The following is a 70,952-nucleotide window of genomic DNA, read 5'->3' as shown; positions in this document are numbered from 1 at the left end:
GAAGGCTTACGTGAGAACAAGACCCGCAGAAGGCAGAGCAGAGCTGAGGGACAATGAGCTCCACGCTGATGACATGGTGTGAGCACTGGGATCAGCTCTGCTCGAAGCCAGACCTCACCTGAATTTTCCAGTTAGGTAAACCAATAGACTTCCTTTGCTGCTAAAACCTGTTTGATCTGGATTTGCTGTCTCTGAAAACAGTCTTATATAAAATAGTTCCCTAAAGAACAAAGCCAATCAGAGCAATATTTCACTGCCAGCTAGAGATTTAGACCTACTCTATTAGCTTGCCCTGTAATGTTTTCGTTTTCAAAGAGAAGCTTGTTGACCATAGAGGATTTTTTTAAAGGTTTTATTTATTTATTTGAGAGAATGAGTGAGCGAGAGAGCACGAGTAGGGGGAGGGGCAGAGGCAGAGGGAGAAACAGACTCCCCGATGAGCAGGGAGCTTGACTCGGGACTCGATCCCTGGACCCTGAGATCATGACTTGAGCCAAAGGCAGACGCTTAACTGACTGAGCCACCCAGGCGCCCATAGAGGATTTTTATTTTTTATTTTTTAATTTTTTATTTTTTTTAAGATTTTATTTATTTCAGAGAGAGAGAATGAGAGACAGAGAGCATGAGAGGGAGAAGCAGACTCCCCGCCGAGCAGGGAGCCTGATGAGGGACTCGATCTGGGACTCCAGGATCATGACCTGAGCCGAAGGCAGTCGCTTAACCGACTGAGCCACCCAGGTGCCCCGGATTTTTTTTTTTTAACTCACAACCCTGAGATCAAGATCTGAGCTGAAATCAAGAGAGTCAGGCACCCTGACCATAAGGGATTTTTAATCTCTGATGGTGAACTTGTGACAGGAGCCCTACGAGGTCCACTCAGGTGGGAAATGTAGTAGAGAGATCACTGGCCTGAGAAACAGAAGACCTAGGTTCTAGATCTTGCTTTGCTGTTTCATACCCGAGGCACCTGGATCAAGTTGCTTGATGTCCTTGCACCTCTGTTCCTTGTTCTTAAATGTGGAGAGCTCACCAGGTGGACTGGGTTTGGCGGACAGAGTGAGCAGAACATATGGTGCCCTTGTTCTTGAGCATGGGCAGTGGGGCACTGCCTCAGATGCCCCTTCCATGAACGTGGGGCCTTTTATCCTTGACAAGGGCTAGCGGTCCCATCTGGATTTTTACTTTCCCAGTCCAGGGCTCTGTTTGTCCATCTCTGTCTGCTTCTAGGACGGGTGGGCATCAGGGGCACCTGGCTGGCTGTTGGTAGATCATGCAACTCTTGATCTCAGAGTTGTGGATTTGAGCCCCACATTGGGTGTAGAGATCACTTAAAAATAAAATCTTAAAAAAAAAAAGAAGAAGAATGTGCGTCAGTAGGCTTTTCTCATGTCTGCACTGAAACAGAGACCAACATTTGAGTGGCCCACCCTGGATTGGTTGGGGATCCCTCTCCCCTCAGCTTGCATCCACAGGCGTCTGTTAGGCTGCCAGGTGCGGGGCGGGGAACTCTGGAGTAGGGGCCAATGGAACATCTAACACGAGTTCGGAAGATGCTCAGGTCCCAACACCCAAAAACTCAGCCCAAGGGGTATCCTTTGGTGAGGCTGCTGATATGCACCCCAGTGCACCCTCTTCTTCTTGCTGACTTGTTCCCTAGGCCAGTCCCAGGGGCCCGAAGCGTCAGCGAGAAAGTGGCTGGAGCACAGGACTTGGAGTTGCGTTCCCACTTGTCCACTAAGAGGCTGTGTGTCAGAGCACACTCTCTGGTCTCAGTTTCCTAACCAGGCCCTCCAGCCTCCCTGGTTGTTTCTGAGGCGCAAACAAAATGAAAGCTGTGTTGTGTCCTCGTTGGAAAGTGTGTGTTTGTGAGGATCAGAAATGCAATAAAATCGGCTCCATGGAGGCCTTGTGGGGAATTTCTGTGGAAGCCGAGGGCGGGCATCCAGCCATCACCAGCAGCTCATTGCCCACAACCCTCAGCCACACTGACCCTCCCTCTCTCTGCACAGCAGCTGTCCCTGGAAGGACCTGGTGTCTGCAACCCGAGCATCCACTTGTGGGAGGCCCGGGGTTGCCCGTGCGGGCTCCCTCTGAATGGCCTAGGCCCTCAGATGGCAGCGGGGCTCTAGAGGGGCATCTGAATGGCCGACTTGTCCCTTTCAGCTGGGGGGAGGCAGCCCGTGGTGACAAGAGGGTGGATAGGAAGAGCTGGGCATCTGTCAGCCAGGTGTGAAGGTGCTTTGATATTCAGAAAACAGTGGAGGCAGGAGGGACCACAGCCCAGGGCAATCCCATGCCCGCCTTCCTGTGTGAGAAAGAACAGGAGTTCAGGGACATGCGCTGTGGTGGTTGTAACTTACCCAGAGACCTTTATGGGTTCCCCGTACCTCAGTTTACCAATGTGAAAAATGGGAGGAAAGCTCTCCCAGGGGCCCCGCCATCCTCAGAGTGGCCACTGGGGGGCAACACCTCATCTGCAAACCCAGCCCGCCTGCTCAGCCCTCCCATCCGTCTGCAGCAAAACCTTTGCTTTCCTTAGTTTTCACAAAATGGCAGCAACACAGAAGGCCTTGTGGAAAGTTCTGGCACTGGCGAGAGAAACACCCGCTGAGAGCACCCTGGAACTGCTAACAGGCGGTATCTGAGGGATGTTGTGTTACTCACGACTGCTCTCGAGGACCTTGAAGGCACACAAACCCCATTCTGGAACATTGGGATTGGGATTCAGGGCCTGCCAAGGGGGTCTTCCCGCTTCTGCTCCCAGACCGGCCCCGTCTGGCCCTGAGGGGGCGGCCGCCCGTGGCTTTTTTCCAGTGACAGCGTGAAGCTGGTTTTGAGGCTGTTTGAGGAGCAGATTCTCTGTGCTGTCCCCGGGATAGGATGTGCCCTGGGACCTTCTGCCGCTGCCAGGGGAAAAAGCGCAGGGGAAACAAAATTGACCCCAGCAATTTACTTCAAAAAGTGTTCACGAGGACACTCTGAGGGAAAACAACATCAGCCTGAAATTAATACCGCCTGAAGCCTTTTAAGTTTTTTTCGTGGGTGTTTTTGTTTGTTTTCGTTTTTAAACTAAATTCAGCCAGATTCCTGCTGTGTGTTGTTTGCAACAGTGAACAGCTGGGATCATAAATTAACAGTAAAGCAGTAACACAATTAGACAATAATATTTATAGTTTTCAGAGAAGTTGTAAAAATGTCAGTGGATGATTAAAAACTTTCATTTTCAACCTTTCAATACAATTAAAACAGAATTTAATTGACTACAGAAAAGTGGAAAAATTGGTCCTGCTAGAAGATTCCAGATTTTTCCTTCTTTCTTTTGTTGTGTGTGTGTGTTTTTTTTTCCTCATTACAGAGGTAATGCTTGTTCATGAGGCAGGAAAATGTCATACTCTAACCCACCCAAGAAGACTCTATGATTTAAATCCTTGGTGTGGAAACTTCCGGATCTCTTTGTACACACACACACAAATGTCATGCCCGCCTGGTCTTCAGATGAATTCTTTAGGGTTAGACATTTGCAAAATTCCCAATTTCTTGCTACATCAAAACTGAGCAAGCTAATGGGCTGAAACGTACTAAGGTGTTTAAAAACTTTAATAGAAGAATATAACAATAATAAAAAATAAAAACTTCAATAGAAGAATTTTACCTGCAAGTGTTGCAGGGTGGACAGCCCCTCCCGGGGTCACTGCCTGGTCTCTCCCTCTCATTTCTGCTGCCTCCAAGGGGTCTCCCTCAGGCCCAAGGCCTCCACTCCCCCAGGAGCCCCTGGAAGGCCCTGGACAGTGAGGAGGCCAAAGCTCCCAGCCGGGCTGGTGAGCAGGTTGGCCAGGCTGGGTGGCTGTGGACACCTCCCTAAAAAGACAACTCATGCCACCCTGTCTGCCCCGGCCTCCCCTCCTTTTCCAGCTCCCGCCCATCCCACTGCTGTGCCCAGCAAGCTCCGCCCCCCCCATGCTCACGTGGCAGTAAGGTGCCCCTGCCTCCCGCCACCCACTGTGACTCCCAGGAGTGTGGCCCTGGCCTGGTGGGGCCCCAGGAACACGAGCGCGTGAGTGAGTTTCTGGTCAGACCAGCGGCTTCCTGCCTTGCTCGAGCTCCCTCCCAAACCCTCGGGCCTGGGTGAGAAACCACACATAGTGCCAGTGAGGGCCCGTGGCCTGGAAATATGAGTCAGTGTCCTCACGGGTCTATAAGAGGTGCGGGGGGAATAAGTTTGCTCAGGAGCAAGTGCGCCTGAAACAGGTTTTCGTCCTCATAGTTGCTCCCTGAGGGCTGAAAGCCATGACGTTTTTTGGACCTCTCCCCCCCCCCGCTGGGAGCATTGCCTGAACTTCCTCCCCGCCCTAAAGGGAGGTATCACAGGACAGTGGAAAGACACAGAATCCCAGTTCTATCCCTGAGGCACTCTGGGCCTCAGTTTCCCTGCCTCAAATTTGGGAGTCAGAGTCCCCACCACATGGCACTGCTGTGAGGCTCAAGGGGAAATGAGGTCTATGGGAACTTTCGGTAACTTTTGAAGCACAACATAAATGCGAGTGACCCTTATAATTAACACGCCCGCAGAAGCTGGGTCAGTGCTGAGCCCCCACCAGCCTTGCTCCCTGCACTTGGAGCTGTGCCCTGGGCCCTTGTTTGAATCTGCCAGTGGCCCAGGGCGGCTGGAGAGAGCACAAGGCTCATCTGCCCAGGAATCCACTGGAGAGGATTCTGGAGACCACCATGATTCTACCTTGGATGACAGTCCATCCCTCCTCCACAACGCATCCTTCCTAGGGCCATTCTGCAAGCTCTTCTCCCAATCCACAGATGACTCCGCCCCGAACAGGATCACATAGCAATGGCCCCAGCCCTGGAATTGTAGATCAGGGCAAAATGGTGAAGAAGCAGCCCACCCCAGTGTTACCCGAGACAGCCAGGGTCATCTCAAGCTCATTGTCAATCTCTGGGGCAAAACAGAAGATGGCCTGGTGGCTTTTCTGGCGATGTGGGTGGAGAAGCACAGCAGGAAAGAACAGAAGCCTGTGCCCTATATTCAGTGCAGTGAGAATCGTATGTGCAAAGGCCCTGTGGTTGGAATATATTTGGTATGTCTGAAGAACACTATAGCCTGAGCTCAGTGAGCAAAAGGGACAGATGATATCCAGGAAGTAGTCAGGGGCCAAATGGTAGAGACCACAATTAGGCCTTGGTATTTGGTCGAAGTGTAATGGGAAACCATTGGAGGGTTTTGAGTAGGAAAGTGATGTGATGAGATTCATATTTTTTAAGGTATTAAGTAATAACTAATAAAGAGTAATGAACACCCATGTATCCACCACGCACTTTAAGCAATACATCATCACAGATACAAGTGAAATCCCTGTGTTCCCCTCCCTCTCTCCCATAATGAACACCACCACTGTTCTGAATTTGATGTTTTTCCTATGAATCACCTTTACTGTGTATTATGCCACCTCAAGATTATATATGTGCATAATTATTTTGTTATTGTTCAACTTTTTCTTTAAAGATTTTATTCTTAAGCAATCTCTACACCCAACATGGGGCTCGAACTCACGACCCCAAGATCAAGCGTGAGCCAGCCAGGTGCCCCTATGATTGTTCAACTTTTTAGAAATAATATTACACTATATATTTTTCCTGCTGCTTGCTTTTATGGCTCATCATGCTTGTGAATGTCTCCCACGTTGATATGTGTGGTTCTGGTTCATTCATTCTTTACTACTCTGCTACCTAGATGATTATTGTACATTATCCTGTTCCCAGACACTTAGGATGTTTCCCATATGTTTCAACCACAGGTAGTTCTGATGCGAACACTTTTGTCTCTGATGCATACATCAAGCTTCTCTAGGGTGAACTCCTACAAGTGGGGTTTCTAGGTCATAGGATATGCACGTGTTCCATTTTATGGGTATCACCAAGTTGCTTGCAGAGTGTGTGTTCCCATTGACAATTTTTGACAACTTTTGAAGCACAACATAACATTGTCAACATCCCATTGACAACGTACTATGGGCTGAAACGTACTAAGGTGTTTAAAAACTTTAATAGAAAAATATAATAATAATAAAAAATAAAAACTTCAATAGAAGAATTTTACCTGCAAGTGTTGCAGGGTGGACATCCCCTCCCGGGGTCACTGCCTGGTCTCTCCCTCTCATTTCTGCTGCCTCCAAGGGGTCTCCCTCAGGCCCAAGGCCTCCACTCCCCCAGGAGCCCCTGGAAGGCCTGATGATGAAGATGGCCCCTCATCTTCAGCAGTTCTTGATATTGTCAGACTTTTTGAAGTTTGTGCCAGGCTGGGGGTGTGAAACGGCAGCTTATTGTGGTTTTCCTTTTCATTACCTTCGTTACTAGTGAGAATGAGCCTTTTCATGCATGTATTGGCATTCCCATTTCCTCCCCTGTAAATTGTCAGCTTGTCCCTGTTTATGATTTTTCTTGTAGGTTGCTAGTCCTTTTCTTGCTGAGTTTTAGGAATTTTTTCTGTGGTCTAGATTCATTCATTCAGCACATTGTCATTGAGCACCTTTAGACGCCAGCTACTCTTCTCAGGTATTTGGAATAGTTTCTTGGGAAGGACAGTCTTCATGGAGCCTTTGTCTTCCCGGTGAACACCTGGTCTTCTATCCCCTGCATTTTCCGAAAACTGCTCATAGCTACAGGCTTAATTAGATTCAGGCTCAAAAAAAAAATTCTCTTTTGCAGCTCGTCTTCATTGACATTGCTGTGTATGCCAAGAGGCACAGAATGTTAGCTTATTTCACGCGGAGTGATGTTAAAACTGCTGAGTATCTCCAAAGGTGGCCAGCCCAACCAGGCTGTTGGACAAAGACCTTCTCAACCTTCCACCTACAGATGCTAGGAGCTGATGAGGATCATCACCTGGGTCCACCACTCCACTGCGGTTGTAAAACGATTCCTTCTGAATTTACTAGCTGGAATTGCTCCAAGAAGAATTTCCATTCACCACCTGTAGTGGGTTGAATGGTGCCCCCTCCAAAAAAGATATATCCACCCAGAAACTGTGAATGTGACCTTATTTGAAAAAAAGGGATCTTTGCAGATGTCATTAAGGATTTTTAATTTTATTTTAATGAGGGATTCTGAGATGAGATCATCCTGGATTGTCGGGTGGGCCCTAGAACCGACGACAAGTGTTGTAAGATACAGACCGAGGGACACAGACACAGAGAGAAGGGATGTGAAGACAGAGGCAGAGATTGGAGACAGGCAGCCCCGGGCAAGAAGAGCCTGGAGGCATCAGAGTTGGCAGAAACAGGGAAGGTCTCTCTCCTAGAGGCCTGGGGGGACCTTGGCCCGGCCAATACCTTGATTTCGTATTTATGGTTTCCAGAACTGTGGGAAAAAAAAAAACATTTTTGTTCTTTTAAGCCAGGCAGTTTGTGGTCATTGGCTACAGCAGCCTAGGACCCACTATGAGATTTCTCCAAAATACAATTTGTACAGAAAAGGCAGGACAAACACTTGCTTCTTCCCCTCTATTTTCAATTTACAGAATAATAAATTGTTCCCCTAGCAACCTCCAAAGTTGACCAATGAGTTTTCTTTCATTGTTTTAGCACCATATGAGATCATGAATTTTCTATATATTTGATATGTTTTGATTCACTGCAGTTTTATTCTTTCTCTGATATATATATTTTTTTGACGCTTAGGTTTTCCCAAGAGCCCATTCCAGATGGCCCCTGTGTCTTTTGGGCATGACTCCAGTAGTCTTAGGTAAATTTCTTGTTTTCTGGCCTAAAAAGATATCCCAGACCCATCCTGTATATCCTTGCCCCAGATCTGGACTCGGCATCTCCCCAGGGAGCCCTGGTTCCTCATGGTGGGAAAGAGAGAGACCCCTGTCCAGGCACAAGGTGTCCATTGTTGCTGCTCATGGTTGTTTCCAGGCCTGAGAACTACATAAGGCTATAAAATACATGCCCGTTAGAAAACAGAATTTATCAAGTCACGCTGATATTTCCAATTCGAATTTACAATTATAGGGTTTTTACTTAGCTTTTTTGCTTTTATATTTGGATCTCTGTTACATTATCCTGAAAATCTTATTACTGAGGGCATAAACATAATTATGTCCATATAGTAACATAGTGTAGCAATTACACACACCTGGGCACACACAGCTTCAAAGTAACAATACTAATACTGACCAGATACTGACAAGGTTCCTGAGTACTGTTTGGATTTCTTTGCAGTTCTTCTTGTCCTTAGGACATACCTACCCCACTAGGTGTGACAGTAAAATCACCATGTTTAAAGGTAACTTGGATGGGGCACCTGGCTGGTTTAGTCGGTGGAGCATGCAACTCTTGATCTTGGGGTCATGAGTTCAAGCTCCACATTAGATATAGAGAATGCTTAAAAAGTAAAATCTTTAAAATAAATAAATAAATAACTTGGATGGGAGCCTGGCTGGCTCAGTCGGTAGATCATGCAACTCTTGATCTTGGGGTTATACGTTGGAGCCCCAAGTTGGGTGTAGAGATTACTTAAAAATAAAATCTTTAAAAAAATAAATTAGGGGCGCCTGGGTGGCTCAGCTGGTTAAGTGTCTGGCTTTGGCTCAGGGCATGATGTCAGCGTCCTGGGGTAGAGCCCCACACTGGGCTCTGTGCTCAGTGGGGAATCTGCTTCTCCCTCTGACCCTCCTGCCTCTCGTGCTCCCCCTCTCTCAGATAAATGAATAAAGTCTTTTAAAAAATAAAATTAGTAAATTAAAATAACTTGGAAAAAATTCTCTGTGATGCTACCAACTCAACATACACCTGTTCGGTCATTTTACTATGTTTTCACATTTTAAGTTAAGTTTTAGGGATTTAAAGAGATCTTTAAAATTTAATTTTGTTTTATAAGGATGTAAAACAGGGGCCGCCTGGGTGGCTCAGATGGTTGTGCGTCTGCCTTCGGCTCAGGTCATGATCCCAGGGTCCTGGGATCGAGCCCCACATCAGGCTCCCTGCTCAGCGAGGAGCCTGCTTCTCCCTCTCCCTCTGCCTCTCCCCCTGCTCATGCTCTCTCTCTCTATCTCTGTGTCTCAAATGAATAAATAAAATCCTTTTTTAAAAAAAAGGATGTAAAAAGGAAGTTTCCAAAGTTAAAACTACGGAACAGGGTGCGCTCAGAAAAGCCCAACTTCCAGCCCCATCCTCCACTCTTCTTCAGCCTCCCCTTTTAGGTAACCATTATAATTAATTTTTGGTTCATTTTCCCCTTGTTTTTGAGCACAGACAGGCATGTGTAATCCTGTTTATGTCTTCGTTCGCTTGTTTACGTAAACCCCTGGGCTGTGCTGCTCACTGTCTCCACTGCAGTTCATCGCAGACCCTCGTTGCTGGTGGAAAGGATGAATCTTACCACAGCGAATGCCATTTCCTTGCCGACCATCCTGCAGCAGCCGCCCATCATCACCCACAGGAGAAGATCCAAAACACCTCAGTGGCACAGAGGTGCTGGTATGCCTGACCTCCCCCGTACCCCCTTTCCCTAGCAGCACCAAACTCTCCCTCCCGTGTGTTTTCCCTTCAGCACAAGCTACCACGCCCCCAACCCCCCCACCCCCGCTTGCGTTGCCCCTTGCCTTCCCGCTGGGCTCCCCAGGTGAACTTCTTCAACCCAGGCCAAGCCCCAGCCCCTCTGCGGAGGTCACAAACCGTTGTTCTCTGGGGAGAGGGCGATGGGTTAGCTCAATGTCTGTCCTGCTCACAGGACTTGAGCTCCCAGTGTGGAAACCATCCCTCCCGCCCCATCTCTGTGGCCCAGTCCTCAGCCCCACGCCTGGCACGTGGCAGGTGCTTTACGACGCTTGGATAAATGAAAGGGAAGCCTTCTGTAGCTGAAACAACTTGGATACAAAAGACCTGGCTTCAGATCCTGGCTCTACCATCTTTTGCCCGGGAGATGGTGGGCGAGTCACCGGGCTGTCCTGCATCTTGGCTTCTGTTTCAGTAAACTGGGGGAAATGCAGCTCCGCTGAGGACCGCCCTGAGGGGTAAAGGAAGTCAGAGGTGATGGATGACAGTGTGTGCGGGAACAAAGCCAGTAAGGAGAGCGGACAAAGGAACGGGGAAGAACATGGGGGGCTGGGCCGGAGACGGGGGAGTCGAAGAGCGAGTGGTGAGAAAGGGGCCTCAGTCAAAAACACGCATCAGTGTACCCAAACCTCGGTGATTATCGCAGTAAGCGATTATGACAGTGAGCAGCAGGACTGGCCCTTGAACCCAGCTCTACTGACAAGGCCCAGCCACCATCTGACTGATGAGGATGAGATCTGCAGGGAGGTCCTCTCTCCTCTCCTCCCCATCTCTCCTGGGAGCCCGCAATCCTGCTCCTCTATTTTTCCTTTGCTCACACAGCCTGGCCAGGGCTCCAGACCTTCCCACCGACAAGTTCCCAAGGTAAGACTCTCTCCTTTTTCCTAAACTTGGTCCTGGAACCCCTCCCACCTTGATCTCTGTCCCATCCCCGGTGTCCCTGGGGGGATGGCAAAGAAGGCATATTCAAAGTGGTACTAGGAAGAGAAAAGAGAAATTTTCAAATGACAAATTCCCAAAGACATTTTATTACACCTAAATCCCACAGGGCAGGCCGGGCTGCTTTGTAATTTACACAGATCAACATGCATGATTTGCTAGGAAGATACTTAGGGCTCCATTTCCTTTAAATTTCTATTCCAATCAATTCCCATTGGTGTCGTCTAACAAACCCCTTCTCATACCCTTAAACTACCTCATTTACTCTCACGGATGATGGTTTCCCATGTCTTTTTTTTTTTTTTTAAGATTTTATTTATTTATTTGACAGAGAGAGACACAGAGAGAGAGGGAACACAGCAGGGGGAAGGGGAGAGGGAGAAGCAGGCTTCCCGCGGAGCAGGGAGCCCGATGCGGGGCTTGATCCCAGGACCCTGGGATCATGACCTGAGCCGAAGGCAGCTGCTTAACGAATGAGCCACCCAGGCGCCCCAGTTTCCCATGTCTTAACTCAGAAACTGAACAGAAGCCTCGGGGAGGCTGCCATTCCGACATGGGATTTCTCAGAGCCGGGGGGACCCGGGGGGAGCCCGGCAGGGCGTGGGCTCAGGGGAGGGCCACCTCGTCCTGTACACCCCCCTCTTCAAGCTCGCCGCCTGTAGTGTTTTTCTTTCCTGTTTTTCTTTTCAATAAGTCTTCTCAAGTATTCCAGCTTATCGTCGAGCTTGTTTATATAAAGCTGGAACTCAGGAAGGACCTGGATTATATCCTATAAAAAGAAGAGTTAATACAGAAAGGTCAAAAGTTTGGTGGTACTTGTGAAAACAGAATGTGGGACAGCCAGACACCATTCCCCACACCTGTACTTAGGGGAAGGATTTTAGGTTCCTTAGAATGCCCTCCATGTTCCCATCCCATTGTCTTCAAGCACCTTCACACTGTCTGAGTTTAGGCGTGTAAGCTGCCAGAATCCAAGGGCTAAGATGTCAAAGGTGGTTCTACCCCTGGACCTTGGTTTCTCATGTGATGCTCAGGAGCCCTGACTTTAAGGGGATGTGGGTGTTTTCTAATAAATGAATGGCAAAACATCTATATTTGACCATTATCTTGCTTTTGTAATCTTGCTTCTTTGTCAGGTCATTCCTTATTGATGGGTTGATCATATTAACCCATCAGGGGGTGGAATTCAGTGGAACTATGAGGCATCAGGTGGGTGACACAACTTCGCTGACAAGAGACCAGAGCTGCTACCTAGAAGTCTGGGTCTGAGGGCAGGTGGGGCAAGATGATGCCCAGTTCTGTTGTCTTAACACAAAGGGAGGCTGTCGTTCCGGTCACCTGGCTGCAAGTGGGGGAAGAAGCCTTCTTACTAGGGGCGCCTGGGTGGCTCAGTCGTTAAGCGGCTGCCTTTGGCTCAGGTCATGATCCCAGGGTCCTGGGATCGAGCCCCGCATCGGGCTCCCTGCTCCGCGGGAGGCCTGCTTCTCCCTCTCCCACTCCCCCTGCTTGTGTTCCCTCTCTGGCTGTCTTTCTGTCAAAAAAAAAAAAAAAAACCTTTAAAAAAAAAAAGAAGCCTTCTTACTATCTACTGGGAGCTGAAGTAATAATCTTAAACAGCGAGTCTCAGAAGGGTGGGCACAATGGACATCTAGGCAAACTGCAATGTGGGGCATCTTGGTCGTATATCTAAACCACCTGAGCTCCCTCCTGAGGGTGAATTGGAGTGACACGCCCCTCTCGTGGAAAGAGCATTTGGGTGTGGCATATGGGAAACTATACAATCTGCAGGGAAAATGGGAACATGGCAGGATTAGAACAAGGAGGCGGATCAGGGGTCTATACTCCCTTTGGCTAGGCTGCTAGCATTTGGACCTTCTTAGCAGGATGTCACCCTTTGGAAAAGGAATGGGCACTGTTAATATCGTATATAGTGTAATATGGGGAAATGATCATTATAACTGGTGTCCTTTTTCCTCTGTTAGTATTGTTGGAGAAGCAAACAAATGCAAGGGAAAACAATCAATGAACCAGGAAGGAAAGATCAGGAGAAAATCACAAATGGGCCTTTACTGATGAGGAGGGAAGGGGAGGGCATGTCTGGATATTTAAAAGTTTTGAAAAATACATACAATCATTTAGGGTAAAAAAAATTAGTTGGGGTAATATTGAGTGGGCAATATTGATTGGAGACCAATTCTATTGTATTAGAGGATGTAAAGGTTTCAGGAATGGTTAGGAGAAATAGACTGTAAAGACAATGAATTCAGGGAATGTGTACAGATCACCACAATTTTACAGAGAAACAGACAAAATAAAGATGGGAAAATTGCAGAATAATTGCATTCTTGCAACCACAGCAATAAGGTGAGCCAAGAAGCCTGACCCAGTGAGTTAGAGGGTCCCAGGGAGGCTGGACTGGTCATGCCTACTTCCAGCACCCTGGTATCTGGGGCATGGTCCCCAAGAAAATGTAGTAAACAATACATGCTCTAGCAAACCCCACCTTGAGGGAATGTGTGGGAGTTGGGGATGGGCTTGGGAACAGACCAAGATAAAGGTGTGAGGGAAATAATTTTGAGTTGTGTTTAATAAGCTTACCTTGAGCCTACACTCTTACACTCAACTCAGGATGTTGCTGAGCATCTTGCTTCTCCTACTGTCTCTGGCCAAGACTAAGTAGGAAATAAATCATGTAACTGTCCATCCTTGTGGTCTCTGCTCTACCCACTGGCATCACTGCCTGGATTGGGAAGATGAGCCATCTCCTCTGCCCACACATGCCCTGTACAGATTGGCCCATCCGAGCCTCCTGCCCTTTAGATGACTCTCCCTTCCATACTATTGCCAAAAGAGATGCGTCCACCCAGGGAAGGAAGAAAACAGGACTCAAAAAACTGCAAAGGATAAACAAGAGTTGATCTTACCCTGGTTAGGGAGATTGATGAGGTTGGTTTCCACCACTCTATTGTTCAGGGGCTGGGTCCTCCGGTAGTCGTTGTGGAGGGTCTTGTTCTGGTGATCCACTACGGAATTCTCTAGCTTCCAAATCTACAGGCCACATGAAGTGAATTATGGAGGGGAAGAGGTACTGGGTGGTTTAAAGGAGCATAATTAGCCACTGAACTAGAGCTTGGGTTTACTTCTATAAACCTGATAAAGCAGGTATGAGAAGATCTCAAGTTCTGCTACATGGCAGGCAGAGCATCCATCCTTCCATCCCTCCATCCATCCATCCTTCCATCCATGCATCCATCCATCCTTCCTTCCATCCATCCATTCTTCCAACCATCTCTTTTAATTGTTTCCTATGAATATTTGATCACCAGTAGAAAGGAGGAAAAGAAGCAAACAGATTTGTGTGTGGGTATCCTTGAATAGGGGTCTTTCCACCTTTTCGTGCATTGGGGAAGTGAAAAGTTTAAGAAAAAGATCTATTTGTTCCTGAGGAAGAACATCACCCAGAAGGAAATGTAGCTTTGCCTCTGTGACCTCAGTTACATTTGTCCTTTCATTAACGCAACAAATATTTATTATGCACCGTGCTATGCTGGGGAACAAAAGGTAGCGGGTACAGCTCTTCTCCTCAAAGGGCTGCAGGAGTGTTAGCACGGTAAAGAGCTAACGATGTCAGTATGTCAATATGTCCTTGCCTAAAGCCATTTATGAAGTTAGAATGTAAGCTCCATGAGGACGGGGGTTCTGTCCATCAAGGGCCTAGAACAGTACCTGGTGGGAGCATCCACTCAGTAAATATTGCCTTCACCATGCAGCTCTGAGGTCAGGTCCCAGTCCTTTTGCTGCATCCAAGGTCTCAGGGTTCCTTGGATTCCCTGATGCCTCAACTTGCTCATCTCTGCCAGAGGGCTAGTAAGATCACCCATGGCAACAGAGGGGAGGCACAGTAGCCCCGGGCATGAAGGCACCCTAGGAGCCAGGTGTTGGCATGAGGTGAGATGTAGGGGAGCACTCTTGTCAGCCAGGCAGTCAGAAGGGGAGACTGGGAGGTGATGCCATGCCTTACCTGTGCGCTGGAGAGCGGGACATGACGGACCAGCACAAACCAGTGGACGTTCTCAGTACAGGGAGGAGTGGTGAGTGACCCTCTATAGCTGTAGTAGTGGTGGACGTTCTCGGGGAGCATGTCCAGAATGTCAAGGCCACTCAGAACCATGCTTTGTCCTAACAGAGAGGACAAAAGATAAAGGAAGGTGAGGGGCCACCGATGTCCCTTGGGAGGACAGCTCAGGCTCAGACCTCTCCATGTTTGAGTCTCCTGATTCACCAGAACATAGAAGCTGATCATTAGAAACATTTCCCCAGTCTGCTGCTTCCTAGAAGGGGGTAAGAGCAAAGACTTTGGGGAGAGACCCACTCAGATACTTCCTCCTAGCCGCGTGGCACTGGTCGGGTGCTCACTCCTCAAAGGCTGCTCCCTCATCTGTGACAAGGGAATATTCAACAGGATTGCTACGAGGATAAAGGGGGAGGGGGTGTGCTTATAAAGTCTGGCCATTGAACTTGAACGTAGGAAAGTACTCATGAGCCTAACTCTCATCACAACTGTTGGCAGAGAATACGCTTTATGATAAATGAAAGAAAAGAATTATGACTGCTAGGAGCTCCTGGGTAAGAACTCTCCAAGAAAGAACAAAATTCCTTGGTTTGGGCTTACTTAGAAATGGGTGGATAGAGGGGTGCCAGGGTGGCTCAGTCGGTTAAGCGACTGCCTTCGGCTCAGGTCATAATCCCAGGGTCCTGGGATCGAGTCCCGCATCGGGCTCCCGGCTCAGCGGGGAGTCTGCTTCTCCCTCTGCCCCACCCCCCTCTTGTGCTCTCTCTCTCGCTCTCTCTCAAGTGAATAAACAAAAACTGTAAAAAAAAAAAAAAAAAAAAGAAATGGGTGGATAGAGATTAGAAAGGCAGACTCAGAACCAAGTGGGGGTGCAGGCACCCCGCCCTGAGCTCCTTCTGCCACGCCCCCAGGGAACCAAGCTCAGCCACAGGTGGGGTGTGGGGAGAGGCGCTTTGGCAGGGTGTCCGGAGACTCCCAGCCACTGGTACCCATCAGTGCATCTAGAGAATCCCTCTTCCGTTCCTGTCATGACTCCGAGCCCCTGAGCTCAGCATGACACCATCGAAGAAACGTGGAGTTGAGCTGAATTTTGCTTCACTTTCCCTGAGCACTTTGCATCTTTTTTAATGGCAAAGAGGTTATAGTTTTTACATAGACGTAAATAGGCTTGCTAAACCAAGGCATCAGAGTCTGGTAGTGCATAATCCCATGAGTAGGCAAAAAGAATTCTAAATTTTAATGTTATTGGAAAGGCTTCAAGATACAACCTTCTAAAGGCTCTAGCGCATAGTTTCATCACTGTAATATATTTAAGTGAGTCAAGAATTCCAGAACTGTGGTGCAGCCGCTATGGAAAATGATATGATTTTTAACTTTAAAAATTAAACATAGACTTACCATATGATTCAGCAATTCTACTTCTCAGCTTATACACAAGAGGATTGAAAGCAGGGAGGTGAAAACAGTAAGACCTGCTGATGGTTTGGATGTGAGAGATAACGGAAAGAGGAAAATCAAGACTGATTCTGGGAGGGGTGCCTGGCTGGCTCAGTTTGTAGAGCATGCAACTCTTGATGTCATGGGTTTAAGCCCCACATTGGGGGTGGAGCCTACTTAAAAATAATTTTTTTTTTAAAGATCTTATTTATTTATTTGAAGAGAGAGACATAGGGAGAGAGGGAACACAAGCAGGGGGAGTGACAGAGGGAGAAGCAGGCTTCCCACCGAGCAGGGAGCCCAACGCGGGGCTCGATCCCAGGACCCTAGGACCATGACCTGAGCGGAAGGTCACGAGCTACCCAGGCGCCCCTTAAACAGAATTTTTTTTAAAAAGTTAAAAAAAAAAAGAGTGATTCTGGGATTTGGGGCTTAAACAATGGGATGGATTATGATGCTCTTTGCTGAGATGAGGAAGTCGGTTTAGGGACAAGCCTGGGGGTGGGTGGTAGGGAACCCAGTTAGGTTTGGGCCATGTTAAGTTTTAGATTCAGAGGGCAATATCAAGCAAGCTGTTGGATAGAGGAATCCAGAGTTGAGAGGGAGGCCAGTGCTTTGGGCAGTATTGATCAGAAGCACAATTTATTGAATTGGAAAAGGAAATGGATCTGGGTTAGTTCGTAGAAACAGAATATCTGAGGTCCGTGCATTCAAGGCAACGCCTCAGTTAGACCACAGGCCTGTGGTTTCTCCTGCTGGCCTTGCTAATGGTCCGTAGAATAGCCGGCTGGTTTTTGCATCTGCTTTGCCTCCCCTGTCCCACCTGATGCTGTCACTGCATGGAGGACCAGACACGGATTTTTGGAGTCCACAGCCCCTAGAGGGCAATCGAGGCCCTGGGACTGAATGAGGCCCCCGAGGAAGGCAGGGCCGGTGCCCCCCACCATCAGAGCAGGGGCAGAAAGAGAGCGGAGCTGGGGGTGAGCCGGAGTGTGGCCAGAACGAGAGCCAGGTGTGATGGATCATTGCTTCCAGGTCAATTAAGAGAAAAGAGAAGTGACCGGACAGTCTAACAGAGGTGACTTTAAAGGGATGGTGGCCTGCCGGGGCCAGCCGAGGGCAAGTGAGAAAACAGAACAGGACCATGAGGCAACACATTCAAGGGAGCTTCGAATAGGAGCTGGGAGGATGGTGAGGGAGTGGCTGGGTCAAAAGACACTCGTGTTTGCTTGTGTTTTGAACCGGGAGGTATTAGAGCACAGATTTGTGTGCTGAGCGGGATGACAGATAACAGTAAGGAATCGGCGCTGCGGGACAGGAGAGAGGCGAGCAGGTGGAAGGACCCTAAGAGGGAGGGGCGGCGGGCGCGCGTGTGGAGGGCCAGTCTTGGGGTCTTGGTCAGGAGCAGGGACTCTCATCCACTGTAATAGAGGAGGGGACATGGGGCTAGGCAGGTGCCCATGGGTTAAGAAGATGAGTAAGCGTCTAACCGTCTTCTCGATGAAGCGGGAACAAGGCATCTGATCTGCTCCAAGGGGGAGGCTGGGGCCGGGGCAGAGGGGCTTCGAGGGAGGGGAGAAAATGTGAAATAAGCCTTCTGGAGAAGGGAAAAGCAAAGGCCCAGATGAGTAGTTTAGGATTTCCAGGCAGTGTTAATACATGCTCGTATTTGTAGCTATGAATAAAAATAACAGCCGTTGGGGGCATCTGGGTGGCTCAGTGGGTTAAGCATCTGCCTTTGGCTCAGGTCATGATCCCAGGGTCCTGGCATGGAGCCACACGTCATCAGGCTCCACGCTCAGAGGGGAGTCTGCTCCTCCCCCTGCTTCTCCTCCAGCCTCTCCCCCCATCCCCCACCCCCACTCATGCACTGGTGAGAACAGAAGGCCCATGGGTCAGAGGTCAAGGGACCCCCTGGAGGGGCGGGACCTGAAGTCAGGGAGCTGGAGTCTGGGCGAGGGGGCCAAAGTCAGAAGCACAAAGCCAAGGTGTCAAAGCTGATGTGGCTGTTGCTCGGGTCACAGGCTGTAGGGGTAGGTGGCCTCTCAGACAAGAATTCTGCCTTCTGGAGGCAGGGGAAAGGGAGACCAGCCCTGTCCAGGCACAATGATGAGGGGCTTTTTCTCAGCCTGAAGCTAAGGAGGACATCTCTCTCTCTCTCTCTCTCTCTCTCTCTCTCTCTCTCTCGTGCCCACAGTCATCCCTACTCGCTGGAGCCAGAGGTGAAGCGAAGATACCCCCATCCGTGGTGCCCCAGCTTCCAGCTGTGGGAATCAGCAGGTGGGTTTGTGAACACGTTTCTCGGGGGTGTTCGCAGCCTGAGCCGACAGCAGGAATTGCTGTCACGAGAGCCCTGGCGCGGGGAGGGGGCGCTCCCCTGGCGGGGCCTGTGTGCCACCCTGTCTGCCCCCGTCCCCCGTCCCGGCCCCCCTGCTGCTGCTGTGGCCTTTCCTCACCTGGATACCGGATGTTGTTCAAGTGAGCAATGAAGTTGCTGTAGTAAGTGTTTTCACCGAAATCCGTGACCTGGAGGAGAAACACAGAGCGGTGCATCGAATGGAAAAGGGACCTCCGTCTGGTAACCCAGCTGTTTGGTGTCCCTGCTGCCTGGGCAGAGCCTGGGGGGCAGGGAGGAGGCAGCCCGTCCACACCCCTCCCCCCGCCGTTGTGTGGGGAGAGATCGTCTGGCTGTTCTTTGCCACCAACTGCCTGGGCTCACTAGTCTCTTCCAGGGAGACAGGACGGAAGCATTTTACAGCTTCCAGGGAAAGAGCTTTCTCGGAGGTGACCGGCTAGGCCCTCAGGGCCTGGCCCACAGTCACTGTCACCATACCCCCCAGGGACTCTGGGCAGGGTTCACCTCAGGCAGGGGGGCTTGGTCTCATGTGCCCCCTTCCTCATCCTCAGGCCTCGTGACTGAGCTGGGGACAGCCCTCTGTCCAAGGCAAAACTGCTCCAATTCTGCCCTCAGTTGGGTCACCGTTGTTTTGTGTAAGTGTTGACTCTTTAGAAGTCAGAAAAATTGCTTTTGGTGAAAAAAGGTGAATTTTCAATGGTTCTTTTCAGTCAGTGGTATTGATCCAGTTCTTTTTCCGCTGTGTATGAATTCCGATTTCTTGGATCTATGACTGTCGCTTGCTATTTGTTTGGCTAGGTGCCTCGTGGATTTTTGTTCTGTTCCACCTTCTGTGTGAAACCAATACTTTCCGTGTACCATTTAGCCATTTTTTTCTAGATCTTACTAATTTATTTGACAGAGAGACAGCGAGAGTGGGAACACAAGTAGGGGGAGCGGGAGAGGGAGAAGCAGCCTTCCCGAGGAGCAGGGAGCCCGATGTGGGGCTTGATCCCAGGACTCTGAGATCATGACCTGAGCCGAAGGCAGACGCTTAACAACTGAGCTGCCCAGGTGCCCCCCATTTAGTCATTTTTAATTATTAGTAGTTGCTCTACTGGTTATAGCTGTCCCCCCTTATCTGAACGGAAGGCATTCCAGGACCCCCAGGGGATGCCTGAAACCACGGGTAACACCAAACCAGATATAATACCACATTTTTCCTATACATACCTGTGATAAAGTTCAGTGTATGAATTAGATGCAGTAAGAGACTAACAACAATAACTAATAATCAAATAGAACAATTATAACAATATACTGAAATAAAAGTTATGTGAACGTGGTCTCTCTCTCTCAAAATATCTTATTGTACTGCACTCACTCTTCTTGTGATGACGCGTAATGATAGGTGATGCCTATGCGAGGAGGTGAATGATGTAGGCGCTGTGACCTAGCATTAGGCTCCTGGAATACGTCACTAGAAGGAACGTCTGCTTCTGGGCTGCACTTGACCAAGGGTAACTAAAACCAAGTTAAACCAAGGATAAGGGGAGGGGCGCCTGGGTGGCTCAGTCGGTTAAGCGACTGCCTTCGGCTCAGGTCATGATCCTGGAGTCCCGGGATCGAGTCCCGCATCGGGCTCCCTGCTCAGCAGGGAGTCTGCTTCTCCCTCTGACCCTCCCCCATCTCATGCTCTCTGTCTCTCATTCTCTCTCTTGCAAATAAATAAAATCTTTAAAAAAATTTTTTTTTTAAAAAATAAACCAAGGATAAGGGGGGACTACTGTTCAATCTACAACTTATCACAACCTACGTCAGGTTAATACTAACTTCATTCCCATAAAATATAGCAACTTAGCTCCAAGCTAGCTCTATTTCTGTTTTTTCCCACTTTTGTCATCGGCATTATATCTGCCTATATCGTAAACCCAACAATAAGTGGTATAATGATTGCTTTCAACAATCCTATGGGTATTTTAAAAGAAAAATTTTAAAGACAAGACAAAAATATATGTACATATTCTTTTATAGTTACCATTTCCAGCATTCTTCATTTCTTTCTGTGGATTTGAGTTACTGTCTGTTGTCATTGCCTCTCAGCCAGAAGGATTTTCTGTAATATTTCTTGCAAGACAGATCTGTTAGCAATTATCTCAGTTTTTCTTTATCTGGGAATGCCTTTGTTTCGCCTTATTGTTGAAGGGTGTTTAGTTGGATTAGGATTCCTGGCTGACTGTCTTTCCACCGCCTTCCGATGACTTGTTTCTAATGAGAAGTTGGCTATTAGTTGTACTGTCAGCCCCCTATTTATAAAAAAAAATCCTTTTTCTCTTGTTGATTTCAACAGTTTGACTTCGACTCTGATCAGACATGGGCTTTGTTCAGTTTCCCGGTTTAGTAAATTATTTTTTTTTCATCACATTTGGGGAATTTGGGGCCATTGTTTCTTCAATATTTTTTCTATCACTTTCTCTTTTTCCTCTCCAAGACTCCCATTAGGTATATGTTGGGCCGTGTGATCTTGTTCCCGTGAATCTCTAAGGCTTTGTTTATTTTTCTTCAATCTTTTTCCTTTGTTCCTCAGATTGAATAATTTCTTTGATCTCTCTCCAAAAGTACTGACTCCTTCTTCTGCTGCCTCATATCTGCTTTGAGACCATGTCATGATTTTTCAACTCTTCAACTCTAGACTTTCCATTTGGTGCATTTTTATAATTTCTGTTTCTCTATTGAGATTTCCCTTTTTTTAGTCATTGTCATTATACTTTCCTGTAATTCTTTGAACACAGTTTATTTTAGTTCCTTGAACCCGTTTATGATGGTTGTTTGAAAATCCTGTCTGCTAATCACTGAGTCCACTCAGAGTCATCTGTTGACTACATTTTTTCTCCTAAATATGGATCATATTTTCCTATTTCTTTGCATGCCCAACTTTTTTTTTTTTTTTTAGGAAACTGGACATTTAAATAATATATGACAGTAAATATGAACTCTGATTTTTTAAAATTGTCCTGATAATTTTTTTGTTTGTTTGTGTATCTGTTTAATAATTTGCTTGGCCTTCATCTGCAGGATGTGTCTCCCTGGCCATGTACACCAGCTGATGTCTCCACTCTGTTCTTAAATCTTATTTTTAGCCTGGATTCCTAGGGCCCTCTAGGAACTGCCTAGGGTCAGTATAGCTTTGTGGTCAGTCCATGATTTTAGCAGAAGTTGTTGTTCAAACCCCTCAAGCCCATCAGATTCGCACCCTCTGCTGATGGATTTGTGTGTGAGTTGAGAAGCACATTCAGAGATCAGCCAGTTATCAGGTCAGCCTCAGCTTTTGCTTTCCACTACTTTTACTGTTAGAGCCTGGGGCATGAGTTTTCAACTCACACTCCAAATCAAGTGAGTTGCCCGCCCCCAGGCAGTGAGGCTGCTCGTTCTCCTGTCCAGCCTGCCCCAGTAAAACTACCTTGCTGACCAAGCTAGGGGGTGGGGATAGGAATAGCCCCATTGTTCTTATTCAAAATTCTAGTCACTTTTCATAAATAAATGCCTCAATGCGTTGTTTGCCTTTAGTCCATTTCCAGAGTAGGGATATAGTGGGTTTTGGCCATTTTATCCAACTTAATACTTGTTTGGGGGAAACTGAGTTCATTGACCACTTCTTGCCACCTAGCCACAAGTCCTGCCCTCCAGACTTTCTGAGAAGAGCAGAGGTGTTCACTTTATCTGGCTTCCCCTTGCCCTCAGGCTGGTTTATGTTTGGTCAACCGTGCTGTGATCCTAGCTCTTTTAAGTCAGTTGTCACACTTATCCAAGGTCTCCGAGATTGGTGACACAGAAAGAACCCAGTGACTGGGAGCAAGGGCTTCACTGAGTCAGAGTTTTTTCAAGAACGGTGAGCTCAGACACAGATGAGGAGGGATAGGGAGGAAGACCCTTTGTCCACACTTGATACTTTGGACACCAATCTATGACTTCACATGTGTCGTTTCAGCCTACCTCAACAAGGGCTGCGAGCACAGCCAAACCATCCGGTTCACTCTGGGCTATATCGTAGCTCTTGTATTTAGAATTGTAGTGAACGATGTGAATCTGTGGGAGCAAGAAAGAGTAAGTCAAGGGCAGTCCATACAGACTTCAAATGCTTCAGGTTTCCAGGGAAGAATGAAAAGAAAGATGCTGTCCCTCCTAAACAACTCCGACCTCTTTCCTTCTGGGTATGAGATCTATCAAGACCAGAAAGTCCTCTAAGAATGGAAAGAGCATGAGTGGGATTCTGGGGAGATGGCAATTCAAAGGCATTTATTTCCCTGACCCCACCTCCCTCCAGGCAGAATATCTGTCAGTGTCTGGAGGGCTCAGATGAGGCCACTGGGTTCTCCTGAGGTCTCCCAGAGTGGGCATGAGTCACCTTGCTCTGGAGGACACTGTAAACCATGGTCATCCTAAGGACGGATCTATGCAAGAGAGAGAACCCTGAAAATCGAACACATAGAAATTCAGCTGAAATCAAAGAGGGCTTGCCCCATTCTATGGGCTGTAAACTCCTGCCTTGCTGTGCATTCTGTGAGAGCGGGGACCCTGCTTGAACCCCTGGCACATAGCAGGGATCAATAAATAGCTGTGAATGAATGAAAAAAAAAAAAAACCAACCTTAGGGTGACTTGACTGTCATCATGCAGTCTCTGTGGCTGTTTTAATAAGGAAAGTGACTGTGAGATTTGAAAGAGGAAAGAGGACCTGGCCGGGGTCCTCAAAGTACCTCAGCCACAAATCTGATCCCATCGATGGTATGCTCGGAGCCGCTGATCTCGGAGGACGCGCCACCCCAGTGGAAGTGCAGCTGCTCTGCTATGTACTGGGTGCCATCGCTGGCCGTCATGCGCATGCTCGGGGGCAGGCTGATCTGCACTGGGAGAGAAAACGAGCGAGGGCTGCAAGTGGGGCCGATGGGTATGGCTGGGTCAGGTCTACCAGCCAGGCAGCTCCCCTGCTCCCGTGCCCACTTCTGGTGCAAGCCAGGACTACACTGGCTTAGAACACCATAAGCAGGGTCTCCCATGGGGAGGATGTGACTGGCACACAGGACAGGATGGGAGAGCCGGGCTGGGCAGGCACCCATGTCAGGGCACACGCCCTCCTACCCAGAACCGGAGGTCTGGGGCAGGACCACGGAGTGGCAGGGCCAGCTTGTCAGCCCTAGGGAAGGAGGGTGCCCTAAAAAATATGGCCAGTGGGTGTGCCCCAGAATTGCACTCTCCACTTCTCCACTGTGTAATTTGCCCACAGCATAGGAATAGGAAGGGGTTGGGGGGCCTCTTGGGACTAGTTTGATGACTTTTACTCCCAGAGTACTGTTTATGAGGCCAAGTTGAGGTGTTTAATACAGTCATCCTGGGTAGCCTTTTAGAAATAGCCCAACTGAGCTCCCTGCTCAGCGGGGAGCCTGCTTCTCCCTCGGGCCCCCCCCACACACATGCTTTCTCTCTCTCTCTCTCAAATAAATAAATAAAATCTTTTTAAAAAAACAATAAATAAATAAAAGAAATAGCCCAACGAACAGCCAACTCCATTCCATAAAAGGGAGCATCCCTGCAGGCTTCAGTGCTTTTATTTTCTGGACAAGGAAGCCAACCTGGGAAGGTGGAAAGATTGGTCAGAGGCGCAGAGGTCGGGGGGGGATGGGGGGCAGACCAGGCCAAGAGGGGGGTGTGGCCGGGATAGGATGTCACCTGTATTACAGGCCTCCACCTGTCTTTGGAAGACTAAAGACCAAATTCTACAGCAAATCGGGAAACGCACGAACCCCTGGCCTGGGGTTTAACTTGACATTCTTATTAGTGGATGCGTTCAAGTGTTAAGTTCTTGCCGACAGGAAAATGGGCCACTCATCCCACTTCCTCCTCCTGCCCTGTGCCCTACAGATTGGCCCCAGGGAGGTCACTCTGGTCACCTAGCTACAGTTGTTCCCTTCACTGGCTCAGGCCTCAGAGACATCGCTAAGTTTTGGAATGAGCCAGGCCAAAGGGAGACACAGGAGGGTGACAGCAGAGAGTGACGAAGAAAAAGATCTATGAGGATGTACATAATTTAGGACTGGGACAGGGACAAGCAGCATCTATGCTGTTAGCCAGGTCTTTCTATTTAAAGTCATCAAAGAGGATTATAAACAAGCAGGCTTTCTTAAAGAGTTAGTGTTAGGGATTTGATATCTATCCATAATGTCCCCTTCTTCCCTTCCAATTTGTCGAAAGCAGCAGCGAGCTGTGATTAAGTTCATATGCTTGTAAAACAGGAATCTGACCCCAAAGAGTTTAACATGTTCTTTGGCAGAGCTTTGTATTTATTTAGTGCTTAAAATGCAGCCAGCCTCCAAATCAATGTTCATAGGAAAAAAAAAAATGGAAAAGCCTTTAAAAGAAGATATGCAGAGTCATCTGTGCCAAGAGATTGGAAAGCAGAACACCAGACCAGAACTTTCTAATTGGACAGTTAGCCCCACGTGCGCAATGATAAAACTCCTGACAGGGATGTTTCCCCCAAATATAATTCCCTGCAGACAGTGTTTTGCCCCTCAAGTTTTATCGACAGGATCGCACGGGCTGGATTGAAAAATGGCAGCATGTTACTTCAGAGCATGTTACCGTGCCTTTGGAAAGGTGAAGCCAAATACCTGTCCCCAAAGGTGAACTTGCTGAGCCTCCCAGATTCTGAACATTGATTTAACTGTTAGCAGAAGGTGCTCCTCTTTGTTTGAAACTAAGTTTTTCAAGCTCTTTTCAAGCCAGAAGAACCACGTGATTTAAGCATTTTCTGTGCCCGAGAAAATGACAGCGAAGCGTCAAGATCGTGAGGGTCAAGGAACCATGGAGGAACTGACCGCGGTTGGAGGAGACTAAGGAGATGGGAGAGCTCCATGGATTGTGGGATCCCGGATGAGGTCTCGGAGCAGAGAGAGGACATCTGTGGGAACGCGATGAAATTCACATGGGTCTGCGAAGTAGTCGATCGTGTTGTATTATCAAGGTAGTAAAGTTATAGGATGTTAATATTAGGAGAAGTGGGAGAAGGGTATGTGGGAACTCTGTACTATTTTTGCAGTTTTTCTAGTCTAAAACTATTCCAAAATGAAAGTGGTTTTTGTTTTGCTTTTGTTTTTGTTTTTGTTTGTTCTTGTTTATTAAAGACAAAACCAGCCTTGCTCCCTCAGCCTTCAGAGATGGAAACCTGCTGAGAAGCCTACATCACTCATGGGCATCTACTTGGGGATTTATCCTCTCACACGTAAGTGCATCTGACTCATGTCTGGCTCTGTGCCATGTACGGAGATAGAAGGGTGAATGAGAGATCCTTTCAAGGAGCCTAATAAATGGACTAGCTAATAGTACCTACTAAGAGAACAGTGTTGTTTCTCCCACGGACCTGTAGAGGCCAATGTCTCAGGCCTGTAAGCTTTTCTGGAGCCTATGAATATATATTTTGGGGGATAAAAAATACATACATTAATCAATGAGGACTGGTCCACCCACTGTTACTAGTCCACAACTAAATAGGGAAATTGAGAAGAAGTTTTGGAAACCTTTGTAGCAATTTAAGTTTGTCTCAATATCAAACTATGTTTTCAATTTCTTTTTACTGAAATATAATTTTATATCTGTTGGATCTAATAATAGAAAATGGGTGCCTAAAAATGCAAACATAAAGTAGAATTTGAAATTAAATGCTGGATGCCATTTGTACGAGCACTCCCCAAAATTAAATACTTACGTACGAATCTAACAAAGTGCGTACAAGATCTATATGAGGAAAGTTCAAAATTCCGATGAAAGAAATCAAAGAATAAATAAATGGAGAGATATTCTGTGTTCCTGGGTAGAAAGAGGTGATACTGTCAAGGTATCAGATCTTCTCCACTTGGTCTATAGAGTCAATGCAAGCAAAATTCCAGCAAGTTATTTTGTGGATATCAACAAACTGGTTCTGAAGTTTATATGGAGCAGCAAAAGACCCAGAATAGCCAACACAATATTGAAAAGAACAAAGCTGTAGGACTGGCACTCCCTGGCCTGAAGACTTACTATTAAGTGACAATAATCAATACAAGGTAGTATCAGCAAAAGAAGAGATAAATAGGTCAATGGAACCGAACAGAGAGCCCAGAAATAGACTCACATAAATATACTCAACTGATCTCTAGCAAAGGAACAAAGACAATACAATGGAGTCTTCACCAAATGGCGCTGGAACAACTGGACATCCACGTGGAAAGAAACCAGTCTAGACACAGACCTCACACCCGTCACCAAAATTAACTCAAAATGCACCACAGACCTAAATGTAAAATGCAAAACTATAAAATTCCTAGAATATAACATAGGAGAAAACCTAGATGACCATGAGCGTGGTGATGCCTTTTTAGACATAACACCAAAGACAGTATCCATGAGATAAGTAATTGACGAGCTAGACTCCATTGCAATTAAAAACTTCTATTCTGTAAGGGGCGCCTGGGTGGTTCGGTTGGTTAAGCGTCTGCCTTTGGCTCAGGTTGTGATCTCAGGGTCCTGGGATCGAGCTCCGCGCCGGGCTCCCAGCTCAGCGGGGAGTCTGCTTCTCCCTCTCCCTCTGCCCCTCCACCTGCTTGTGCTCTCTCCCTCTCTCAAATAAATAAAATCTTTAAAAAAATAAATAAAAACTTCTATTCTGTAGAAGACACTATGAGGAGACTTCGAAGGTAAAACTCAGGCTAGGAGAAAATATTTGCAAAAGACACACCTGATAAAGGACTCCTAGCAAAAATATACAAAGAACCCTTTAACACTCAACAATAAGAAAACAACCAACCTAATTAAAAAATGGGCCAGAGACCTTAGCAGATGCCTCACCAAAGATATACAGATGGCAAATAAGCATGTGAAAAGAGACTCCACATTGTATGTCATCAGGGAAATGCAAATCAACAATAGTGAGATAGCACAGCACGCCTATCAGAACGGCCAAAATCCAGAACACGGACAACACCAAATGCTGGGAGACTGTGGAGCAGCAGGAACTCACTGCTGGTGGGGATGCAACAAGGCACGGCCACTTTGCAAGACAAAACTAAGCACAGTCTTACCATCCAGCTCAGTAATCTTTACCCAATGGGGCTGAAAACTTACGTCCACACAAAATTCTGCACCTGGATGTCTATGACAGCTTTATTCATAATTGCTGAACTATGAACTTGAAAGCAGCCAAGATGCCGTTCAGTAGGTGAATGGATAAACTGTGGGCTATCCAGACAATGGAATATTATTCAATGCTAAAAAGAAATGAGCTATCAAGCCATGAAAGGACATGGAGGAACCCTAAGGGCGTTACTAAGTGAAAGAAGCCAATCTGAAAAGGCTACATACTCTATGATTCCAACTCTGTGACATTCTGGAAAAGTCAAAACTATGGAGACAGTAGAAGGATCAGTGGCTGCCGGGATGGCAGTGGGGGGAGAGATGAACAGGCAGAGCACAGGGGATAATTAAGACCGTGAAAATACTCTGTATGATACTGTAATGATGAATACTGTCATTCTACATTTGCTCAAACCCATAGAATGTATAACACCAAGAGCAACCCCTAAGGCAAACTCCGGACTTTTGGTGATTTTGTTGTGTCAAGGTAGGTTCATCCGTGGTAAAAAAAAAAAAAAAAAAAAAATGTACTATCCTGGGGGCGCCTGGGTGGCTCAGTCGGTTAAGCAACTGACTCTTGATTTCGGCTCAGGTCATAGGATGGAGCCCCGTGTGTGGGGCTCCATGCTCAGCACAGAGTCTGCTTGAGATTCGTTCTCCCTCTGCCTCTGCCCCTCCCCCTGCTCACTCGCCAAATAAATAAATAAATAAATAAACAAATAAAATCTTTTTTAAAAACCATACCATTCTGGTGAGTGATATTGATAATGGGGGGACAATGTGTGTGGGGGCAGAGGGTGTATGAGAAATCTCTGTACTTTCCTCTTAATTTTGCTGTGAACCTAAAACTGCCCTAAAAAATGAAGTCAATTAAAAATATGTATATATAAATACATATATACATTTATATCTTAGGTTCCGAGATCTAGAAAGAACCCTGCAAAATAAAAATTAATAAATGTTTATTTCATATCAACTTTATTGTTAAACTTATTCACCAAAATGTTATCAGATTTGAAAATTTGTTGATTAAGGTGGTGGTGTTTTTTCCTTCAGTAGAATTCTTAAAGTTCGGAGCTTGCTGACAATGTAAAGCCAATTGTAAAGAGTTCTAAAAATCTTTCAAAATCCTTGACATCAAAAAAATATAAGTAATGGGAGCTGTTTGAGTGCATTCCAATATGTTTGATATGATGTAGGATAGATTGGGGACCTTTGGCTTCCAGCCTTCAGAGAGCCCAGTACAGCCCATCAGAGGAAGGTCCAGGGCCCTTTCCAAACTGGGAGGTGGGAGCTGCTGTAAGCTTCGTCCCCCACCCCCACCCCCCGCCTTCCCCGGGGAAGCTGGGACCTTCCTAACACCTCCCCTCTCCTGGGTCCTCAGCACAAAACCCTACCAAGCAGACATGCAACACAAACAGCCCATGTTACCAGTGGGGGTTTTCAATCCTTCGATACTTCTGGCTGCCTGTCCTGGTGGGGTCAACCAAGCTTCTCCCCTGCCTTCAGCTGCCACCTTTGGCCCTTCTTCCTCGAGGGCAAGGAGAGCAGGGGAAACTCCAACCTGCCAACCTGCTGGAGGCTTCAGGGAGCAAAGTTGGAAACAGGAGCTTGACATTAATGATAAAATCAGGCTTTCATGAATTATTTGTGGAGTTCAGAGATCTAGGCCACGTGTGCCTGAGGCCTTTTATAGATCTTCACTCTCCTGTGTCCACCAGCTCCATTAAGGGCAACTGGTTTTATCTTCTCACTTGTGCACATGAGAGATCTAAGTCCTATGAACCCCCATGCACCTCTGTGGGTGGGCAGTAAATCGGCCCAGCCCAGGTGGAAGTGGGGGGGGTGTCCAAGGAGGACGTGGTTGAGGAATCAGACATGAGGGGGAGGGGCCTGGGTCCAGCTCAGCCACCAGAGACTGTGTGACCTTAAGTCCTTCAGCCTCCCGAGGCCCCTGGCCTCTAGCCTAAACAACGCCCCCTGCCAGGGGTGGGAGGTATCATGAAGCTCGGAGGAGATGGGCCCACTTGGAAAACTCAGAAGTGTGTTCAGTAAACATAAAGCATGGATTTTCCAGTTGTCCAGTCCAGACTTCTAAAGGCGGGGGGGGGGGGGCCCTCCAAGACCCAGGTCAGCCTTTTCCTATCTGGCCTCCACCCCCTTCCTAGAAGAAGACCTAATTCAAGACCTCAAGAGCCTCTTTGTAAAACCTTTGAGGGATGCCTGGGTGACTCAGTCGATTAAATGTCTGCCTTCGGTTCAGGTCATAATCCCAGGATCCTGGGATCAAGTGGGGAGCCTGCTTCTCCCTCTCCCTCTGCCTGCCCCTCCCCCTGCTTGTGCTCCCTCTCTGTGTCAAACAAATAAATAAAAAATCTTTAAAATAAATAAATAAAAAAAACCTTTGAGAAATACTGGGCCCGCCTGTCAGGCATTTTGAGCCAATCAGACTCAATACAGAAAATATGGAAAAGTCAGAGCAGGGCACAGATCACAGATGGCAGGTGGGTCAGGGCCTCGGTCAGCTGGATTGCATGCTGGCTGGGTCAGACTGAGCTGGGGAGAGGTTAATGTGCAGAAGGAAGTAGCCAGCCAGGAATTGAGGCCAAGGACAGAGGCCCTCCCACGCAGCTTGGGGTGGAGGCCGCCGCCTGCCTGGGGCCTGCAGCTCCCAACCTGCACTCTGCGTCCCCCGCGTGCCCCTCTGTTACCCGGCACCTGCCGCCACTGCTGAGCGCCCGTGGACAGCGTCCTGCCGCCTGCCCCTTACCTGTGTGGCCGTTGTTGACCATGGGGAACTCGCCCGCCTGGACCTCGTAGCCTGACAGGTTCAGAGCCTTCAGCGACGGGTTGTACTGAACCTTTCTCCTCTGCAGGTCGATGGGTGACTGTCTCGTCCCCCCACAGGTGGGGTACTCCCTTGGCCAGTGTGCTTCGTCCAGTGCCCCCTCTGTGACGGGAGAGAGCCACGGGGGGGGGGTCAGAGTTCGGGGGCAGTTAGCTCTCAGCAGGGTCTGCCCAGCAGGAGGCCAGGATCAAGGCCAGAGGTCTGCCTTCTGGAAAACAGAGCCTGACCCCCAGAAGGAGGCGGGAAGGACACCGTCAAAGTCCGCTCTGTGGAAGCTGGCGTCTCAGGGGCTTTGACACGGATTCCAGACTCCCCTGTTGCTGTCTCTGGCGCCGAGAACAGTCGGCATTCGGGAAACAACGAAGGTCTTTAATATACAGCTTTAGTTTTCCCCTGGAATGGGAATATGCCGATAAATGCACTGGAAGGCTCCTTGGGGCTTGGCATTGCTGTGTTACTCTCAGGGGTCCTGTCCCCGTTTCCTCCTAAGGGCACAGTTTTTCTTCCCCTTCCCCAACAATCTTGCAGTCCCCTCCCCAACTGCAGGACCCCCCCACCTGTTTACTTGCTCCAGCCCCTTTCATTGGGTCCCAGTAGGGTAGAGACCACCTGGGTGCCTTCACCTGTGGATTCAGGGCAAGAAAGGGAAGCATCAGTTTCAAAGATGACCAAAGTGATTAGCTGAAAAAAATCAAAGTAAGGAAATGTCTCTTTTTTAAGGTGGGCAATAATTCTAGGGAGAGAAGGAGGAAAGCTAGTCGTATTAACAGGCCCACCCCTTCGCAGTCGAGGACCCAAGCTCTCTCCCCCATTAGGGGGTAGCTGCATGGCAAGTGCATGGCTTGTTTTAAGGAAGATGTTTGTATTGGGGCCCCTCACAGCTGCTTGGTTTTGCAATCAACAGAAAAGTCAATTTTTTATTTCTCTGCTCTTCTTGATTTAATACTACAAACCAGTATTTAAACAATTCTTTCCCAGAGGTGGGAGGCCAGGATCAAGGCCAGAGGCCCCGAGCACAGCCCCCTGCATGCATCCAGAGGCTTTGGCCTGTGTGCCTATGGCAGTGGTGTGGGTTTCTCAAATATTCCTGAAAGGCCTTTGAAGTAGCTGCCCACCCCCGCCCCCGCCCCCCGCCCGCCCGAGCGTTCCCTGGGCCCTGTGGCTTTCCAGAAGGCCCGCAGTCTCAGAGGCTGGGCTGAGCCTGGAAAGGACAAATCCTGACTATTGGAATTCGCTCTCTCTCGCTTACCCGTCTGAACCACCCCGAGTACCAACAAGCCACACGAAGCAGAGGCCCAGGGCCTCCGTGGCACTGGCCGCACATAGCCTCCTCTGCTCCAGAGCGGGGCGCTTGGTCAGAGCTGGGGGCCCCTGCCCTCTGACGCTGGACTCTCTGAGCCTCCCATGATGTCCCTAATTCTGTTGCCCTTGACTTAACAGGACATCCATCCACCCTGAATGTATGCTTCCCCTGGTGTCCAAAGCTGGGGGGCGCCATGTGGAGAGTGGGTCAGCCAGCTGCCCTGAGGGTCCTCCAGAGCCCCATCCCTGGGTGCAGTGCAGAAAAAGGGGGACAGGGGCAGGAGCTCTCTTCACCGCCCCGTGGGAGGGGTGACTCGGGTCCAGATGTGCAGCTCTGGGCCTCAGCAGGGTCATGGCCACTGGGAGACGGCAGTCCAGGGGCCATGCAAAGTCGCCGGGTTCTCGGCAAGTCGGGATGTTCTGGGTAAACCTCAGACCATGAACTCTCCAAGAAGAAAGCTCTCACAAACCCACACACCCTCTGTGAGATGGCAGGAAGCCCTTTCTAGCAACCTCCTCCTCCACCTGCAGAGCCGGGGAAAGCAAAGGGCTTCGCAGTCAGAGGCGGCAGGTGGGCTCCCAGCCAGCACCGTGGCCAGAGAAGGTTCTAAAGCAGAAACCCCGGCCGGGGCAGCGGGGGTCCGGGGAAGGAGAGCAGATTCGCCTTGTCCCGATCAGGGGTCTGAGGTCAGTGCGCTCTCCGGAGGCAGGGAGGGCAGGCCCAGCAGGGGTGAGGGTAACGAGGAAAGGCGCAGCCCCTGGGGTGGGGGCTTACCTGAGTAGGTCCACTCGGAACTGTGCTGGGCCCGGGCCCCCAGCAGGAGCAGGGCCAGCAGCGGGGCCGAAGCCCTCATGGTGCCGCGGGTCTGGAATCACGCCGATTCTCAGGCCGCACTCTTCTTTTAAAAGCTCAGAAACTGTAAACAACAATTTACCGAGTCTCACTGACTGACCCACCCTCAGCTGCACCCACTAAAACAATAACACCTTCCCACAAGGTCCTTGTGACTTGGGTGGCGGGGCCGGGTGGCGCACTCGTCCGAGCCCCACTGGCGTCACCGCCATGGGCCCTGAGCCCACGGTCTGGATTGTTCTGTGCCCTACCTTATGAAAACTCACTTGAAGGACCACACAGTGCGCGCTTTGTGGATGAGTGGTCACAGGACAGGGCAAAGGCCCAAGGCAGAGAATCAGGATGGGGAAGATTTCCCGGGACAATGACACTTCCTGTGCCCTCGCTCCTGGCAAGCAGGGACTCTGAGAGTGGGTGAGGGCCGTCCCTGGGGGCCGGGAAGCCCTAGCTGGATTTGGCTTGCTATTTCCTGCCCATCTCAGCAGTCCACATGGGCTGCCCCTGCAGACCTGGGCTGTCCTGGGAGATGGCCTGGCCCCTGGGCTTGGGCACGGACCTGAGAGTCCCACCTGGAGGCCCTTGTGTTCTTAGCCTCACTCTTGAATCGCCTGTAGACCCTGGAGCCCCAGCTCGGGAACCACGTCCCAGGGCACGCCTCGGGGCCATGGAGTGTGGGCATCCTGTCTCTCCACGGGAAGCCTTCGTTCTGACAGCTGCAGGCGCTTGGTCACACCCAGACAGGTTGGATCAGCCGCGTGCCTAATCCTCCTGTGTCTACTTGGGTAAACAGTCCTTGAAACCAGCTGAGGGAGAAACTTTTTGAGTTTATACCTGCTGACAGGCCAGCATTTCCCATGCCCTTCCGAAAGGGCAAAGGCACAGGGCAGGCAGCGTCCTCACAGGGCGTATGGGGCACTGGCCAGACACAGAGGACCGTCCTGTTCTGGAGAGCAGCGCTAACGCGACCCCTGCTACCCGAGCTCAGCCCTGGAGCCCGGGAATGCGGGACCCACTACGTGCCAGCGCCAAAGGAGCCTGGCCCAGAGCAAGGGTTCTTCGGAAGCCAGACTGACGGGGTTCAGATCCCCGCTCTGCCACTGACGAGCTGTGTGTGACCCTGAGCAAGTTCCTCACCCACTCTATGCCTCAGTTTCGCCACCTTGAGTAGGCTTCCACGATAGGAAGGGTGCGTGGCGAATGGCTTGTATCCTCTGTTCAGATCCCTCCCTTTATGAAGAAAGGAAGGGACTTCCCATCATCAGCCAGCCTGTTAGTGAGGGAGCTAGAGACAAAAATGAGGGGCTCATTCTTCCCCTCCTGGAACTCTCTTCCACATTTTCAGAAATTGGAAGCCCACTCTCCTGTCTTTGCAAAGTGAGTCATGCCCTGCCTGCTGGGCCCCGGCCCTGGGTGAGACCCTGCCTCTCCTGAGGACAGCAAGGATGCCAGGGACCTTCCCATGGGCCAGGGACCCCTGACGTTCAAAGGGCAGGGAAACACAAACCGAGGCGTCTGAGCATTTTTCTTGGGAATCTGAAGTGGGACTCAGGGAAAGAGGGAGCGCAGAGGGAGCCTGAAAGGTCATGGCCTGCTGACTGCTGGGGGTGCAGAGCCCGAGCAGGGGAGGCAGGAGGGGGGGGTCCTGAGTGAGGGGTCGGGACGGCCTGCAGAAGGAGGGAGGGAGGAGACAGGACCCGTGCTCACAGTAAGGAGGGCTCCAGGAGCAGGTGTCCGCTGCCTGCCAGGGAGTTGGAGGGCGTCTGTTACTACCCATGACTCCATTTCCCACGGGTCCCCCGTCCTGCGCTTAGCGCTTTGGGGATGCCCAGGGAGCCCCGGCCCTTTTCTTGCCCCACAGAGTCCTCACAGTAAGCGCATGTGAGTCTGTAATTTTAGCCACCTCACCATGGAGCCATCCTGCAATATACTCATCCATCAGACCCGCAGCCTTGCCCTGGTTTCTCCGAATCCTTGGCTCAGGCAAGAGCCGGGGTGTGCTGGGAAGCTGTGCAGCTGGCCAATGTGGACAAGAGGGGGTTAGAGTGAGTAATTGAGTTAACCAAGTGATCAGACCAGGCAGGACCCACCTGCTAAGGAGGGCACCTTACTGGAGAAAAAGGGTCCCTCCCTCTCCTTGGCGGCAGACTCCAAGGACATAGTGGACAGAGTCAAGCAGGGTCCCTTCCGTTGCCTACTTTCTAACTCACTGTCTTCTTCAACCATAAAATTTTCCATTAACTTTGAACATGAGTTTCCTCCTTCTTGTATTTGCAAAGCACGTTGCTTGTTTTGGTTCGGGTTTTTCTTTCATTTTAATTTGTTTCTTCGGGGTATCGCGTTTGATTCTGAACTCACTTTTGCCATCATCCGACCACATCTCCAGCTCAAGGCTGTGTCTTATTCTAAACGCCTGTTTTTCTAGGCCTATGGCTTGAGTGACTGGCTGAGACGAGCTGTCAGGTTGCCAATTTCATCATAACATCAGGTCAGAAATGAGAAGGGAGCTTTGTTCTTCCTCAGTGCCACCACGGCTCCATGACAAGACCCACAGAGACAAAGAAAAGGAAGAGGCAAGAATGTGTGGTCAGCCTAGGTAAACAGGGAAGCACCATCAACCCAAGTGAGCAGGGAGGGGTGGTCAGCCCAGGTGAGCAGGGAGGGATGATCAGCCCAGGTGAGCAGGGAGGGGCGGTCAGGTCAGCCCAGGCGAGCCAATGATCAGGTTTGCATAAGACGCCTGGGTGGTTCAGTCAGTTAAGCATCTGCCTTTAGCTCGGGTCATGATCCCAGAACCCTGGATCCCAGGACCCAGGACCCTGCATTATGATCCCATGATCCTTGCATCATGATCCCAGGACCCCGCATCGGGCTCCCTGCTCACTGAGGAGTCTGCTTCTCCCTCCCTCTGTCTCTTGTCTGGCTTGTGCTCTCTCTCTCTCGCTCACTCTCTCTCTCAAATAAATAAATAAAATCTTAAAAAAAAAAAAAAAGACTAGCATAGAAGAATGGATCTGGCTACCCAAGAATATGCACATTCTGGTTGTGGTAATACAGACGGGCCATCATTTTGTTTCATTCAGGAGTGCTAGCTCTGGAATTCTGAAGAATGAATCATTCTGGACAAGTGAACTTTCTAGATGGTTAAGGGCTCAATTCTATATAAGTACCAACACACAGTCTCTTTTGGATTAAAATTAATTTCTCAAATGTATCACACTCATGCCTGTTTTCTTAAACAGATTAAGCTAATGTAATTAAGTTTTTCTTAATGACTGAGGCTCACTGATATGAAAATCAATTATCCTGCATTGTCATATATTAAATGCCCACGGGCCCATAACTATATAAGACTGTTCTCCCTACATGAAACAACCCCTAACTGTTTTATTTTTGGATTTCTTAGATACTGAGGGGGGAAAGTTAGCTAGCTTAATTATTAAAGCAATATACATTGGATGTTCCTGAGTGATATTCTAATTATTAACATCGATAAGGCCAAAGCATGACCAATCAGGACAGAAGTGATACTTGGTTCTGTAGCAAGGTCTGGAAGCCCCGTGCTTTGCCAGGAGTTAACCCTTTCGTTGGTGGACTATATGGAGATTGTGAGGCTGGAGCCGGGCTGGGCAGCAAGAGGGTCTGGAGGTACCACTGTGTATATGTTTATTTTTTGCAGTTAGCATTGCTCACACAGGTTGTCAACTGTTTCCTCTTAGGGTCGTCTGTTTGCCTGCCCTTATCTTCCGGCTTCCTAAGAAGTACTGTTTTTTATCTGTTTGGCCAGAAATCAGATGACTACGCATCTTAGAATTACATGCACAAGAAGAATGGATAGAGCTGAACTGAGAGCCCACAGAATGTACTAAAACCAAAATATGCAAACCCTGAAACATCTTTTTTTTTTTTTAGTGTATCTTTTATTTTATTTTATTTTTTTAAGAAAGCTCTACACCCAACATGGGGCTTGAACTCACAACCTGAGGTCAAGAGTCGTATGCTCGACCAACTGAGCCAGCCAGGCACCCCTGAAACATCTTTTTTGACTACCCAAAAGATTTTTATTTCCTTTCTGACTTTCAGCTATGTCCATATAAGTGAAGCATTAACATAACTAAATTGTCATGTTAAATAATCTGCTTGCAGAATATTCAGCCATATCCACCCACAATCAGTGAGGATGCTCATGCTTTCTTTCACCAGCCTCCCTGGGAAGAGACCCAGTCTCACAGGGTATCTTCCAACTCATCCATTCCCCTAGAATTCAGCACTTAGGGTGTCTACCAGCTGGCATGTTCCTCCATCATATCTACCCTTCTTCCAGTAACCCACATCAAAAAAACACCCAGACCAAAACCCTGTTGGAAATTCTCTTCTCTATTATTAGTTTAGGTATTAACAAAACTGCAATCAAATTCCTAACAACATTTGCAGCCAGCCTGCCATCTACATTCTGAGCCCCTTATCTGTGTAAACTCACCATAGGACCTGCTATTGGAATTGATCATCCCTTTTGCACCTGCTGGATGGACCTTCGACTTCTTGGAGCAGGCCAGAGTCTTGCTTATATCCCTTTCACGTACTCCACGCCCACTTGCCTTCTGGAGGACAGGTGCGTGCCTTTCAGCTCCACCCCGAAACCAGTCAGTAAACAATTCCAAATCTATGCTGAGTCCTGACACTCCCCTTACACTCAAGAGAATGGTTATGAAAGTAGACTGTATCAGTTTCCTGTTGCTGCTGCAACAAACTGCCACAAAACAATGTAACGTATTCTCTTACAGATCTGGAGCTCAGAAATCCAAAACCAGTTTCGCTGGGCTCAAGTCAGGGTGTTGGCAGGGCTGGTTCCTTCTGGAGGCTCTGACGGGAAAATCCGTTCCCTCACCCTTTCCCTCACCCTTTCAAACTTCTGTAGCCACTGGCCTTCCTCCCAGAATCCCTCCCATCTCGTTTCAACCATCACACCTCCTACATCCCCCTTGGGTCTTCTTGCTTCCCTCTTATGAGGATCCTTAAGATTGCATATAGGACCCACCCCAAAAATCCAGGGTAATCTCCCCATCTCAAGGTCCTTAATCACATCTGCAAGTCTCTTGTGACAGTCACAGGTTCTGGGGAATAGGACATGGTCGTTTGGGTCAGGGGGTGATATTCAGCCTACCACAAGGAAGGAGGTAGGGACCCACCAAGCTAAATGAAACTTTGAGCCACTGAAAACTGGATTTAGACTCAATGTCACGAAACATGCCAGGAATGTGTGTCCCCCCACAGGGGCTGTGGGGGAGCAAGATGGGCCAGGGCTGATCTGTGGGGAGATACCTATTGCTGGGCACTTCTCTGAGCTCTTAACAGTCACCACGGTGTGACCAGGGTCAGCTGGTTGGACTGTACAGCAACCCAGTAATGTGAACAAGTGTCCATAGCACTTTAGGAGAGGGTATCAAAGACCCAGTGTGGTCAGTCTTCCAGGAGCGGGCAGGACCAGCACCCCTTGATGTGCATCAAGAGGGACAGAGGAGTCACCTTTGGCCTGAGGGACAGCCTTAGCAGTGCTCACATCAGAAATAGGGTGTCCTTTGCCTTGTGCCCACACACACCTCTGCGATATCGATCGAAGCGTGAAAAGGAGAGTGTAACGGGTAGACCGAAATTTAAAATCTTTAAGGTTTCTCCGCTTCAGCAAAGGAAGCCTAACTTATTTTTTTACCAATACTTCCACCAAGAAAACTAGAAATGCCAGACAAATTAGTTTGTTTTTTTTTTTAAGATTTTATTTATTTATTTGACAGAGAGACACAGCGAGAGAGGGAACACAAGCAGAGGGAGTGGGAGAGGGAGAAGCAGGCTTCTTGCGGAGCAGGGAGCCCGATGCGGGGCTTGATCCCAGGATCCTGGTATCGTGACCTGAGCCCAAGGCAGACGCTTAACAACTGAGCCACCCAGGTGCCCCGAGTTTTTTTTTTTTTAATATTTTATTTTTAAGTAATTTCTGCACCCAACGAGGGGCTGGAACTCACAACCCCAAGATCAAGAGTCAGGCACTCCTCCGACTGAGCCAGCCAGGCACCCCAAGGGCAAATTTGTTTTTTTAAAAACCTCTTGGAAAACATCAGAGCTCACCAAGACAGGGATATATAAACAGGATAATACGTCACCAGAGGTTGGGTTTGTCCCAGGAATGCAAGGTGAGTTTAAAAACCGAAAATCAACGTAACAAAAAATAGGAGAAAAAGATATTAAAAGCATTTCAGCGTATGCAGAGAAAATCAATCAATAAAATTCACCATCCAAAAGAGAAAATCAAAATCCACTTACGATTTTTTTAAAAAGCCTCTTAGGAAGCTAGGGGAAAGGGGGAATTTTCTCAATCTGATTGAGAATATCTGCAAAAAATTCTACAGCAAGCATCATACTTAATGGTGAAACATTGGAAGTTTTCCTCTGACGTTAGGAAAGAGACTAGGATACTTGCTACCCCAACTTAAAATTTAAAATTTACCTGGAAGTCCAGGCCAGCGCAATAAAGGAGAGAGGGCGCCTGGGTGGCTCAGTTGGTTAAGCGACTGCCTTCAGCTCAGGTCATGGTCCTGGAGTCCCAGGATCGAGTCCCACATCGGGGACTCCCTACTCAGCGGGGAGTCTGCTTCTCCCTCTGATCCTCTTCCCTCTCGTGCTCTCTCTCATTCTCTCTCTCTCAAATAAATAAATAAAATCTTTAAAAAAAATAAAAAATAAAGGAGGGAAAGTTTTCAGGATTAGAAAGGCAGAAATACAACTGTCTTATTCACAGAGGACATAACTGAGTACATAGAAAATCCAAAATATCAACAAATATATTATTACAGTTAATAAGGGAGTATACAAAGTTGATGTATACAAGGACAGTCTACAGAATGCAATTGTATTTCTATATAACAGCAACAAACAGAAAGTGAAACTTTTTTTTTTTTAAAGATTTTCTTTATTTATTTGAGAGAGAGAGAATGAGAGACAGAGAGCATGAGAGGGAGGAGGGTCAGAGGGAGAAGCAGGCTCCCTGCCGAGCAGGGAGCCCGACGCGGGACTCGATCCCGGGACTCCAGGATCATGACCTGAGCCGAAGGCAGTCGCTTAACCAACTGAGCCACCCAGGCGCCCACAGAAAGTGAAACTTTAAAAAAATTTTTAAGTAAACTCCACACCCAACCTGGGGCTCAAACTCACAACCCTGAGATGGAGAGTCGCACACTCCTCCGAATGAGCCAGCCAGGCGCCCCAGTGGTGGTATATTTATACAGGGGAATGAATTAGCTACGGTTACAGGCAACTACATGGAGGAAGCTCACAATATGTTAAATGAAAGAAGGCAATCACAGAAGAATAAATGAAAAATGATTCTATTTATATAAAGTTCCAAAGCAAGCAAAACCAACCTCCGGTGGTGGGGGTGACTGGAAGGAACATAAGGAGCCTCCTGGAGAGCCAGTAAGGATTCTGACCTGGGCACTGATTTGAGATGATTGAGTGAAGTGTGCATGTCTGATTTATGCGATCCCCGATGCGTAAAACTTCAATTAAACAGTTAATAATGACGGAAAACCGTTTGGCAATTCCTCAAAAAGCTAAACATAGAATTACTGTCTGATCCAGCAATTCCATTTTTTTTAAGTTTTTATTTATTTATTCATTCAAATAATCTCTACACCCAACGTGGGGCTCGAACTCACCACCCGGAGACCAAGCGTCTCATGCTCTTCTGACTGAGCCAGGAGCCCTCCGCTTCTTGATACACAGCCCAAAAAATTGAAAGCTGGGACTCAGACAGATACTTGCACACCCATGTTCACAGCAGCGATATTCATCATAACCAAAAAGTGCAAACAGCCCAAATGTCCTTTGACAGATGAATGGATAAACTAAATGTGGCATATATATACAATGTCATATTATTATTCAGCCTTTAAAAGGAAGGAAAGTATTTTTATTTATTTATTTTTTCCAGCTTTATTGAGATAAAACTGACATCTAACATTGTGTAAATTTAAGGTGGACAGTGTATTAACCTGATATATGTATGTATCACAAAATCATCACCACCATAGTGGGAGCTAGGAATGAAATTCTGACAGATACACACTACAACCAGGATGAACCCGGAAAGCGTGCCAAGTGAAAGAAGCCAGACACAAAGGGACACGTACTGTATGATTCCACTTACATGAGGTACCTGGAGTAGGCAGATTCATAGACACAGAAAGTAGAATAGAAGTTACCAGGGCCTGTTGAGTAGGTCCAGTTTCTACTTGGGAAGATGGAAAACTTCTGGAGAAAAAACTTCTGGAGATGGATGGTAGTGGTGGTTGCCCAACAATGTAAATGTGCTTAATGCCACCAAACTGTACACTTAAAAATGGTTCCAGTGGTCAGTTCTGCACCTTCAGCTCAGGTCATGATCTCATGGGTCTTGGGATCGAGTCCCGCGTCGGGTTCCCTGCTCATCAGGGAGTCTGCGTCTCCCTCTCCCTCTGCCCCTCCCCCCTGTTTGTGCTCGCTCTCTCTCTCAAATAAATAAATAAAATCTTTAAAAAAAATAAATAAAATTAAAAAATTAGGGCGCCTGGGTGGCTCAGTTGGTTAAGCGACTGCCTTCGGCTCAGGTCATGATCCTGGAGTCCCGGGATCGAGTCCCGCATCGGGCTCCCTGCTCGGCAGGGAGCCTGCTTCTCCCTCTGACCCTCCCCCCTCTCATGTGCTCTCTCTCTCTCATTCTCTCTGTCTCAAATAAATAAATAAAATCTTAAAAAAAAAAAATTAAAATGGCTAAGATGGTAAGTTTTATGTCATGAATATTTTACCACAATTAAATTTTTTTACTTTTTGGTGGTTAGAATGGTAAATTTTACTCTATAGAGAGTAGTAAGATATAGTAAAATTTACATATATAATAATATTATATATATATATTTATAACCACAATTTAACAAGTTAATTATGGGCGCCTGGGTGGCTCAGATGGTTAAGCGTCTGCCTTCAGCTCAGGTCATGATCCCAGGGTCCTAGGATCGAGTCCCACATTGGGCTCCCTGCTAGGCAGGGAGGCTGCTTCTCCTTCTGCCTCTCTCTCTCTCTCTCTGACTTTCATGAATAAATAAATAAAACATTAAAAAAAAAACAAGTTAATTATGAACAATTGTTTGTCCATTGGTGTGAAAACAGATCAAATGGGCAACTCTCTACAAGAATATAATGTAATGTAATGTCTCTTAGAAAGAGACAAGCAGAATTATCTTATATTTTTTAAAGAAATTGAATCAACAGTTTAAACACATCTTCACAAATCAAAAGCAGGTCCATGAGGTATCACAAGACTGTTTTCTCAACCATTTTAAGACACAAATAATTCTAAACTTACGCAAAACATAGCCCAGAGCGGGGATAGGTAAACCACAGTTTGTGGGCTGAATTTGGCCCTGTCTGTTCTACCCGTCGTCTGTGGCCACTCTCAAACACTAACTAGCATGCTGAGTAGTTGCGCCAGAGACCATAGAATCTGCAAAGCCTAGTGTGTTTACTATCTGGCCCTTTACAGAAAACATTTGCCAATAAAAGAGAACTCTCTCTGACTCATTTATAAGGTTAGTATATCCTTGGCACCAAAATCTAACAAGGACAGCATAATAAGGAAAAATTATAATATCACTCATGAATTTAGATACAAAAACCCGAAACAAAACAGGAATGAATGAATGAGTGAATGAATGAATGAAAGAACGAACTAACTAACAAGTGAACAAACAAGCTTCCTAAGACTTTCTGAGTTTTCGGGCGCCTGGGTGGCTCAGTAGTTAAGTGTCTGCCTTCGGCTCAGGTCATGATCCCAGGGTCCTGGGATCAAGCCCCACATCGGGCTCCCTGCTTGGTGGGAAGCCTGCTTCTCACTCTCTCACTCCCCCTGCTTGTGTTCCCTCTCTCGCTGTGTCTCTCTCTGTCAAATAAATAAATCTTTAAAAAAAAAAAAAAAAGACTTTCTGAGTTTTCAGTCTGCATTCCCTGGGCCTGTTTGGTTCCTTATGGGAGTGTCATTTTGTTATTGATCAATCTCTTAGTTCATTTACTCAACCGTGGAAGGCACCATTGCTGACTAACCGTCCCTTTTCCTTTGCCCACGTCCCAGCCCCTCTTGTGGCTAATAGTGGCCACACCACTCACTTTTGGCCAATGAGACATAAAGGGAAATCGGCTGGGGAGACTTCTAGGAAAGCTCTTGTTTTCTTTTTTTTTTTTTATAACAGTTTCTTTTTTTTTTTTTTAAGATTTTATTTATTTGACAGAGAGAGAGTGAGAGCACAAGCAGGGGGAGTGGCAGAGGGAGAGAGAGAAGCGGGCTCCCCGCTGAGCAGGGAGCCCGATGCGGGGCTCGATTCCAGGACCCCGGGATCATGACCTGAGCCGAAGGCAGGCGCTTAACCGACTGAGTCACCCAGGCGCCCCAAAGCTCTTGCTTTCTTACAAAAACAGGCAAGAAGAGAGAAGAGCTTGCCAACATTGTTTCTTCCTCTTTCTTTGGCACTAAAATTCAGGTCTGATGCGTGGAGCTGTGGCAGCTATCTTGCGACCACGAAGGTAAAAAGCCAGCATGTTAATGACGGCAGAGCAGAATGAGAGGAAGAATTTGGGTCCTCAACAGCTTCATAGAGCAGCTGAGGCACTGCCAGAAACTGCCTCTGGACTTCTTGTTATCCGAGGAAATAACCCCTTTTGTCTGAGTCTCTGGTAGTTGGGAGTTCCGTCACGTGCATATGAAAGCCTTCCGAAGAGATACATCCACAAATATGCAATATTTCTGTCACTTTTCTAAGCTATGCTTTCACAGAGATTACATTCTGGTTGGAGGAAGCCAATATTTAAAATTTTTTAAATAAATAAATAAATAAAAATTGGGGCACCTGGCTGGCTCAGTCGGTGGAGCATGCCACTCTTGATCTCAGGGTTGTGGGTTCAAGCCCACGTTGGGTGTAGAGATTACTTAGAAATAAAATCTTAGGGGCTCCTGGGTGGCTCAGTCTGTTGAGTGTCCCAGCTCCCTTGCTTGGACACCTGTAGTGGTCTCCACCCGGTCTCCTACTTCTACTCAGGTCCTCCCTTATAGTCTATTCTCCAAGTGACCATAGAGAACCTTTTAAAACATGAACCAGCTCAGGGCAATCCTTGCTCAAAACCATCCAATGGCTCTGGTCTCACTCAGGGTAACACCATCTCCTACCACTCTGCCCCCCTTTCCTGCTCTTCTCCTATAAAATGTGCTCTCACCACAGGGCCTTTGCACCTGCTGCTTCTCTGCTTGGAAGGCTCTTTCCCTAAATATTCATATGACTCCTCCCTCATCCCATTCAGGTTACTGGTGGAGAGTAACTCTTAAGAGAAGGTAACTCTGGCCCCTCATCCCAAAACATACACCTGTCACTCCCAGTCCTTCCTATTTCTTCTTGCACCATCATTCTAAAGAATGATCAGATTTTCTTTTTAAGTTCCGAATCTGATCTTTATTCCATACTAGAAGTTGTTAGTGTTAAGGATGGGGAGAATTTAAGTGCATTTTTAAAGTATAAGCTTCCCTTCCTTCACTCCTGGGTTTGCTCAAGTGCTGGGCTGCTACTTTACATCACCTACGATTGAATACCTCGTAGAAATAAAAATGTAGGGGTGCCTGGGTGGCTCAGTCGGTTAAGCATCCAACTCATGGTTTCTGCTCAGGTCATGAGCTCATGCGTCGTGGGATTGAGCCCTGTATCCAGCTCCTCGCTCAGCAGGGAGTCTGCTTGGGAGTCTCTCTCTCTCTCTCTCTCTCAAATAAATAATCTTTAAAACAAGAAAGGAAGAAAAATGTATTTTTTAGATGTCTTATCTAATTTTGTGGATATATTGTTTGTTTCCAGCCCCCTGTTTCCAATTTCTCTAAGCCCAGATTTCAACACTTCCATCCTCATGAACCTGAATTGGCTTTTAACAAACCATTCAAATCCTTATAACTTGCAGACAGACCCACCTGTGGAGGGGGCGGGGAAACCTGGTGTCCTTGGAAGTATGAGATTTAAACTATCAAGAGCCCAAATTTATTTCCTACTCAATTCATTGACCTTCCTTCCTAATTAAAAAAAAAAAAACGTTAGCAATGTTATTGACACAGATGATTTCCCACAACCAAAGAGGAATAATTAGAGCTGCTGTTTGGCACACTCAGGCCTCCCTAACTGCCCCAGCTTCGAGAGGGAACAAGAGTACTTTCGTAAATGAGGAAATACTGATATCAAAGCTGGGTATATCTGAACATTCCATAGCTGTACGATTCTGAAGTGGGATGAACGGCACTCAGGATGATTTACACAGAAGTTACTCTCTAGAGGAATTAAAGACTATTCAATGGGGAGGCCGGGGTGGGCGCGGGGGACCTGGCTGGCGCACTCAGTAGAGCATGCCACTCTTGATTTCAGGGTCGTGAGGTTGAACTCTGTGGTGGGCATGGAGCCTACTTAAAAAGAATAAAGTTTTAAAAATTTTAAAGACCATTCAATGGGAAATAAGATAGTGACAAGCATCTACTTGTCCTTATTTTAATTTGCTAAATGAGTGAAGCTCTGTACTGTCTAAGGCCAAAAGGTACTCTTAATGCCTCTCAATGTCATGCTTGCACAAACAAAACTTTTACAGCTCATCCCTTGCCCCATGCCCTCTGCTCAGACATACGGAGGACCACCGCCATGTTGAATGAAGCTGAGTTCCTCCAAGGGCAGTTTTTCTAGCTGAGGTATATACTGTGCGCTCATGACATCCAGTGGTCAGAAAAATACTGTGCAGAATTTTTATTTATTTATCTTAGTTTCATACACGATCCTCAGTGCAATTGCAAACAGCTGATCTGTAGAGGAATAAAGGATCCACAATGAAAGAGGAATGAGTTTGGTGTCTCCCTGCTGCAGGTTAGCAAGAGTCCAGGCTGACCCGGGAAACCTATTTGACGGATGCCCATAAAAGGTCTTTTGGCTGTTTAGAAAATTCCATTGCCGGGGCGCCTGGGTGGCTCAGTCGTTAAGTGTCTGCCTTCGGCTCAGGTCATGATCCCAGGGTCCTGGGATCGAGCCCGGCATCGGGCTCTCTGCTCGGCCGGGAGCCTGCTTCTCCCTCTCCCACTCCCCCTGCTTGTGTTCCCTCTCTAGCTGTCTCTCTCTCTCTCTGTCAAATAAATAAAATAAGATCTTAAAAAAAAAAAAAAAAGAAAATTCCATTCCCCACACCATCCAATACGCGGTTACAGAAAGAGTGAAAAATTTTTTTAATTTTTTTAAGTTGAGGTGAAATTTACATAACATAAAGTTAACCTTTTTGAAGAGTACAGTTCAGTGGCATTTAGTATATTCACAATGTTGTGCAGCCACCAACCTCTGTCTAGTTCCAAAACATTTTCATCACCCCCGAGAAAATCCTGTACCCATTAAACAGTCACTCCCCATCCCTCCTTCCTTCACTCCCTGGCAACCACCAGTCTGTTTTCTCTCTCTGTGGATTTACCCATTCTGCTTATTTCATATACATGGAACCATCCTATATTTGACTTTTTTGTCTGGCTTCTTTCACTTAGCATAATTTTTGGAGGTTCATCCATTTATAGCGTTGTATTAGCATTTCATTCCTTTTTATGCCTGAGTAATAGTCTATTATATAAATATATCACATTTGGTATATTTATCAAATTCATCTGTTGATGGACATTTCAACTGTTCCCACCATTCGGCCACTGCTCATGGTGCTGCTGTGAACATCTGTGTGTGAGTGTTTGTTTCAACACCTGATTTCGATTCTTTGAGGCATAGACCTAGGAGTGGAATCCCTAGGTCACATGGTCATTCTAATTAACTCTTGGAAGAAAAAAATTTTAGAATCCTTGAAATCAATAGAAGAAATTGAAATAGATTTTTTAGACTCTTTGAAATTGATAGAGGAAGAATTTTATTTATTTAAACCAGGACCAACTTTTCCCAAATGACCCATTGATTTTTTTTTTTTTAAGTTTCCATCATTCATTTGTTTCTAAAGACGTTAGCCCAGCCTGAAAGTACCCACGGGAATGAATGCAGATGGATGAGATAAAAGAACCCATTCAGGGGAAAGTTAATTTGCCTAAGGATACTCTGTTGACATTTGTTTAGCTTGAGGTGACAGTTCAGCAAACGGAAATCCTTGCCCCAAATCTTTCGTATGAGCTCTGTCATAACATTTTGTTCGAAAATAGCCTGCAGACCTAAAATGAGTTTGGACAGCCAAAGTGAATTAATTAAGCTGAAAATAACTCTCAAAACAATGATTTCCCTGGTGTGTTTTTTATTCAAATCTTCCGGGTCACTAATTTGTCATGTTTTCTTTAAAAGGAGAAAACAATGAGGGGATGTATTTGGCGCCCTCCACGGTAAAATATTCTTGACTTAACAACAGTGGAGAAAGAGCTGCTTGGCGTAAATGAATGTTCCCGTAAGCCCCCATTATAAATACGTTAACCATTTTGGATGAAATGCTTTCTAAAATAGCACTCGATTTCCTGTCTTCTTAAACAGAAGATTCTGGTGGCGCCTGGGTGACTCAGTCATTAAGCGTCTGCCTTCGGCTCAGGTCATGATCCCAGGGTCCTGGGATCGAGCCCCACATAGGGCTCCCTCCTCTGCAGGAAGCCTGCTTCTCCCTCTCCCACTCCCCCTGCTTGTGTTCCCTCTCTCACTGTGCCTCTCTCTGTCAAATAAATAAAATCTTAAAAAAAAAAAAAAAGAGGGAAGGGCTTCGAAAGGGTGCTTGAGTGCCTGCCATTTACTCTCAAATCCTTCAGCGCCGTTTGTACATGTGACTTAGTTTCAGTCTACGTCCCGGGGACAGCCTGCTCTGATCAATCAGAAATGCAAAACTCCAGAGTTAGTTAGAACCTATTTGAAAGACTCATCGAAACCCCACTCGGGCTCTATCTCCAATCAACACCAGATGGTTTGCTAATCAGCATAATGGGTGCTAAGAATAATTTTTCACTGATGGATTGGTGGAATAGCCAAGAATATTGTCTAGCATCTAGACTCTAGACACTCTTGCCAATGTATGAGCAATGTGTGTGTGTATCCGATGAGCCCTGTGGGTGATTTTAATTTTCTAGTAGCCACGTTTAAAAAAAGTAAAAGCAGGTGAAATTAATTTGAATAGTAAATTTATTTAATCCAATATATCCAAGACATCATTTCAGCATGTAATTAATATTTAAAATATTTATGAGATATTGTACGTTATTTTTCTTGTACTGAGTCTCGGAAATCCAGTGTGTATTTTGCATATTACTAGCCACACCAGCACTGTGCTGGAAGCTCTAGGTGTATTTTATATCTCTAATCCTTAAAGCAACCTTGGAAGTTAGGGTATTTTGACCCATTTTACCGAGGAGCAAACTGAGGCGTGGAGATCTGAAGTAACTTTCTCAGGTGATACGCAGTTGTCAGGGCGGCCAGAGGTAGGAGGTAATACGGTCACACTTAGATCCTCTCTTGGTGGCAGGCACCATACTCCACCTGCTGACGCAGGGATACAAAGGCCCAGCCCCCCGGTCTCAATTTCAGACCAGCGCTTTCTCACAGAACAGGCCTCAGTTGCAGCCACACTGGGCTCACCTTCTCCCCGTGCCGGGTCCTGCCCTCCTCACAGCCAGGCGGCATCTCTCCCCAGAGACTCCCCAGGCAACATCTGCCGTGTTTCAAAGGGAACCAGTCTTAGACCCCAGGACTCCAAAGCCCTTCCTTGGATATGCCCTTCTCTTGAGGCGCCTGGCTGGCCCAGTCGGTAGAGCGTGTGACTCTTGATCTCGGGGTTGTAAGTTCGAGCCCCACATTGGGTGTAGAGATTACTTAAAAAATAAAATCTTTAAAAAAAAGAAGAAGAAATGCTTTCTTCGTCATGAGCTAACTGCAAAGAGGGTGTGGTGCCCTGCATTGCTGACCATTTGGTCTTTAGAAGCTAGGCAATATGAGCTCATTAGGAAAACAAATGGGGGGTGGTTGGGGGGTGGTGAGCTCTCTGCAGTTTTAGAGCACACGGACCTATGGAGACAGACAAATCAACAATAGCATCGGCTTGATTTCCGAGGAGTCCCCCAACTAATAAAATGTATCTTCAAAGTACTCTGAAAATGGCAAATCTTCAAGAGACCTTAGTCACCGTGGATCTTTGTATCACTTTCCATCAGCCCAACCTCAAAAATTACACCAGCAAACTTCTCAGGTTGACGAGCCAGCAGGCCAGGGGTCACCGGGGAGTCAGCCCTGACCCAGTCGCCTGGTCACTCGGTCTGCTGGGTTGGCACTGCCCGCCCCCCCCAGGGCGTGGACTCACCCAAGACCTGAGGGGCCCTCCAGGACCAGCAAAGGCATTACCGGTCTTTTAGATATCCCTTCCCCGGAGATCTGGGCCGTTCATGTATCAAAACAGCCCTGTTCCCTAAATTTGAACTTCCTGTTCAATGCATCCTGTGGCAAGGATGCATTCGATTCCTGGGGTCCCTCTGGTTAAATTATGTAGGACTTTTTCTAAATAATTTTTTTTTAAAGATTTTATTTATTTATTTATTTAATTGACAGAGAGAGAGAGAGAGACAGCGTGAGAGGGAACACAAGCAGGGGGAGTGGGAGAGGGAGAAGCAGGCTTCCCCCCGAGGAGGGAGCCCGATGTGGGGCTCGATCCCAGGACCCCGGGATCATGACCTGAGCTGAAGGCAGATGCTTAACGACTGAGCCACCCAGGCGCCCCTTTTTCTAAATAATTAAAGGGACTTTTAGAAACAGGCCCTGGCCTGTCCTTAACACCCCACCAGGGAAGACAAAACAAAAAGAGGTGGAAGAAAATGACAGATCGCTTTTATTTACATCTGGAGCCCAGGGGCAGCTCTGCATAGCAGGAAAACTCATCTTCAAACAAACAAATGGCCTAGGGCCACAGTGGGCCTTGGGGGCTGGGGGGTGCCCACCAAGGGATCTATCCAGCTTGTCCCTCGTAACCCAGTTGGGCAAGGGGAGGAAGTGAAGATAAAAACCCAGCTGGATCGGGGCTCCTGGGTGGCTCAATTGGTTAAGTGACTGCCTTCAGTTCAGGTCATGATCCTGGAGTCCCGGGATTGAGTCCCACATCAGGCTCCCTGCTCAGTGGGGAGTCTGCTTCTCCCTCTGACCGCCCCCCCCCCCATGCTCTCTCTCTCTCTCAAATAAGTAAATAAAAATCTTAAGGAAAAAAAAAAAAAAAGCAGGATCTAGGCTGGCTGCTTTGCCTCCCCTTCCCTCTCCCCGGTCATTTCCCTTCTCCAGCCAGCCCCAGGGACACACGGAATGTCACCCCCTCTTGCCCCAGCCACCCCTTATTGTACCTGATCTGAGTCCTAGCCAGAAGCAAACACGTGTGGGCTCCAAAAATTGTACACCACAAGGAGTAATGCTTGTTGTAAACAAAACAAAACGAAATGAAAAGAAACGAAATAAATAAAATAAAGGAATAAATAAAATATCCCAGCAGTGTGTAGAGGAGTAAAAATAAATTCATTTCCTTCCTCCCTGCAGCCCCTCCCCAGGGGTTGCCGCTGTTAGCCATATGGTGTCTGTCCTTCTAGACGTTCTCCGGATGCACACATGCGCGCACACACACAGTTGGGTTCGTGTGACACGTGTGGCCCGGAGCTTTGATTCTTCTCCCCTCACTACACAGTGGACACCTTCCCGCATCACGCATACACTGTAGATCATCTGTTCATGGTGGAGGCCGGTTCCACTGAATGGATGCCCCATAACATGGTGCAGAGGAGGACCGCACACATGTGCTTTCTTCTGCTTCCCCTCGCAACGTTGGCGGGTCCCCTCCTCGGGCTCGGCCAGTTCCGCCACTCGAAATACAGCCTCTCCTTTCCTTTCGCTGCTGTGGCCACAGCCATGAGTAAGCTCAAGCTTCAGAAGAGGCTCGTCTCGGGGCGCTCATGATCCTGGGGTCCTGGGATCGAGCCCCGAGTCGGGCTCCCTGCTCAGTGGGCTCCCTGCTTCTCCCTCTCCCTCTGCTGCTTCCCCTGCTTGTGCTCTCTCTCTCTCTCTGTCAAATAAATAAATAAAGCTTTAAAAAAAAAAAAGAAGAAGAAGAAGAAGAGAAAGAAGAGGCTTGCCTCCAGTGTTCTTGACTGTGGCAAAAAGAAGGTCTGGTTGGACCCCAATGAAACCAAGGAAATCGCCAATGCCAACTCTAGTCTGCAGATCTGGAAACTGATCGAAGACGGGCTGATCATCCGAAGTCAGTGACTGTCCATTCCCAGGCTTGGGGCTGGAAGAACACTTTTGGGCCTGCTGGAAGGTCAGGCATGTGGGCATTGGTAAGAGAAAAGGTTTATTTTTTTATTTTATTTAAAAAAATTTTTTTAAAGATTTTATTTATTTGACAGAGAGAGAGACAGCGAGAGAGGGAACACAAGCAGGGGGAGTGGGAGAGGGAGAAGCAGGCTTCCTGCCAAGCAGGGAGCCTGATGCGGAGCTCCATCCCAGGACCCTGGGATCATGACCTGAGCTGAAGGCAGATGCTTAAAGACTGAGCCACCCAGGTGCCCCGAAAAGGTTTATTTTTTAATTCTACCATTCATTCTACATTTACTAGCTGGGATTCTTGTGTAAATAGAGCTTTCCCTCATCAATTGAGCCTACTTGGTTCCTATGAAATATAGAGTATATTCTACTGGGATAAATGCTCTAATTCTTTTCCTTCAAGTACCAGTTCTGAGAGAAGGGAGGTTGCATTACAGTCATTTTCGATGGTAACAAGTGAGATGGGCTGGTTGTTGTTGTTGTTGTTTGTTTTTAGCTTTTCCTTCTTAGGTATCATTGACTTGTGGATTTTCATACGTTTATTATGCTAGAATTAACTACAGTCATCTCCTCCTATTCTTCCCGTATCCGTTAGAATTTATCAGAATCACCAGAATCAACTACAGAAGAAAGGATTCTTTTGTGGTTTTGACCTTGGGTAACTGTAGGAGCTGATTACATAGTTCCTGTGTGGTTGTGCTTCTGTGTAGGCAGGCCGTTGAACAGGAAAGATGGGTGTGAAATGGGGAAAGGAAGGGCAACTGGAACCCACAAGGACGAGCCAGACCCATGTTGGTCTATCACTGCCTCAAAGCCTCCAACTTCAGTGGTGTGGGTGACCTGCAGGAGAAGTCAGCACCTTCCCCGCAGAGCCGCACACAAACCTGGCTGGAGGAGATCCGGCGGGACCTGGCGTTGCCTTGGCTCACCTACGGCTCCGCTCCGAAGAGGTGAGCCAGCGATCAGCAACACGTGTGAGCTGCCACAGAGCCTGACCTAACACAGACCTTCCCACCAGCAGAAACACATCTGCTGCTTCACTTTTTCCTTTTCTTAGAGAGAGAGAATGGAGGGCGTGGCTGCAGGAGGGAAGGGCAGAAGGAGAGGGAGAGAATCTAGGGCAGGTTCCACACCCAGCACGGAGCCTGATGCTGGGCTCAATGTCATGACCCTGAGATAATGACCTGAGCTGAAATCAAGAATTGGACATTCAACCGACTCAGCCACCCAGGTGTCCTGCTGCTTCACTTCTGAAGCACCTTCCTGCTAAAGAAAGAGCTACACATGGGTACTGAGCCCCAGAAATGTGGGTAAAGTGAGATGTGCTGTTTGCTTAAGATATACACTGGATTCCAAAGACTTAGCCCAAGGGAAGGAATGAAAATATCTGATGAATAAGTTTAATATTGATCACATATTGAAATGACGTTTTAGATCTACTGGGTTAAATAAAATACAGTACTAAAATTAATTCCACCTGCTTCTTTTTACTTTGTTTAATGTGCCTACTACCAATTTTTAATGGCCTATGTGGTCCATGCTATAGTTCTGTTGGGCAGCAAGAATATAGGCAGACAGTCATGTCAACTTCAAATGATGACAGTTTGGTTTTTTTCCAATTCTACATTTCATTTATTTTTCTTGTCTTACTGCATCAGCTAATACCTCCTCTTTAATACTAAATAAAATCAGTAATGGTGAGGATCATTGTTATGTTTCTGACTCAAAAGGATGGTTTCTCAGATTAAAGAATTTCCTAGCTTACGTTATGGCTAAATTGTCCCCTCCCCGCCCCCCCCAATTTATATGTTGAGGTCCTAACCCCCAGCAACCTCCAAATGTGACCAATTTGAGGACAGGGTTTTTAGAGAGATAATATTCAGTTAAAATGAGTCACTGGGGAGGGGCGGGGGGGGCTGGCTGGCTCAATCAGTAGAGCACGTGACACTTGATCTCAGGGTCATCAGTTCAAGCCCCATGTTGGGGGTAGAGATTACTTTTAAAAAATTCTTTTAGGGGTGCCTGGGTGGCTCAGTCAGTTAAGTGCCTGCCTTCGGCTCAGGTCATGATCTCAGGGTCCTGGATTCCCTGCTCTACAGGGAGCCTGCTTCTCCCTCTGCCTGCAGCTCCCCCTGCTTGTCCTCTCTCTCTCTCTGTCAAATAAATAAATAAAATCTTTAAAAAAAATTTTTTAATGAGGTCATTGGGGTGGGGCTTAATCCAATATGACTGGTGTCCTCACAAAAAGGGGAAATTTAGCCACACAGAGGGAAGATGCTGGGAAAAGGCATATGGGAGATGGTCATGTACAAGCCAAGGAGAGAGGCCTGGAGCAGATCCTCCCTCACAGCCTCAGAAGGACCCTACCCTGCCGACACCTTGATCTCAGACTTCCAGGCTCCAGAATTGGGAAGATATACTTTTCTCCTGTGTAAGTCACCTAGTCGGTGGTACTGTGTGATCGCAGCCCTAGCAAACTAATGCACTCAGATGAAGGAATTTCCCTTCCATGCCTACCTTGGTAAGCATTCTTACCATAAATGATTGTTGACTTTTCTCAAATGCCTTTTCCATGTATATTGAGATCATCATATGGACTTTTTCCTTCAACCTATATATCAATAGTCGGTTGCTTTTCTGACTGAGCCAGCCAAGCGCCCCCCATCTGGTCAACAGAAGTCTCTTCTGTTGCTCAATTTTTAACTCCTTTTTCTTTTTGTCATACATAGGTATCTAGTTTTTGGTTTTTTGTTTTTTTTAGATTTTATTTATTTATTTGACAGAGAGAGACACAGTGAGGGAGGGAACACAAGCAGGGGGAGTGGGAGAGGGAGAAGCAGGCTTCCGGCCGAGCAGGGAGCCTGATGTGGGGCTCGATCCCAGGACCCTGGGATCATGACCTGAGCTGAAGGCAGACGCTTAACAACTGAGCCACCCAGGCACCCCCATAGGTATCTAGTTATCTGTATCTGATCACTCCACGGTCTGAAATCTTCCACTGGCCTAAGTATGTTGTTCATAGTTTCTGCTGACTCTCACTCATGATGGCTTGTTTCCTTATATGTTTGCAAATCATGTCTCATGAGTTTGTCTTTTGTTGAACTTGGTATAACCCTGAGGGCTAATTCCTCCAGAGAGGAGTGACGTGCAGCAGAGTCAGCCACAAAATGGAAAAGCAGTGAATGAGATATGATAAAACGCCACATGGTCTGACACCGTGGAAACTGTTAAGTGCCCCAGGAGGTGAGAAGGGGAATAGATCTGAAATGAGTGTTAAAGGTAGTGAGCGAAACAGATTGTTAAGTTAAGAAGTCATGTGATATCCTTTTCCTTTAGAAACAATTATTCTCGGGACTCCTGGGTGGCTCAGATGGTTAAGCGTCTGCCTTCGGCTCAGGTCATGATCCTGGAGTCCCGGGATCGAGTCCCGCATCGGGATCCCTGCTCAGCAGGGAGTCTGCTTCTCCCTCTGACCCTCCTCCCTCTCATGCTCTCTGTCTCTCATTCTCTCTCTCTCAAATAAATAAATAAAATCTTTAAAAAAAATAATAAAATAAAATATCATTTTGTTTCTAATCAAAATTTACTCAAAACAATGAAAAACAAGACACATGTGCCTGGGTCTCTGCAAACAACTTTCCCGCTCCTGCCTCTTTCCATCCCTTGCCTTTGCCTCCTCACTTTGGACAAGAGCAAACCGGCTGGTGTGGAAGCACGAGTCTCTTGCATTACACCCCAATAGAATGTTTTTTATTTTTAATCATTTTTAATCACAGAACTTCATTTTAAGTACTTATTATTTTTTTTTAAGATTTTATTTATTTGACAGAGAGAGAGACAGCGAGAGCAGGAACACAAGCAGGGGGAGTGGGAGAGGGAGAAGCAGGCTTCCCGCCGAGCAGGGAGCCCAATGTGGGACTCGATCCCAGGACTCTGAGATCATGACCTGAGCTGAAGGCAGATGCTTCACCAGCTGAGCCACCCAGGCGTCCGTAGGTACTTTTTATGTACTTGGTATTAGACCTTTTCATACCCAAAGTGACCGTATTTACAAACTGAATTGAGAAATCCCTAAAACATGTCTCGGAAAGTCTGCTCTGTTGCCAGTTCAGGCCTCTCTGCCAGGGGCAGGGGGTCAGTGGTCCCCCTGCAGCGAGGACAGTGGGAAGCCCCCAAGTGGCCCCTCACTGGCCACACACTTAACTGCTCCCTGCGGTGTCTCTGTTGGGGAAGGAATCCTGGGGCTGAAGGTATCCAAGTGGAAATAAGTAGCCCAAACTCCCAGCCAAAAGGACTCCTTGTTACCCCTTATTATTGGATTGTTAATATTTAAAAGTTGTGCATCACTCCACATACACAGGCTGCTTGTGTGTTGACTTTACTGTTAAAATAATACTAGAACCTTCCAGATAGTTTGGGGCGGGCACACCTGGAGAACTGCCCTCAATTCCACCCCCCTCAATATCATTTTCCAGGCTTAGGCTGTATTTTGCCTAAAACACTAATTCGTTTTTCAGATTATAGGTTAGAAATACTTAATGATATGAAAAGATGTCTCAGAGTATGTTTTTAAGTTGGGGGGTGGGAGCAAGCTAAACTTAACAGTGTGTTCAAAATTAGTCCATTCGTTGGGGAGGAGGGCCCTATATCAATAAATAAGCAAAGGAAAAACGATGAATGTGATCCAAGAGTTTCACTTCTAGGTTTAAACACAAGAGAAATGATAATATATGTCCACACAAAAACATGGGCGTGAATGGTCATAGAAGTATTATTCATAACAGCCAAAAGGTGGAAACAACCCAAAAGTCCACTGACTGTTGAATGGATTAAAAATGTGGTCTATGTGGGGCGCCCGGCTGGCTCAGTCGGTGGAGAATGAGACACTTGATCTCGGGGTTGTGGGTTTGAGCCCCACATTGGGCACAGAGATTACTTAAAATAAATAAATAAAATGTTTTTAAAATGTGGCATATCTCCACAATAAAATATTATTCCGCAAAAACAAGAAGTATTGACACATATTACAACAATCTTTGGAAAGATTATGGTAAGTGAAAGAAGCCAAACACGAAATATCACGTATCGTATAAGGCTATTTGTATGAAATATCCAGAATAGGCAAATTTTGTCAGAGATAGAAAATAGATCAGTGGGCGCTTAGGGCTGGGGAGAGCAGGAATGATCTGCTAATGGGTGGGGGGTTTTATTTTTATTTATTTATTTTTTTAAAGATTTTATTTATTTATTTGACAGAGAGACAGAAGAGCACAAGCAGAGGGAGTGGCAGAGGGAGAGGGAGAAGCAGGCTCTGCACTGAGCAGGGATCCCGATGCGGGACTCGATCCCAGGACCCTGAGATCATGACCTGAGCCAAACGCAGACGCTTAACCATCTGAGCCACCCAGGCGCCCTGGGTGGGGGGTTTTAGCAGGGAAGATAAAATGCCCCAAAATGAGATTGTGCTGGTGGCATAATGTTGTTAACATACTAAGACATTTTTGAATTGTATACTTCAAATGAGTGGATTCTATATTATGTAAATTCTATCCCAGTAAAGTTGCCAAGGAGAGAAAAAATAAACCTCAAGTTGTTAGCAGGCTCGTTTATGAGTGGATATATGCATGGGTTTTATTTGCTTCTTTTCATGTGTCTGTACTTTCTAAACTTGACTACATTTGTAAAACGAGAAGGACTATTTTTAAAAGATTATGTTTTCCAGTGATGATGCATACGAACATTGCAGCTTTGTTCCTTTTGTTCTGACCTTGGTTCACAAGCTCCATCTGCTTTCAGAAAACAAGGGAATTTTTTTTTTTTTTCACTTAATACCAGTCAACAAACATTTATCTAGGTCCTACTGGGCCTTACTATACACTCTCTTTGCCACAGAATCTCATTTCTACTTGTCCTAAAGCTCACTGGGGACCTAGGTCTCCACCTCCCTCTGAAACTAACTTCAGAGATTTGAGCTTAAAGACTTGAATAGATGCCTTGACAGTATTTTTTTTTTAGTTTGAAATTTACATGACATTATTCTAGCTAATTCTAAAAATGCATGCAGGTTGAATAGCGCTAACTAACGGTGATCTTGTGATTTGGTGGTCCTTATTTGGCGGGGGGAGAGTTGTTTTTGTTTTCGCTTTTGTTTGGTTAAGACGGTAAATTTTATGTCATGTGTTTTGACCACAGTTAAGAATAAAGTATAATAATTAAAGTTGATAATAGAGGTACAAAAGTTTATAAAAATTACCTTCAATTCAAAAAAGTGTTTCACACAAAGAGAATATAAATTCATCAATAAATAAATGATGAAATTACTTCTATTTTTATGACAACTCACCCAGGCGGGATAACACAACCATTGACCTCTAACCAACAAAAGAAATGAACAAGGTAAATCATGAACAAAGCATGGGTAACATACAGACAAATACATACATAATTTTACTGACGATAGACATATGGCTGATTCAAACTTGAATTAAACCCCATGTTGTCTTAAAATGCACTGAGTTGAAAACTCATCGAAAAACAGTACATAGGTGAAAAACAGAAACACAATTAGCTAATGTTGTGGAACCTACCACTAAAAGGGAAGCACATTGTTATGGAATTGCAAAACAAGAGTAAGAGAAAATTTAACCCCCCAAATTCTGAATAAAACAGATGTACCAAGTATAAAAAGGAATCCTTCTATATACCTGCAATTTTAAATTGCGACTGTGTGCCCACGAAAAACAAGTATTTGAACCATTGTCATGTGTTTTATGTCAGTAAGACTGGGCAGAAAATTCATTACGATCAATCATAAAAGCTCTAATGAAAAGTTTTATGAATAAGCATTTAAATGACATCAGAGAAATTTATTATGTTATTAATATATTGCTCCTACTCTTACACAAAATGCAAAGGCTGTAATCCATCCCTTAGATGCAAAAAAAAGAAAGAAAGAAAGAAAGAAAAGAGAGAAGAAAAGCTAAAAAAACAAGAAAACCGCTTCATTTCTGAATAAAGAAACACCATGAAAGTTGTAAAATATGCTGAGAATCACTGAAACATAAAACAAACATTTGGGATTAAGTTACACCACGATTCGGATACGTTTTGAAGAAAGTGGATGATTATTCCAATAATTACTTTTTGCCTTAAGTAAACCTATATTTATGAACCAAATATTTTAATAAATATGGAGTGCCTACTAAGTATCTGACTCACTTACGAAATGTGTATACATTCCAGCACATTCTGTCAGAACTTACAGATCTAAAATCACAGGGGAATTTCACATAAAATTAATCAGAAAGTGAAAATATATAGGACATAATCCCAGGAAGCTTCATATTAAACAAGATGTAATTATGAAATGATAGTTATTTAAAAAATAAGGTGATGGGACGTCTCGGTTGCTCAGTTGGTTATGGGTCTGCCTTCGGTTCAGGTCATGATCCCAGGGTCCTAGGATCGAGTCCCGCATCGGGCTCCCTGCTCAGTGGGGAGCCTGCTTCTCCCTCTCCCTCTGCTACTCCCCCTGCTTGTGCTCTATCTCTCTCTGTCAAATAAATAAATAAAATCTCTAAAATAACGAACAACAAACAAACAGAAGAATTCTCTGATGTAAATACATACAGTAAATTAGCTTACCACTGAGGAACTGGAACACAGAATTGAAATTGCTAACATTAGTTCATACAAAGAAAAAGGAACGTTTGAAGCAAAACAGAGGATTAGGCTTTCTCGTTTTAAGGAGGTGTTTCATTCTCTGATGAAATCACGGACTCCGAACTTTGCAGTTATGTTTGAAGCCTCCATTAGATTGGAGATAATAAAGCCGAAAATACGTGGCGTCTGTCTCCGGTGTTCCTGAGATTTCTGAACCAAATCCCAAAATTGTCACGCCCCTCACAGACTTCAGACATGAAGCCAAACCAGAAGCTGAATGGCTTAACGCAGGGGTCCTCAGCAATGGGCACAGATTCTTCCTGACCCCCCAGAAGGAAGCAGCGGGAAAGCAGGTCCCGCAGGCCTGGCAGTGACCGGGATGGAAGACACTGGAGTCGAGGAGAATCTTCAGAGGACCGGCGAGCGGGATGGTGTCGGGCAGGTGTCCTTCTGGGTGGACGGCCACTGTCTCTTTCGCTTCACGTCCCTGGGCTCCTGCTTTTGTTCCATGAAGGTGCCCGGGTCTGGCTTAGGTACAGCAAGACCGCAGGGATCTGAATTCCAGTCATGCAAAGAAGCTGCCAAGAGACCTTCTTTGAAGGAAGGAAATAAGGCCCTGAGTGCGGTTTGGGGGATCCCGAAAGGAAGTTATCCTCATGCAAGGAGAGAAGGTTCATCCCTGGATAATTCCCGCTGAGTGCAGAATTCCCACCCCTCCTGAGGGAATTCTGTGGCCCTGTCCCTGAGTGGTCAGCAGACCCCCAGAACCTATTTCTTTCTCTTCCTCCTCTTGCTCCACGTTTCTTTCCCAGAAGATAGGATGTGGAGAAATGACATCTGCATCTGGAGAATAGACTAAGTTTGCTTACATTTTGGAGCTCATCTCCATTAGCACAAGGGAATCCCCCCCAGCCCGTGAAAGGGGAGGCTGCCCTGTGGACAGAAGAACAAATCTCAAATTTCTTTGCCCTTCTCTCTGCTCAGAGGACTGGAGCGCTGAGGAGTAGGCAGGAAAAGAAGCTCAATTCAGCCAATGCTCCTAAAAATGCCAATTAAAGCAAGTTAATGCTTTTCACCTCACAGACTAGCAAAGATTAAAATGCTGGTGTTATTGAATGTTGGGAGAGATGCAGAGACAAGAGAGTTCTCTTCTGCTGACAGGGCAGTAATGCATGGTCTTGGTATGGTCACTTTAGCAATATCTATGAAAATGGTATAAACTCATGCCATTTGTTCAAATTCTAGAAATTCCGATTCTTGTTCAGTTCAAATTTAGAAATCTGTCCTACAGAAATACTCTCACGGGGGCGCCTGGGTGGTGCAGTTGGTTAAGCCTCCGACTCTTGATTTCGGCTCAGGCCATGACCTCAGGATTGTGAGACTGAGTCCTGGGTCCGTGGTTCCATGCTGGGCGTGGAGCTTGCTTAAGATTCTCCCTCTCCCTCTGCCCCTCCCCCACCCTCTCTCCCTGTCTTAAAAAAAAAGAGTGAAAATTTGGAAACAACCTAAATGTCCACCAGCAGGACACTAATTAAATCACGTGTGATATTTAAACTCTGATGTTCAATGTTGCCTTAAGAAGAGCAAGGATAGATGAACTGAGAAATATACACATGATATAATGGGGTGGGGAGGAAAGCAAACGCAGTACAAGTATATACATCTAGTATTTTCCATTTTAGTCTTTTTAAAAAGTATTTATACATCTCTATATGTTTCTTGGAACATACGCAGAAAAAGTCTGGAGGGTCACACACCAGACTGTTAACAGTGCAACTGAAATAGGGATGAAATGCCAGGAGAGCATGAGGAGGGGGGAGAGGCAGAGGGAGAAGCAGGCTCCCTGCTGAGCCAGGAGCCCAGGAAATGAGTATGCTTCTGTTTTGCTTGAATTACTTAATAACTAGTATAGAGTACTTTTGGAATTTTAAAAGGAAGTAGTAAAGGGTGCCTGGGTGGCTCAGTTGGTTAAGCGACTGCCTTCGGCTCAGGTCATGATCCTGAAGTCCCTGGATCGAGTCCCGCATCGGGCTCCCTGCTCGGCAGGGAGTCTGCTTCTCCCTCTGACCCTCCCCCCTCTCATGTGCTTGCTCTCTCTCATTCTCTCTCTCTCAAACAAATAAATAAAATCTTTAAAAAAAATAAAAATAAAAATAAAAATAAATAAAAAATAAAAAAAAAAAAAGGAAGTAGTAAAAACTCAACTGCTTCTTTCTCTGCCCTATTTTAAGAACTGGGAGAGTCTCTAAACATATAAACTGCTAGAATTTTATATTAATAAGTTGATTTATATGGATCACATAGCACCTTGATCATACATGTCCCACTTGCACTCCCTTTCCGACTCCCCTGCCTGCTTTAAGGATCTTCACAGCATTTACCGCCAACTGACTATCTGTCTCACTTGCTTATGGCTTGTTTCCTACATCAAGGTATAAGTGCCATGAGAGCAAGAACTTTACCTGGCTCTCTATTCCATATCCAGCTCCTAAAACAGTACCTACCCATATAGTAGGCCCTCAATAAATATTTGTTGAATGAACCTTAACCAGCAGAAGAATAGCAGGTAACTTTAGGGTGTGTAATCTGAATCAGATTTCAATACAAATCAGAAACCAGAGGTGTTGCTGCCCCAGGTATGACATTGTCAGAGAGGAAAAACCGTTCCTCTACTCTGTTGTGTTTAGTCATTGGGGGCCTGCAAATTAAACTGACAGAAGACAGATCAGCGAGAGAAAAGACACATTTTGTAACATATAATTGTTGAATCATTATGTTATATACCTGAAACTTAAAAAAAAAAGACAGATTTTCATTTTTGTATGTAGTGGAGTTCACAGAAAAACATGACTAAGGAGATTAGAACTTGACCGGGGAAGGGAGGAGTGAAGGGCCCTGCAGAGAACAGATGGGAATTTTGTGACAATGTCTATCGATAAGAGTCCACCTTCCCTGGTTGTTCCTTATGACAATTTGAATTCCTTTAAGGGGTTCTACTTTTAGACAGATAAAGGAGACAGAACAGCAACAAAAAAATCCCATTCTCAAATGCCTTCAGCTCAAAATAATTCTCGTGCCACAGTCCACATTGCAGACCCCTTCAACATTTAATTTTGCATCGTAGCTGGGTGTGTTCTGTCCCACCCAGCCCGCCCCCCTGCCTCAGAGGCAGGAACTGCGTCTAACTCACCTTGGACTCCATCCCCAGCGCTGAGTTGGTGCCCGGAAGGCATTTAATAACCGTTGCTGCATGCAGAGCTTTTCAAAATTGCTCACACAGAAGGCAAACAAGAAGGTGGTGCTCTCTCCCCATCCAAGTCGAAGAACACCCAAAACTGTGTGAATCAACACATAAATGTACATTCTTTTATTGCGCAAGAACCTCAAACCCCAAAAGGGTTTGTAACCCTCTCTAAAAGGTAAAAAAAATTATCAATATGAGTGCTAGAAATTGATGCCTCCCCACCCCTTCTGATTCTCTTCTCCTGGCATATTTATCATAGATCCTGGCCCAAGGCATTTCTCCTGGCAGGGGGCAATGCTGCCTGCTAAGGTGGGTGCCTCTTCCCTGTTCCCCCACCCCCCAAGGTGCTGAGCGAGGCTCCTGATTTTGTATTTCAGGTAAAATGCCAGACTTTGTATTTCAGGTAATATGTCCCAGTAAATGGGACATAGTCTATATATTGACTCTTTGGGTAAATGAGAATAAATTAAACTCAGAGTATAAGAAGCACTGGCAAGATGTAGGCTCCTGCCTGGGGAGCTGGTATCTGTGGGTTTGGCAGCAGGAGTAAAAGCTTCTGTCTAGAGCGAGCCCAAGGACACCATTAGGATGGGACCAAGAGAAGGACCTTGGCACGGCCGGCGGGGGCCCTTCCCCTGCCAGGAGTCTGTGCATAAGCACTGCATTAACGAGGCCCAGGATGGCATCCAAATGGGACACTTTAATTGGAAAGTTACAGAAGCATCTTTGTCTTTGCCCAAGCATCTCTGTCTTTCCTGGATCCAAAAATCCATTTGTTATGAATGGAATCCGTGGCGGGTGTTCGTTCTCAGCCTTGGGGGTTTTGTTTGTTTTCTTCTTTTTTGTTTTAATCCCAAGTATTCACAAATCATCTTGAAGATCTTCTAAAAATCTCAAAAGGGTTGACAGTAAATTAATATTTATTCGCCTTAAATGTGTATCCACACATGCTTTTCGGAGCCAAGGGAGCAACGGCAGAGTCTGGGGAGACTCTCCCTGCACAGCTAGCCCCCAGGGGTGGAACCACGTGTCATCTGGAAATGTTGCCTCCTATTTTTCTCCTACATCCAGCTGTAGGAGACTCCCCAGCCTCCCCGAGACTCTCTTTCAGCTCTCAAGTCCCCCGAAGTCTGCTCTGCTCCTGGGGGTGGGGTGGTCCTGCCTGCCGCCCACACTGCCTCCCTAGCAGGGTCCTCTGTGGGCTGGACAAGAATCTTCTATCGACGGGGCGCCTGGGCGGCCCAGACGGTTAAGCGTCTGCCTTCGGCTCAGGTCATGATCCCAGGGTCCTGGGATCGAGCCCCACATCGGGCTCCTGGCTCAGCAGGGAGCCTGCTTCTCCCTCTGCCTCTCCCCCTCCTCATGCTCTCTCTCTCTCTCTCTCTGTATCTCTGTGTCTCAAATGAATAAAATGAAAAAAAAAAAATCTTAAAAAAAAAAAGAATCTTCTATTGACGCTGCTTTAGCATCAGCTACCATATCATCCTGGGCCAGGAATTAGGGGGAGGCAAGCAGGCGCTCGTCTGGAGCACACAATTCAAGGGGGAGCTCAAACCTCAGTAATGTAGAGAAGTCAAATCTTAAAACATCAAAATTGACACCAAAATCCACGACGAGCAAAATATTGCAATTTTATTTTGTTGCACACAGAGATTTCAAGTAATCTCTACACAAAACGTGCGGCTCAAACTTACAGTCAATCCCAAGCTCCACTGACTGAGCCAGCTAGTTACCCAAATATCACAATTTTAAATAAGAGGACCTGCAATATTGGAGCCCAGCACAGGAGGAAAAATGTATGCCCCCAAATACATGTGTTTATGTGTTTTTTAATAGTTGATTTTCCCCCCCAGGACATTAAAGTGGTTGAGGAATTATTTAAAAATTGAAAAGTGGGGCGCCTGGGTGGCTCAGTCGTTAAGCGTCTGCCTTCGGCTCAGGTCATGATCCCAGGGTCCTGGGATCGAGCCCCACATCAGGCTCCCTGCTCTGCGGGAAGCCTGCTTCTCCCTCTTCTACTCCCCCTGCTTGTGTTCCCTCTCTCGCTGTGTCTCTCTCTGTCAAATAAATAAATAAAATCTTTAAATAAATAAATAAATAAATAAATAAATAAATAAATAAATAAAAATTGAAAAGTAAGGGGCGCCTGGGTGTCTCAGTCAGTTAAGCATCTGCCTTCGGCTTAGGTCAGGATCCTGGGGCCCTGGGATGGAGCCCTGGGTCGGGCTCCTTGCCAAGCGGGGAGTCTGCTTCTCCCTCTCATCTCTGCCCCTTCCCCTGCTTGTGCTCTCTCTCTCTCTCAAATAAATAAAATCTGTTTAAAAATTGAAAAGTAAGTGTATTAAAATTCACGTTATTTTAAGTGTAAATACTTTACTTATACCCCCCCCCAAAAAATCAATTACAATCTTACTTTCCCAGCTTTAGCAGAGGCGAACTCATCAGTAAGTCTTTTCAAAATCTTCTGTAATATATTCAGTATTACCGTGGCCAATCACACCCCCCGTGCTTACAGCCCACTCAGTGCCCAAGCAGGACCACTGCACACGTGTGGTCAGAGGATGCACCACCCAAGGGTGCCACCTCTAAAGGGGCACCATTCCCACCGTGGCCATCTTTCTTCTTTTGACATTTTTGTATTTTTATTATAACCACATTGATTCCTAAGATGGAAGCAAAATGTCTCAAGGAACAAGTATCCTCTGGGCCAAGGCAGCTCTTGCTGCCAAGCTTTTCCCTCCCCAGTGGCTGCTTGCCCATTCTCTTGACCGTTTGGTATGGATCTTTCTAGTCTTGATTTAGTATGCATTGATTTTATTGCACACAGCTTTCTTCAAGGAATCTCTCAGGTCCTTTTTGGAAGTAGGTGAGGTAGAATAAATAATTGTGTGCTATGCCCACATCCAGTCCATCTGCCAAAAGCGTCAGCTGTGTTTGCAAATATATCTGGAACCCATCACTTCTCACACATCCTTTGCTATCACCCTTGGGACCTAGGCAGCCACCACGCACCATGGTCTGTCCCCTGGACAGGCAAGAGTCCCCTCACCAAGCCTCCCCGTTTCTGGGCTGCCCTCTGTAGCTGACTGTTTCTTTGGGGTCCCCACGAGCAGGCCTTTTGGGAGCCATGCCTGCAGGTAGCCCCACCCACAATGATGCTGGGCTTGAGCATGTGACCTGCTTCGGCCAACGGGACATCAGCAAGAAGTGTCTCCATCAGCTTTGTGCTTTTGGATGGCTGCTTCGTGGGCCTCAGCCGCCGTGTGAGAACCTGGAATGGACGCGGGTAGAGACAAGCTTTCTCTATAAAGGGTTAGGTTAGGTTCTGTGGGCCTTGTGGTCTCTGTCACAACTACTCAACTTGGCCCTTGCGTCTTGAAAGCCACCGCTGACAGTATGTAAACAAAGGGCCATGGCTGCGACCAGTAAAACTTTGTTTACAAAAACAGATTTGGCCCACGAGCCAGTTTGTCAACCACTGGGCTCGACTATGGAATGATGAGAGGCTACAGGGAGAGACCATGCAAGATGGGAGGCTGTACTTTGTTGAATAGTGTCCCCCAAAACGTCATGTCCACCTCAAACCTATGAACATGACCTATTTGGAAACAGGGCCTTTACACATGCAATCAAGTTAAGATGAGGTCATAGTAAATTAGGGTGGGACTTAAACCAACAGACACCATACTACTTCTCACCACCTCATGGAGTCTGTTTCCTCATGGACTTTCCAGCCTCATGACCGTTTCTTTGAGGTCCCCATGACCCCAAGACCACTTATGGTCTGTTCTGTGTCTTTCTACCATCAGATCATTCTCTTTGTATATCCTGAGTTCAAACTTGGCTGGCCAGTCACCCACAGGCCATCTCCTACTGGGCAGAGTTCTCAGGCCAGGCCGGCTCATTGGCCACTTCTGGTGCTGATCCTCGCTCCAGCTGGCTGCACGTGGTGGTAACGACCTGCCCTATCTGAGAAATCCTTCCATGGGCGCTGTGGGCATGGCAGGCACTCAGAAGCTCCTCAGGAGGGGGCAGTTTATCACCCCTGCATCTTGCTTTGGCCTGTCTGGGGCAAATCCTGAGTCAGCCATTCACTCACGCAGCTGTCCGGCCCAGCTCTGATGACCTGTGACTTTTTAGCTGCATGTCCTCGCCACCCTCATCAAGAAGCGAGCCTTCAGTTTGGGATCAGCCCCTCAGGAGACCCAGTCAGCCAGTTATAAATCGACCCAGTCTGCACAGCCTTCTAGCCACAAGACTATCCTGACAGGCTCTGACAACTCTGCGCTGAAATCCATTCTGTCCACTTTCCTGACCATCAGGAAGCAATCACACAAAGAATAAAAGAGCAGCCAGGGAATTCCAGTATAGGAGGTCCAGGGACTTTGGCTTTTCAAGGGAACTGTAAAGGGTCTGTGGAAAATCAGAGAGAGTTTCTACCCTTTTGTTTAGGAAATGCCAGCAAATGCCACCATGAGTATGGGGCTGGGGACATTTTGTAATTGGAACTCAAACTGCAATACAATGTAACAGGTGCTCTGATTCTGCAAGCTGCCTTCTCCTTCCGGCTCCGAACTCTTTCTGGAGAGAATTACAGTATCTAGCGGATAAGGAAGCCTTCATGAGTCTTGTTTCTCAATGTGAAACTGTTACAGTTAAATTCCATGAGGGAGTTACAGTCCTGGGTAGATAACCCTAGTTAAGGGCAGGCTCCTTGGACTAAGTTCAGTGTTGTGGCAGCTCATTAAAATCCAAGGACAAGGTGAACTTCCTCTTGGAGGAGCAGGATGCCAAGTGGTTGGGGGAAGAGCTGATCCCCTTGGCGCCTCTATTCACTAGCTGCGGGCACGGGCAAGTCAGCCAGCCTCCCCGTGCTTTTGATAATGGAGGTGATCACACGGAACCTGTTCATGGTCTTGTTGACAGGGAAATGGGCTACACCTGGCAGGTGATAAGGCCTCAGTGCATCCATCTGTGAAAGGTGGAGGGAGAATTTCTCATTATCTTGCAGTCCTTGTAAAGCCCCACCGAAACCCTACTCTCGGTGAATCACAAGGGGCCACTCCCTTCCGAAGGAAGAACTCAGCTCCTGCTTTTCCATCGGGAGCTCACACTGCGTCCTTGGACCTCTCTTTCCTTCGCAGGGACTGGCAGTTTGGAGTGGGCCATCTGAAGGTCCTGCACTCCTCGCCTCCAGAAATGCCACCGGCCCAGCTAACAGGCAGGAGCCCTCTGTGCTGGCCACACAAATAGGGTTTTTTGGCCAAGGCTACAGCTACCTGGGCCTCCCTTCCAGTGACAACCTTAAGAACTGGGAGAAAAAGAGGGTGGGGACAGATAGGGATAAAAAGAAAAGTGCCCCAGGGACCTGTCACAGCTGCTCTTAGAGATATCGGTGGCTGGTAGGTCTTCAGCTTTAAGAGATGAGTCTCACACTGATAAGAACTATACAGTTCCAGGCAGCCTCCTGAGGTTGCTATTATCACACCCATTCCACAGATAAAGGAGTTGAGGCACAGAGCCTCCATCAGAGCTCTTTCAAACCAAGCCTCCAGTCCCCACTTGCTCTCCTTCATGAGCTCCTCCAAGGGGAACTCTGCTCAAGGGTGCCTGCTCCTTGCTTGCCCAACTTCCCTGGGTTTTTTAAATCTTTAGTCCCCCCTCCTCCTTATTCCTCTCCTCTGCGCACCCCTAGATAAATTCCCTCCTAGCAGTGACTTTGTTTAACAACCATACCGTGCTCTGTCTTCCTAAATCCATGTCTCGCCCAATCCCTCCTTCTTCCAGCTGACTTTGTGAAGTCACCTCTGAAGAAGGCAGAGGAGGGGGCTCTTGACAGCAGGAAGCCCTAGGACGTGCCCTCAAAGCCGCCATAAAGGTAGAGGGACATGTGGGTTTCTTTGTGAAGGACTGGAAAAGGGTGGTAAGTTGAGAATCAAATTTCTAGCAAAAATTGCAAGGGAAGAGTGGAATTTCCTTTCATACTGGGTCAGAACTCATACACTGCTGGTGGAAGTGCATGGAGGTACAAGATACTTACTTTGGAAAACAAAGTTGAAGATGCTTATACCCACGACCTGCATCTAGGTGTATGTCCAAGGTTTCCTAGAGAAACCCTTGCACCTGTGCTCAGGAGACATTTGCAACAGGGTTCAGACCAGCACTACTGGTACTAACAGAAAAAAAGAACCAGGAAACCACCCAAAGGTATACTGATATATTTAAAAAAAAAAAAAAAAGTGCGATATTCACACAATGGAACACCACACAGCCCTGAAAATGAACCATCTATGATGGCGCTTACAGGCGTCAGGTTGAGCCAAAAAGAACTGTGGCAAAAGGCTAAAAGCAGTATGATGCCATTTATGTAAAGTTCAAAAAAAATATGTAACAACTGAAGAGAAGCAAGGGAATGACAAACACAAGGATAGTTGACAGCGGATAAGTGGGGCCAGAGAAGAATACACAGGGACGTTAACAGCATTGCTGATGTTCCATTTCTTAAGCTGGTGATGGATACACAGACATTAAATTATTAATCTTTACACCAGATACACTTTATGCAGTTTTTGGCATATGTGGAATACTTAGAATAAGCACAAAAGCCTCACAGTCTGTTAATGAGAGGCCATTCACGTAGAGCCCCTGATGGCCTCTTCTCTCCTCTGATCTCTTAACCGCCCTTAGGCCCCTTATCCAACACTGAAGTTTCCTATCTGGCTAGAGACTGGCCTTCTCAAAGAGCTATGTCTCTTTTTCAGCCAGCCAACAGTTTCCAACCAGAGGTGCGTATATGGGCCACAGATAGAATCAGTAACCCAGGTAGGTCATAGGCTGCTGCAGATTCACCTTCCCTCAATCCTGGTGTCAGCAAATGTCTTCCAGGAGCTACATGTGTGTGGTCTTCTGATAACAGCATGGATACTCATATCCCCTCCCTGCCCACCAGGAAGGTGAGTGCTTTTGATATGCCCCTGCAAAAACTGCCCCACGAGCATCCTGTCCATGATCGCTAATAACTAAACCCTTGTAACAGGGTAAATGCCCCTGCATTGAATGGCAGACAAATGTGAGCTCCATGGCCTGCTAACAAAGCCTCAGGACCTGTGGAGACAGGGAGGGCATTTGGCAGCCTGTGGATTTGGGAAAACATTTGAGGGCATCCCTACCAATCATTAACATCTGAGCTACAATTTGAGGTCGAAGTGCTGGCTCAGGACGCTATGCTGCGGCCTCCATGAATGTTGCAACAACAGCTGAGACCAGGTTCTCCATTTGATTTCCTGCTAGGTTCACGGGGTCTGGTCAGAGAGCCTCGTCTTTCTTCTTTATCGCTCTCACCATGTTCATGTAAAATAAAAGAGATTGTTTTGGATCCCTTTCAGGGCCACGCCTTAGAATTGCTCTGAACATGAGCTCTAAGTGTCTGATTTCCTTAGAGTTATAAAGCTTAGAAGCTGATTCAGCTGCTGAGTCATGGGGCTGAGATCTTGGTTTGAAGCAGTCTGAAACATCGGTGTGTGGCTGGCAAAATCACAAACTCTGCTTGCAAAATTCACATAATTCTTTAGGAAACATTTTACAATTTCCTTGCTTTAATTTAAGCCGAAATTTCTTGCTTCTTAGCCAATAGGAAACAAAATACTGTGGACTCCATTGGCCCTCACCTTCACCCAGTGCCTTGGAAACCTAACCCAGTAGCTCAGGGGATAAAAATGTTAGGGGTGAAGCAAGAAAAGCAGTTTTTGCAGCTGACCAGGAGAAATAATAATTAAATTCAAATACATATTTGAATCTCTCTCTGCAAGGCAATGCAGAAAATACGGAGATACATGACATTACTTTAGCTCTCAGATTTACAGACCAAGGAGAATGCTGGCAAATACAAAATTACTGATAATAGAAAACGAAATAAGGGGCGCCTGGGTGGCTTAGTCTTTAAGCGTCTGCCTTCAGCTCAGGTCATGATTCCAGGATCCTGGGATTGAGCCCCACAACGGGCTCCCTGCTCAGCAGGAAGCCTGCTTCTCCCTCTCCCACTCCCCCTGCTTCTGTTCCCTCTCTTGCTGTGTCTGTCAAATAAATAAAATCTTTAAAAAAAACACACAAAAAAACGAAATAATCGCTTCAGCCCTTCCTTTGAGGAGGGAATGTGCTGCAGAAATGATTTTAAATGGGTAGCAGCTCTTTCTCAATCAGCAAGATGAAATCACTGCACCCACCCTTTCCCGTTTTTCATTTGCCAGACTACCGTGGAATGCTACCCGCTTTGAACTTTGAGAAATCCGCCGGGTCTCTGTGAAATTCCAGTCCCAAATCATGACACATATGGTTCACGGGAATCCGAGTGAGAAAGGAACGCGAAGTCGGCTTTCCATATGCAACATTAACCAGAGCTAGAGGCCGAATTAACACTGGGCATGCACGTGGAGAAGTGCCTGGCACGTAGGAAGTGCTCAAAAAGCATCAGCTCTAATTGAAGGAAAGTGAACTTCCTTTCGGCCACCTCGGCCTAATACCCATTGTCTGGCCGACGCACAAGGACAAAAAGACCGGGTCACCCTGGCGGGCGAGGGCGGAGCGCGCAGGCGCGGACAGGCGCACGTGGCCCCCGACACGCGGCCCCCGGCCCCGCTGCAGACCCGGCCCGGGAGCCGGATCTAGGGGCGCGGCCGCTAACGTCTCCAGGTCGGCGGGGTCTTCCGCACCACACTGCGGGGCGGGGCAGGCCGGGAAGAGCGGGCAGCTAAGGTCGTCGCCAAGGTCGTGGGCCGGACGTGAGGCGCCGGAGCGACGCTGCGTGCGTGCGGGACTCGGAGTACGTGACGGAGCCCCGAACCCTCATGCCGGCCGCGCTACCCCGCCCCTCACCGGGGCCCCGGCGCCATAGACCCCGCTCGGCCTGGGGTCCCAGCCGGGGGCGGGAGCGGAGGGCGTCGGGGCAGGGACTCGCCCCCACCCCCACGGAGCCGCGGGGTAGTCGAGACCTCCCAACCCCGCTCCGCTCCACGTCCCTGGGTCGTCGCTCCCCCCTCCCGGCCACGGCGGCCGCCGCAGTCCCGCCCCTTCCCGGGAGGTGCGGGCCCGAGTGACGGCGCGCCGGGCCAATGGCGAGGCGGCGCGGCGGGGGGGGCGGGAAGTGGGCGG

The 70,952-nt window shown here is 47.1% G+C and overlaps 2 protein-coding genes across 4 annotated transcripts in view; one reads left to right on the top strand and one right to left on the bottom strand.

Moving 5' to 3' along the window:
• Positions 1–10,928: 10,928 nt before the first annotated feature.
• On the bottom strand, positions 10,929–37,046 carry CA6 (carbonic anhydrase 6). 3 transcript variants are annotated; one of them, XM_021683413.2, is made up of 10 exons: positions 36,994–37,046; positions 32,439–32,580; positions 30,284–30,463; positions 23,106–23,254; positions 22,343–22,435; positions 18,471–18,540; positions 14,527–14,684; positions 13,430–13,553; positions 13,104–13,177; positions 11,206–11,274 (listed from the first exon to the last, which is right to left on the bottom strand). In XM_021683413.2, the coding sequence occupies exons 2-9, from the start codon at positions 32,515–32,517 to the stop codon at positions 13,125–13,127; spliced, it is 906 nt and encodes a 301-aa protein (XP_021539088.1). In that variant the 5' UTR covers positions 32,518–32,580; positions 36,994–37,046; the 3' UTR covers positions 11,206–11,274; positions 13,104–13,124. The 3 variants fall into 3 exon arrangements, with proteins under 3 accessions (XP_044769805.1, XP_021539091.1, XP_021539088.1); XM_044913870.1 differs by lacking the exon at positions 13,104–13,177 and having other exon boundaries at positions 10,929–11,255; positions 13,427–13,553; XM_021683416.2 differs by lacking the exon at positions 13,104–13,177 and having other exon boundaries at positions 11,153–11,274.
• Positions 37,047–70,427: 33,381 nt separating this feature from the next.
• ENO1 (enolase 1) overlaps positions 70,428–70,952 on the top strand; it is a 14,883-nt gene continuing 14,358 nt past the window's right edge. The window contains exon 1 of the mRNA XM_044914378.1: positions 70,428–70,623. The gene's annotated coding sequence lies outside the window, so the exon portion shown is untranslated. The remainder of the gene's footprint in view (positions 70,624–70,952) is intronic.

The sequence above is a fragment of the Neomonachus schauinslandi genome, chromosome 4, assembly GCF_002201575.2.
Source record: "Neomonachus schauinslandi chromosome 4, ASM220157v2, whole genome shotgun sequence".
Taxonomy (NCBI): Eukaryota; Metazoa; Chordata; class Mammalia; order Carnivora; family Phocidae; genus Neomonachus; species Neomonachus schauinslandi.
Note: the sequence above shows the minus strand (reverse complement) of the source record. Positions and strands in the feature narration are given on the sequence as shown.

Bases quoted from the DNA above. Each gene is read 5' to 3' on its own strand.
- CA6 (XM_044913870.1), bottom strand. From the start codon at position 32,517: ATGAGGGCTTCGGCCCCGCTGCTGGCCCTGCTCCTGCTGGGGGCCCGG. The intron at 23,255-30,283 runs GTAAGGGGCAGG...TTTCTCTCCCAG, and splicing joins GGTCAACAACGGCCACACAG to TGCAGATCAGCCTGCCCCCG. The intron at 11,256-13,426 runs AGATCAACTCTT...TCCAGGTCCTTC, and splicing joins CAATCTCCCTAACCAGGGTA to CTGAGTTCCAGCTTTATATA.